Source organism: Dipodomys merriami, unplaced genomic scaffold (assembly GCF_024711535.1).
Source record: "Dipodomys merriami isolate MVZ:Mamm:240054 unplaced genomic scaffold, mDipMer1.0.p SCAF_113, whole genome shotgun sequence".
In the NCBI taxonomy this organism is placed as follows: Eukaryota; Metazoa; Chordata; class Mammalia; order Rodentia; family Heteromyidae; genus Dipodomys; species Dipodomys merriami.
The window spans coordinates 2,119,567-2,191,655 of record NW_027202416.1 but is presented as its reverse complement, the minus strand read 5'-3'; the positions used below and the strand labels follow the sequence as shown (position 1 = coordinate 2,191,655).

The following is a 72,089-nucleotide window of genomic DNA, read 5'->3' as shown; positions in this document are numbered from 1 at the left end:
ACAATCCTCAGATCTCAGCTTCCTATGCAGCTAGGATTACAAGCATAAGCCAACAGCACTCAGCTTCACAGTTTTATTTATGTTTATGACAATTTCTAAGAACACCTGACTAGCACTCTTTGAGTCATTCACAAAGAAAAGTAATCTGGAATATATTTCTCTGTCCAATATTAAAGCTATTTGTGTAAAATTGTTATATTTGTAGAGGAAACATTATCCAACTCAATCGGTCTGTAGGGCACCAGATTAGATCCACATAAATATTATCAAGGAATATTTAATAAGGGGTAAAACCAAACATTTGTGGAATGATGTTCTGTTTAATAAGCGGTGATACATTAGGAAGTATTTGGGAAAGTTAAAAAGTGAACATTGACTTAAACATAACAATTTATTCAAATGTTAACTTCAAGCAGAATTAAAACGTGGCATATAAAACAAAAAGAGAGATGGAAATATACAGCAACGGAAGATGTTTTGACAATTTTGAGATTTGGCATTAAAATTATAGGAAAGGAAAATGAAAGAGTTGAACTCATTGAAAGTGTAAAACAATTTAGCCTATGAAAGTTCATATACAAGTGGTGAGCAGGTGTGTCATGTATCTCATCCTAGCTACTTGGGAGGCTGTGATTTGAGTTTTGCTGTTTGAAGGCAGCCCACAAAATAAACTCCCTGATAATCTTATCTCTGATTAATCAGCAAAAAAGCCAGAAGTGAGGCATGACTGAAAGGGTAAATTGTTAAAAAAATTGCAACAGGACCAAACAAGTTTGAATCAACTTGATATAATGTAACGGTTATAAATTTTAACAATTAAATCAATGAATATTACACATTCCCACAGAAACATAATTGGAAACAAAAGGCATAATTGTTTTCTTAAAACAAGTAATGGAACCATGCATTTCTTTCACTTTATAATTCATGTTTTATGTAACTTTAATTAGCAGACTTCCAGGACTAAAACTAAATATATTAATTGTATACCACAAGAAGAAAAGAGATTATAGTTAAGAATAGATATTTAATCCTAGCCAGAAGATAAGTTTTTGAGCATTCTCTCTAAAAAGAAATGTTACATGCAGAAATTAATGGATATGATGTAGCTTTATTATTACACAACATATAAATGAATGGGATTATCAAGCAATATTTCATAGCTATGTAAAAAATAATTGTGTAGCTAGGAGTCAGTGGCTCATGCTTATAACCCTAGCTATTAAGAAGGCTGAGAGCTGAGGCTCATGGTTCAATGCCAGCTTAGGCAGGAAAGTCCATGAGACTCTTATTTCCAATGGGCCACCAGAAAACTGGCAGTGGCTCAAGTGGTAGAGCACTAGTCTTGAGCTGAAGAGCTGAGGGACAATGTCCAGGCCCAGATTTCAATCCCCACTACCAACAAAAATTAAAAATAAACAGTTACAAATAAACAAATATTTTGAAATAAATGTTAAAAATATATTCTAACAATTTTTAAATCCTTACTAGGTATACTAGTTTATATAAATATAAAGAATTGCTTTCTGGATTAGTTGTCATTGAGTCAAATTTGTAAATCACACATTTGTCACTCAATTCATATTTGTATATTTCTATACTTACATACTTTAAGTATAATTAAGTGATAAGTGAAAGGCAATACTGTTTTAGGAATCTCCCTTGGCTTTCTATAATTAAGCCTCCTATCCTAAAATCAATATGCCCTCCAAAATAGTCAGACGTTTCATCTCATTGGAGAAGAAAAGTATAAGCCATAATCATTGCTAGAACAAGTAACATTTGACATGTATTTCACTTAGTTTAAGAACCAAAACATTCAAATCATCTTAATAATGCCAGTAATAGCAAAATGTCTTCTGAGCTTTTCAGTCTTTAAGGAGATGAAAATCTTTAATTATACATCTATTTTTTTCTACATTACATCCTATATCTTAGGAAGATATTTTTGGTAACCCTCAGTTCCTGATTAGAAGACCGGAACAAAGGCAATAATGAAAATAGCCAAGGAAAATACTTGAAAACTATTAAAAAAGCAATCACAGACACTCTTGTTTTCATCAATTTCAATGAGAATGTACGGAAAAGTATCACGTTTTGTTGCATTTAAAGAGCAATAATTAAACTTTAATTAGCAGTGAAGAAGGGAACAGAAAACTTTGAAGACAGCTTGACTTTGAACAATTCAACACAAGCATAATGGATTTATCTTGTTTTTCTATGCAATTGCCAAAATAATAGAGAACAACATCCAAAGGCAGGAAAACACCTAAGTCAAAGCAGTAAACTTTTGTCTATAAAATAGTTTTGAGGGTCTAACTCTTTCAAAGTGAGGCTTGCAAAAAGGAAAGTGTATTTGCTTTGGAGTGAACAATAAAAATATAAAAATCCTCTATTAATGTTTATCATATTTTGATTAGGACTTCTTGTGTTGGAGAAGAGTAAAGTTATGAACAAGTTCAAGATAATTGGACTATTCCCCAATATCATTATTATTTATCAGCTATAGCTATGGAAGTAGCCTTGATCACTCTTAATATCATTCTTCTTTACATTTAGAAGCATTGTTTGTTTCTGGCTTATAAACTGCAAAAACTTGAGTGTTAATAAAGGGTCATTTCTTAAGAGTGGAAAGATGCTGTGCAAACAAACCTAAAATATCAAAGTCTTAGAATAGTGGAAACGATTTTCTAGCTATATCACAATCTGCAGATGTAGATTTTGTTTCAAATTGTTCCAGGGGAACCATTTTTGTTATCTTCTTTTTGACCATCTAATGATCCTATTCCATCCTATACCATCCTGGGATGGCTGTACATTTACTGGATTCTCTAATTGCTGTTGGAAAGTTAGGAGGGATAGAAAATTGAGTTTTTGTATCTGTTTTACCTTATTTTTTTATTACATTAAAAACTGTAACTCAAAATGACATAAATTATCTTTATAATATTAGGAGACAGATTTCATTTCCATATTCTTACCCTAGCCTTCTACATAATTTTGGTATTTAGTGATCCCCAAATGTGAAAATAAAGATAGGAAATCTCTTATATAAATATTATTTAGAATTTCAAATTTTCTTTATGTAAGGCCCGTAAGTAGTATTCACATCATACATGTATACAAAGCCAGTGGCAACATTTTCTCATATTCTCAAAAACTAGGAAATGTGGTGTCCCTGTAGTTGCATCAGGAAAAGGCTGTAGTTGAATTAGTTTATTAATCTAAATCTGCTGTAAAATATTTCTACACGTTAGTTGGCTTGAATAATCCGTATTTATCATTTTGCAGTTCTAAAGGACAGAAATTTAAAAGAAGTCTCACTAGATTAAAATCGAGCCACCTACAGAGCTAAAATATTTTTCAAATGATTCTAGTGGAAAAAGCGTTTACTTGCTGTTCTGCTTTCCAGAAATTCAGAATCTGGGTTGTTGTTTTTTACTTTATTTTCTAATGTAGCATCTTTACATGTCTCTGATGGTTCAAACCTCATCATGTGCTTTCGAACTATACCTGGGACTTTAAAGTACCCATTTGAATATATTTCGCCTATCTGATAATTCTTCATGTTTGTGTTCATTGGATTATGAAAGGTGATTATTTTACAAACTTATATACATATAATACAAATGTACATTTGAGGGATTCGTTATTTGGGGAAGACAGATATTATGGAAAGGTATTTTGCTATGTAAAATGAGTGTATAGCATTCTTTCTACTATAAACTGTTATCCTTTCATTAATTTTGAACAACATATTTCTTCAATGAAATATAACTAGAAAAAAATTAGTCCCTGAAAGCAACTAATCATGATTAAAACCTTGTCATGTACTAGAAATCCTAAATGCCAGAGAGCAGCTCCTGAAGTAGTTGCGGAACTATCACTTTTTGTATATTCTGCTTACAATCTTCTCTTTTCAAGAGCATTTGATTGTTATTATTTTGGAATTATGGTTAATATTTATTTGACTGCTATTTTTAAAAATGCATTAGCCAATACTGGTTCTCTTTTTCTAACTTTTTTGGGTCTATTCTATTTCGGGAAGAAACACATCCATTTGAATTACATTAACTGCTTATTGAAGTTGAATCATCATGGAGAGGAAAAGAAGAAAAAAATATGTCTCTGTGGGTATGTCAAGGTAAAAATGTATCTACAGGCTATTTATCTTAAAATCATCTAATTTTCATTATGTTTGGATTCTGATAAAATTAAGCCTCTCAACTCACACAATGTTAATGCAGTCTTATTTCATGCCTCCCAAAAGCAAACAACAAATTACTATTTATTTTAAAATTATTTTTAATTTTTTAATTATCTTTTTTTAAAAATCTATATTTTTAAAAAGTTAGCCAAGGCAAATGGTTCACTAGCTATTTAGAGTCATGTTCAGAGTCTATGGTGAAATCCAGAAAGGGAAAAAAAATCATGTTTTTATTCTTCCTTGATCCACTCTGATTTACTTCATCTATTTCTGAAAGAATAAAATTCTGGCTTTGAAGCCTTTTGCTTCATATCCACAATGTGTTATTCTTCCTTAATTAATAGGAGAATTTGGAGAAAAGATGAGAATCCACAATAGAAAAAGGAGAAGAGGAAAAGAGAAGGAGAAATCTAGATTTTTTTTTCTTCCTCATCTCAATCACAAGATCTGGATAATGATTGTGGATATTAGATCCAGTGCTCTAGAGTGATTAAACACATCTATAGAAATAGATAACCCCACAAGTGATCACATGGAGAATGCTTATTTATAAAAAAAATTGTAATATCACTCTCTGCTCTTTTCTAGCTCTCTCTGCTCTCTCTCTGCTCTAGCTTTCTCTGCTCTCTATGCTCTTTTCTAGCTCTTTCTGCTCTCTGCTCTCTCTGTTATTTTCTAGCTCTTCTCTCTCTCTTACCCAGCTCTCTCTCTTTCCCAGCTCTCCCAGCTCTCTTTCCCAGGCCTTTCCCCACCGCATTGAATACCAAAATGGCCTGGTGCCAGCCAGAATGCTCCATGTAGTACCTGCGTTACCTAGGCAACTTGGACACCTGGAAGAGGTCACATCTGAATTTGATGTGGCCATACCTTTCTCCACACATAAGGCCTAGTTCAAGTACAGACACTCTCTCTCTGTTCTTTCCTAGCTCTCTCTGCTCTTTTCTAGCTCTTTCCTCCCTTTATTCTAGCTCCCTTCTCTTTCCTAGCTCTCTCTCTTTCCCACTTTTCCCAGACACGCTCTCTCTCTGCTCTTTTATCTCTTTTTCCTCTCTCTTTCCTCTCTTTCCCAGCTCTCGCTCTTTCCCAGGCCTTTCCCAGCCACGTGGAGTGCCAACCTTGCCTGGTCCCAGCAGGTCTACTGAATAAACTTACCCTTTACCTGAAAAAAAACGTAATATCTTCCAATAGGAAATGTTATCAATTTGTTTAGTTCTTGTTTAGGATTTGTTGAATTCTGGTGTGCTATAGCCAGCTATCATATATATATAAAAGAATGGTAAGAAACTAGCATCTTAATATATTCTAATATTAGCTTAGTTCTGCCTGTGTTATATGTATGAGGCTGAATTTGAGTTTTGCCTCATTTTCACATGCTACACTCTTCCAACACATAAGTTGAAAAAAGACTCTCTCTGGAAATATGCTATTTTTATAGCTAAGGAGAAAAAGACACAGATAATGAGATAGAAATCTTCCCCTAGAAATAGCCTTTCACCACTTCTGGTTCACTTTTGTAAGCTGAAGTAAGTCACATGACCCATCTTGACACTGCAGAGTAGAGGTAAATCTCACCTACAGGAAGCTGATTCAGGACATAGAGTAATATGCCAAGATATGCAACACTTGAGATAAAGAGGAAAAAAAGAGAACCATAATACAATCAATCATACTTGCCATCACATGTCTCTGCAGAAAGGATGCAATTACATTCCTTATTTTCTAAAACAACTGAGATCTTCAAATCATGTCTTTTATGTTTGGAAGTTACAGAAATTAGAGAACATTTTGATACTGAAACAGCATAAAATTTCAAAGAAAGTTGGAGTAATCACTTCAATACTACCTTTTGTTCTCCAAGAAAAGAAACCATTTTATAGACAATAATTTGTAATTTCTTAACTAGTATCTTATTTTTCCAGAAATGGATTTTGTTAATATATGTGATTATCCTCCAGAATAAATGTCTTCATTTATCTGCATCTTGTGCAAACAGCAAGTCAATTAGATGTAAGTGGGAGTTCATCAGTAGCACTTTTTAAAAATGCAAAAAATGTGGACAGTTAGCCAATATACATATTTTTCCACCATCACTTACTACATCCTCCTTCTTCCTTCCTAGGAAACACACCCAATCAATAAAAAGGCGTACATATTTGGTTCTTGACCTGGAACGTGGAAGCAGAATGTTATGGATGTCTGGGATGACAGTTAATAGTGTTTTACATAATAATGTCACATACAACAGCCCTAAGAGTCCTGCAGGTCTTAACACTACTTCCTTAGTGATGTGATGGGAATGTCAGCCTTACTGGACTTAGTATTGTTTTCCACTTCCTTTCCTATCACTTGTCCAAAATTGTAATACATATTAACCGAATAAAAAAGTAATGTCATCTTAAGAAATTCTTATTGCAACAAGACATTATGTCGAAAAAAGAACTTTACAACTTTGGCGGTGGATGGGGGGGGGGGATCGGAGGGCAGGGATGGTAAGGGTAAACAAAGGAACCAATGGAACAGAATAGAAGATCCAGAAATAAATCCACAGGCCTACAGCCAGCTGATATTCGACAAAGGAGCCAAAGACATACAATGGAAGAAACACAGCCTCTTCAACCGCTGGTGCTGGGAAAACTGGGCAGCCACATGCAGAAAACTAAAAGTGGACCCCAGCCTATCACCATGCACCAACATCAACTCAAAATGGATTAAAGACCTTAACATTAAACCTGAATCTCTGAAACTACTGCAGGACAGAGTAGGAGAGACACTTGAACTAATAGGCACAGGAAGGAACTTCCTGAACAGAGTCCCAGGGTCACAACAAATTGGAGAGAGACTCGACAAATGGGACTACCTTAAAATAAAAAGCTTCTGCACAGATAAAGCTATCGCAACCAAGCTAGAAAGACAACCAACTAATTGGGAAAAAATATTTACTAGCAATATATCAGACAAGGGGTTAACATCCTGTATATACAGGGAACTCAAGAAACTAATCCCTCCCAAACCTAACAAACCAATTACTAAATGGGCAAGGGAACTAAAGAGGGACTTCTCAAATGAAGAAATAAAAATGGCAAAGAAACACATGAGGAAATGTTCATCATCCCTGGTGGTGAAGGAAATGCAAATAAAGACAACCCTGAGATACCACCTTACCCCAATCAGAATGTCCCACATCCACAAATCAGCCAACGACAAATGCTGGAGGGGATGTGGAGAACGAGGAACGCTAATACACTGCTGGTGGGAATGTACACTCATACAACCACTTTGGAAAGCAGTCTGGAGGGTCCTTAGAAAGCTAAAGATTGACCTCCCTTACGACCCAGTCATACCACTTCTAGGCATCTACCCTGAACAACAGGAACCAATATACAAGGACACGTGCACCTCCATGTTTATTGCAGCACTGTTCACAATAGCTAGGATATGGAAACAACCTAGATGCCCCACCACAGATGAATGGATCCAAAAATTGTGGTATCTATACACAATGGAATATTATGCAGCCATTAGAAATGACAAAATAATGGCATTTGCAGGGAAATGGATGGAGCTAGAAGGAATAATGTTGAGCGAGGTAAGCCAAGAACGAAGAAACAAACAGTACATGGTCTCCCTGATAAGCGGATGATAAATCCAAAATGTTAGGTGATATGACAAAACTAACAGGACTTAAGAAACAAAGAACTCCCACTCATCTGGTTGAACCACTACTAAATATCCCCATGCTGCTGATCACGTGTATGGTATATAACATATGAACACCGTTATATATTACAGACTGTGATAGACAATTTGCTCCAGGAAAGTTAGAATGAACGTGTGACTTTAAATGAGCATCATTATTCCACAATACTGTGAATTTCCGGAAATTAAGTAATCACTTAATCACAATCAAAAAAAAAAAGAACCTAGGGGAAGGGAGGGAGGGAGGGGATGGTAGGGAGAAAAAACAAAATGTTTGATAAGAAATGTACTCATTACCTTGCTCATGTAATTATAACCCCTCTGTACTGTATTTTCACACAAAAAACTTATTAACATAAAAAAAGAAAGTCATTTAGGGCTCTGGGAATGTGGTTTCATGGAACAGTTATTGCTTAGCATGCATGAAACCACATAAACAGAAAAAGAAACACTGGAAGTGGTGTTTTGCCTCAAGTGGTATAATGCTAGCCTCGATAAAAAAAAGAAGCTCAAGGACAGTTCCTTGGCCCTGAGTTCAAGCCCCAGGACTGTCAAAAGAGTCATTTAGCCAGGAAATGCAAAATAAAGAACCCATACTTGGAATAAATAATTGCTCCTTCCAACTGATACCTATCAATAGTCCTTAATTCATGTACTTTACCTATATTAGAATACTGTGTTGAACAAAAAAAAACGTTTTGTTAATAGGTCATGGCAATTAATACCAAGAATGTGCTTAGATATCAGTGAAGATTAATCCTGGAAATTTAAAGATTCCAGGCTCTTGAGTGGGCACTGCTAATCACAATCAGAAGAGTAGTATAAGTGAGATTTGGAAATCTTTTTGGTAAGTTATGGCACCAAAAAGGCAGAGGTTAATTGATAGTTTTGACAGAAGGAATAACTCCAGATGGAAGGTATAAATGATAATAATAACTAAGTTATACCATAAACTGTTCTAGAGAACCATTTTTGATTATAAATAACCAAATAACTTAGGCTAGTTCGTAATCTCTGTGTGATAAGTTGTATATACTTCTATGCTGCTCTTTCATACTTGATCTCCTTTGCTTTCTACAAATCTGTCTTTCTCTATTTCTCTATGAACAATTACTGATACTAAGTCCACATATGCAGACAACAGAGGATGCTAATGTAAGAGTCCCATAGGTCATGAGTCATTAATGTAAGAACATGGAAAAAGAGGACATATTTATTGCTACATCCATTTTATTGAAAAGCTGCAATGTCACATCATTTGATTCAAATTTCCATTCTTTGTCAACATAGTGTCATTAAGTGTACATAAATGCAAATATGTGCTGGTGACTCACACTTGTAATACTAGCTACTCAGGAGGTTGAAACCAGAGGATTGTGGTTCAAAGCCAGCCTGGTCAGGAAAATCCATGAGAATCTTATCTTCAATTACGACCAGAAATCTGGAAGTGGTGCTGTAACTAAAGTGGTAGAGCCCTCAACTTGAGCTGAAATGCTGAGGGACAGCGCCCAGAATCAGACTTCAAGCCCCATGACTAACAGAAAAAGTTCCTCAAAAGGCACGACGAAGTCAATACTAATCTTCCCAAGCAGAGAACATAATTCCAAAATAATTCAGTGCACCTACTTTTGCTGAGTTAAGTTATGGTTTCTTTGCTGAATATATTCTCTTCTTTTAAAAATTTGTCGAATATTAGCTTTATAATAAACTTCATCTAACATGTCTTGGTTCAAAAGAGACATCCATACAGTTGATCTCACTTGGATTTATTACAGTCTCAAAGCCAACAGGCAGAAGAGTCTGTCAAACTCTTATCTTTAATTAAACACCAAAAAAGCCAGAAGTGGAGTTTTGGCTCAAGCAGTAGAGTACTAGCTATGGTGGCAGGAGGGCAGAAAAGACAACTATTCAGGGACAGGAGCCAGACTCTGAGTTCAAGCCCCAGAACCAGCACAAACTAAACAAACAAGCAAGCAAAAAACGTCCACATATTTATTTTGGACCATCCTTAAAGCACTGGTTTGAAAAGAGGCTCCTTTTGCTGATCATACTCACTGGATCCTGATTTTTGGAATCCTTATTGCTATGGTGAACTCAGGACCAGATTAAAGTAATGGATAACTGACTCCTGCAACAAGACAATCATGTAAGGAGTGAAATATCGAGGCATAAGTTACCTTACCTTTAAACCTATATGTCTTTGTTTCTTTGCAGTAGAACACTTTTAAAACAACGTTATTTCCTTTTTATCTATGTTGGCCTTCAAATGGCATATTGTTTCCTTTTGTAATACTCTCAACTAGAAATTTGCAAACAAGTTTTATGTGAGTAAAGAACACACTCGAAAAAGTCAGGGACAGAGTTTCCTTCAAGCTTTGAATTCTTTTCTTGTACAGTAAAGCGAGCGCACAAATTAAATTGAACTTGTCATTTCTCTATGTTCAATTCCTCTCTTGGAATCAGTTTCCACTTCCAGTAACAGTTCCTTCCAGTTACTTCAAGTAACAATCTATGGCGCTGCTCCAGGTAAAATGAACGTTTTGTGGCTTCATTGAAATAGCACAAGTACATCTTTGTACATGAGATAAAGCGCTTCAGAAACAACTTAGTCATGAGAAAATATGGAATTAAATCACTTATAAAACATTATACATGTACATATAGCCATATAAAATGATGTTAAGTGAAATGGACTCCAAGATAGGACACAACTTGATTTTTCTTTATTGTTACCTAACAGGTACTATGTGATTTTTTTTTCTCTTCTATTTTCTACCACCATGGTATAACCCCTGTTTTTACTGTATTTGATGTCGGTGATCTGCATCTTGCATATACCTTTTTCTAATGTGGGGAGGGGAAGGGAAATAATAAAATGCTGAAACAAGAGTACAGTATGATCCATTGTAACAATGAGTTCTACAAGACGCTATGTAGAAAATGAACTTTATAACTTGGGGAGGAAAGGGGGGATTTGGGGCAGCGAGGAGGAAAGGGAAGACGGGAAAAACAAAAGAAGAGTTAACAATGCTTGATAGATTATGTACTAATTAACTTATATATATAACTCTAACCCTTCTGAACAACATTTTTACAATAAAAAACATGAAAAACCATTATCCTGGAGTACATTAAGTCAAATTTCCTAAGTGCTCTATAAATTAAGACCAATTTTAAGTGAGAAGAAGGTTCTCAGAAATATGTGTGTGTGTTGTACATTTTTTCACAAGTGTACATAAGTTAACAGTAGGAGAAACAATATGAATAATAGGAGAAAAAGAAGTTCTGTGTTTAAGTATGGTTGTTCAATACAGTATAGAAGACTCTGCAAATAAGACAAATTTGTAACAATAATGCCAAGGCCAGTATGTATATCTATGGGAGTGATGTAGAGAAAGCATTACTACTCAGTGGAACATGAAGGATGAGGCCACTCTGTTTCTTCTTCTATCTCTAAATCATGGCAACTAATCATGCAAATTTGTAAAAACTAGAATGGAAGAATAATTCTAGTTTCAAAGCAAATCATATATAAGAGCATGGACTTAACTGGAAAAAGAAAGCCATGTGGTGAGAGCAGGAATTATACTAGCAATGAACTGGTGGCTAAGTTCACATATCTTTTATTTCTTTACTTTTCTTTTCCGTTGGTATTTGTGGGGCTTGAAGTCTGGGCCTGGGCACACTTCCTCTACTCTTCACCTTAAGGCTAGCAGTCTACCGCTTGATCCACAGTGCCACTTCCAGTTTTCTGGTTGTTAATTGGAGATAAGTGCTTCAGAAACTTTCCTACTTGTGCTTGATTTGAACTGCAATCCTCAGATCTCAGCCTCCTGAGTAGCTAGTATTATAGGCATGAGCCACTGTCATCTGGCTTAAGATCACATATCTAACAGTATACACTCAATGTATGTAATGTGTATGGTCATCTATCTTTATATGAATTCTTAAGTTAAAAATCTGGGCTACAGGTTAGACTTTACACTCACAAAACTGTTTCAAGTTTAAAAAATGACACTCCTGGAAATATAAAACCTAAGAATGTAAAGGATTCTGGGAAGTTCAGTTTGAATCCAGCCTGGGAAAAAAAAGTATTTGCCACAATACCTATAATTAACCAGGCTAACCTGCATTGTAAGAATGTCTGAAGGGATGGAATACTAGGTATGAGCAAGACTGCTGAATAAGAGCTTGAGGTTTTGGCATACATACACGCAAGCATGCACATACACAGAGGCACTTATATGTTTAAACACACATATGAAACAACTCTCAGAATGTGTAGAAAATGTTGGAAAATAACAGTAAATATGTCCTGAGTAAGACTAGGACAAGTGATAATTTTCATATTAGAAAGTCCTCAAGTGAACTTTCCCCCAAAAAGCTTGAGAATATTACAAAGATAGGGACCAGAGATATTAAGAAAGTCAAGTAATCACTATTAAAGGGATCAGATCCATGGAGGAATGAATCAGAGAACCCTGCAGGTGCATCTGAAAATGTTCATATCCTGTGTCAAATGTTAGAACGTCTTTGAAAATTGTACATAAACAGTCAAAGCAGTCAGTCTAGTGGATAAGATCATCGGAGAAGTTCAGAATTGCTAGCCTGTTTCTAGATTAAATAAACCAACAAACTATGGCAGGGCAATGTGATACAAGCCTGGAATTCTAGCACTCAGACTAAGATAGGAGATTAGAGAGTGGAATTACATAGCGATACCTTCCCTGGACCAGGTAGTATAATTTGTCTCAATAAAACAAGCCAAACAAGAAAGGAATACCCAGTTGGAAGTTTGGGCTAATTTTTTCACTATGTTTTGATAAGTCAAGTTTCCTAGTGAAATGCAACTCATATATCATCCTCACTTCTGTTTTACATGCTCTCTTCATTACAGAACATTGCTAGATGCAAAATAGCTCATGATTCCCAATCGAAAATTTGAAAAAGTAAGCACCATTCTGTTGGATTCTAAAGAAATGATGAAGGATTACAAAAGCTTCAGCCTGGAGAAATAGCAAAGTTCATCTAATGTAGGACTTTGGAGACCTGCCTAAATTAGAATTTAGATTTGAAATAAATGCTTTTTGTTTGTAATTTCATATTCTCTAGGATACTACAAAAATGTTTTCAAGTAGAAGATTTAATTTAGAAATTCACAAATGGTTCTGGCATTCTAATTGCCTAGAATATTCTTTCAAGTATTAGAAATTAGTTAATGCATAATTCCAACAGTTCATGTATAACATGATAATCTGAATAATCTAGACAAAGTTGCCAACAAATGGATGCTATTAATATATAAATTTAGAAAAAGATCAATTTTTTGAGGCTTTGGTGTAACATTGTATGAAGAGAGTAATTGTATGACATCTTTTTTCTTCTACCTATACATAACACAGGAAGAAATTTCCTTACGTACCTCGTAATTACTCATACAATGAGGGAAAAAAAGCTAGGTTTAATGCTTGTTTATATTTTGTTTTTGTTGTTTAGTTTATGCTAGGGCTTGACCTCTAGGTCTTGGCACTGTCCCTGAGCCTGTTTTTGCTCAAGGCTACTGCTCTACTACTTGAACCTCAGTGCCACTTGTGTCTGGCTATTCCTTATGAGTTTATTGGAAATAAGAATATAAGGAACCTTGCTACCTGGGTGGGTTTGATCCATAATCTTCAGATCTTAATATTCAGAAATTCTGATCTCCTGAATATCTATGATAGATAAAAATAATACATAATAAAATTAATATAAAATAATAATATAAATAATATTTGCAAGTGTTCTGATCTCAAGAATACCACTGGAGGAAAAATGATGCAGAAAAGTTTAGTGTAGTGTTCTTTGCACAATTGGGAGGGCATCACAGCAGAAGTGTAGTATTTTTTTCACAATAGTGATAAGCTAGTGATGATGTGAATTTAGGCAATTTTAAGGTGCACCTTAAAAGTTGCAAACTTTTGGGCTAGGATAAAAACTTGGAATTGATTGTCATAGAAATAATAGCTTTTTCTGATGAACAAATGTTTACTCTTCAGGAATTAATTATTATAGATAGATCATAGTTTTATCTTCTACCAGAATGTGGCTATTGTTTCTATTCACTTTTACATATGTAACATCACATTGGAAATTTCATCTATTGCAGAATTAATTAAAATGCAAACAGATACTGTTTTAAATGTCTCTGGCATGGCATGATCAGAATTTGAAAATGATTAGTTAGTAGTCATCTGAATTTTGAAGAATACATATATTCTGTCGTTGTAACAATTATTCAGTTTTAAAGTTAGGAGTTTCCGTAGAATTAAACTTTTCTGTTTTAATATGAGGTAATGTTTTTTTCAACATAAAGGCAAATATATTGTGAAGATATTGTATAGTTTGATAACATTCAAGTTGATGACCCTCTGATAAAGAAAGGGGGAATAGAGTGGTATTTACTATACCAATACAGTGAAATTATATTTTATGTAAGTTATTTTTTAATTTAATTTTATTGTCAAGGTGATATATAGAAGGGGTTGCCGTAATTGTAAGATGGTGAATACATAACATGTAGAACTTTTTATCCACTACCTCACTTTTCTAACAGTTTTCCTTTACCCCAATACCCTTCACAAGTTGTAATGTAAATTTCCATACTGTTGTCTTGTGAGCATTGCTATTACATTGGTTTATACTTTGTCTTTTGTCACGCCATGTTGTTGTTCCTCTTCCCTTCCCTAATTATGATAAATATATATACAATAACACATGATACTGAAATCAAATACAGCAGGGGACAAACCATAGGGGAAAACACAAAAGAAAAAAGAATCACAGAGTACATTAAAAACAACAACCACGAAGAAAACCTTTGTTTCCATATGTAGGAGTTCATTTTGTTCATAATCTTATACATAGCTACTGAGCCATTCTGCTCATCTGCTAGGACTATCCTAGATATTTCCTACTTGTTGCAAATTAGGGAAACCATGGAATCTCTTTCTTTGTGTCTTGTTTATTTTACTTAGTAGGATTTTTCCATTTCCATATGAATTGCAAGCATAGAATTCCACAGTGGATATATTTATCACATTTTGTCAATTCGTTCATCTCCTGAGAGGCATATTGATTTAAAACATGATTGCATGTAAGTATCACTTAAGGTCATTCAAAAATGACAGATGCCACCTCCCCAGATATTCTAAAATCATGATTTTTATGAAGATACGTTTTCATGGTGGTACAAGTGTTGAGATATCTGGATGAATCTAATCTATATCTTGCACTGAATTAGACAGGAAGATATCCAATATCATATGGGTTAAAATGGTAGTGACAAAATATTCTCTTGAGAAAGATATAGGAGGCTTCCAGAAGTATGAATTAGTTCATATAATTTTGAAAGATTTAGTAATGCAAGCTCAAGTATGTCTCTTTAAATAAAAAATATGTAATTGTTAGGGCAAAAGATGGGGAGGGGAAAGAAAACGACTGACAGCAGATCATTTTCCCAAGTTAGAGTATAAAAAGACGTAATGTACAACTTCCCAGTTAAAAAGAGAGTAATATACTATTTCCCACTTAATTTAGGTACATGCAAAAAATTTACTTGGGTTTTTCCTACTTTAACCCACCAAAATAAGTGAAGTCTTATAAGAAAAATTATGTTATTTCCATTACTTCAACCTGAACACTAACTGTGATGAGCCCTCTTTTTCTCACTTTGCACTTGGAAAATAGTCCCTAAGTTGATGATGATGTAGCTGATTAGAGTCAGAGTTACGGGCTTCTACTTGTACAATTATCACCGAAGAGTTTAAAGCAGTTTTTCCCCAAGATACCCAACTACTTTTTCTTAAGCTGTACTTTGAACACACCCTCACACCTGAGCACATAATTTGAAATTATACTTCAGCATTTCCTTGGCACATTCTACTTTGTGCCTTTCGCTTTTTTGCACATTCCTTTTGAGTTCATAGTTGCTCTCTTTCCATTTCATCTATACAAACTGCTAAGAACATTGTTCAACTACCACTTCTTGTTTGCACAAGACCAGTCTATGTACGAAAGTACTTTGTCCATATTAAGCAATAGGGTAGTACTCACTCTTTGAGGAGAAAAGTTCCACAATGTAACCCTATGCTCACATTAGAGAATGTAGAATTTAAAGCATTTTGAGAAAAACTGATATTAGAATTGAAAGTCTCCTTAGGTCAATTTCCATGGGGCTCATTAGGTTTCCCATGAGAAATATAAATAGCCACAAAATCTAAAGCTAATTAGTAAGTATCCGAATTAACACTAGATCCAAGATGTTGTGTTAGTAAAAGTCAGCATTGTAGGTGAATCCTTCCCTACTTGCCAATGGGTATGAGAAAATGAAAGGAAGGCATTACAGCAAAATGTTTTACCTTTTTAGGCATTCAGTCGTACTGGTGAGGGTAAAATCTGAACTCTCCAATTCAATAAAAGCTTGAAGTTTATAAAAGCATTCCCTACATATAAGAATTTGTGGTAGGATGATTGACAGGGTTATTTCACCATGGAGATATCCCTAACAAGAACTAGAGTTAAATGGAGTATATGGCAGTTATGATGTGTCAATGACTATTGAGGCATTTTCTATTCTAAAGAAGAATCAATTCGAGGAGTATTCAGTCACATCAGTAATGCTGTTGTTCAACCTAATACTTAGTGTTACTTGGCTTACATTTATAACGAATAGGCTGATAAGACATCCAAACATATCTAAAAATATTTCAATAAAATCCCAAACTGATGTGGATACATGGGCCACACATTGGAACTGTAGGACAAATTAGGCTTGTCTGTGCTGTAGTTCAATCTACAAACTCCTGAATAAACACAGTCTTCAAAAATGTTCACACAATACCTATGAGTAAAGTTCATGACAATTATATCTGTATAATTTTTCTAAGTTCAGGATAAAAGCATTGGTTCCCAACATTTAAAATCAACAGGATCTGTTGAATTTATGGATCCAGAATTTTATGGCTTCATATTCATATCCCAAAATTTTATCAATATGACTTTCACCAAAACAATGATCTTATTGAACTTGTCTATGTCCTTTTACTTTTCAAATCCAAATAGCATATTTCTTTCAATATCTTCTTGCAAATTCCTTCCTTTACTTCTGTAAATCTGTGTTTGTTACTTTTTTATTTCCTTATTTATCTCTTTCTTCCAATCTTGTCTACAGTGGTGCCCACATTGCTCACACCTGTGTCAGAACTTTCCTTTTCCTTTTCCTTTCAATAATGCCCCCAATTTTATTATTCTTTTTCATATTCATGGTCGTGGATATTTTGATGATGTCTAACCAGACCCATCTTTGCAACTAAACTTTAGAACTATCAGATTTTTTCCCCTAAATCCATCATTTCCACCTGTGGTCCTTATAACTAAGAGTAGCACTAACAGAGTTGTCAGCCAAACGTGTGGAAGCACATTTAGATTTCTTCTTACCCTTCTACTCCCTCCCATTAGATAAGATGAATGATCCAGATTTTCTCAGTTTCTGTCACTCAAATAATTTCTATTTTTTGGGTGGGTGCATTCGTGGGGCCTGACCTCTGGGCCTGGGCGCTGTCCCTCAGTTCTTCATCTCAAGACTAGCACTCTACCACTTGAGCCACAGCACCACTTCCGGATTTTTTCTCTGCTTATGTGGTGCTGAGAAATCGAATCCAGGGCCTCATGCATGCAAGGCAAACGCTCTATACTCAAATGATTTCTATATACTCCTTTTTTATGCCCCTGACACCAGCCTGTTTCATTTACTCAACACTGTCACCTAGTCCTAAAACAACCATATCCAAAGTATGCTTTTTCCCCATAGTCTTTTCATATTGGTCCCTTCCATCACCAAATTACTCTCTTTGTAAGCACACAGAGTGAATAACTCAGACACAAATTCTAGTATCATTATTTACTCACTACATTGACTGTTGGCCTTACATTTCTCATCTATAAATGGATGTAATCTACCAGAAATAATGAAGAATATATGGGTTGACTTCTAGAGCAGGAAAAAAGAAAATTGAAGAGTCCTTACATTTTCCACCTTACCTTACAAATAAGGAAAGACTCAAATTCAGTTTGTTGGTATAAAGTCACAAATTGTTTCCTGCAGAAATAAAAATAAATTTTACCTCCTGGCTCTAAGGTATATGTCATTTTAAGGTAACTACAGATATGTAAGTGGTACTATGTAAAAATAAATAGTGTCATGTTTTTTCAGATGTATTGAAGAACATACCCTTAATATATCATTGGAAACATTGGTTATTGAATAGTATCTATAGGAGAATGTTTTTGAACTAATCACACTAAGCTGAAAACTATACCTTAGTCCATCAAAATGTGGAAATAAATAATTTTATTTATAAGAAAATAATACCACCAAGAAAAGTGTGTATACATTAGAGAGACTTCAGGAATAACATTAGGGTTTTTACTGTCTCTACCCATTTATGTGATAGTATTTCTTGATATTGAAACTCTCCTCTTGTTATTCTTATTGTATGTAATGCAACGCTATTTTTTTACTATATATTTAATATGGGAAATATAGCTTCAAAAATGTGTAAAGTTTTTTTTTTCCTTTTCAATCACAATATTGTCATTATCAGGATACTCTGTGATCATCATTATCCTCATCAAAATTATTATTAGAATCATAAGTGTTAGCTATTGAAACTCTGATATGTATCTATGATTTTGCGATTATTCCTTTTGTCTTTTGATTAATAATTTTAATGTTAATCACTGTGCATGCATCCATATTAAAATTTTGAACAAAGAAACCAAAAAACTAAACCATAACAGGTAGCTTGGCTATTTGCTTATAACATATTATAGAATACATTTTTGAAGTATTGCAATTTCCTAACAAGTATGAATTAACTTCCTCTCTCCTCACCACTACACACAAATATTTAAGAGTTTGAACAGAATTATTTTAAGTAATATACTACAATATCATGTGTATATCTAAAATTCCCTTAAAAGTAATAAACGCTACGTTCTATTGAAATATTAGATATTTTATTCTAGGAAACTTTTGGAAAAACATACTGTATATCTTTGAAATAAAAAGGTAAAAAGATAGTAGCATAAGAAGTTTTAGAAGGAGTCTGTCTTCAGAAATGTTTATATATATATATATATATATATATATATATATATATAATGTGTAGAAAGACATACATTTTTAGAGATTGTCATCAGAAATACATACATATATCTAAATTTATGTGTAGAACGAAGTACATTATAATGAAACAAAAATCTTGAAACATAATTAAAATTAAAATATACATTAAACCAAGTGCCAGTGACTCACACCTATAATTCGAGCTATTCTGGGTAATGAGGTCTTGGAATTGTTTTTGAAACTAGCCCAGACAGAAAAGTACTTGTTAGATTCTCCAATTAACCACTAAAACCAGGAATTAGCTCTATACCTCAAGTTGTAGAGTGCTGGCTTTGAACACAAAATGGCTTAGGGACAATGCATAACCTTGCAAACAACATCTAGAACAACAAAATATATCTCATTAATTTCACAGAAGCATCTTTTACCTGCTGTGAACATTTCTTAGAAACATGAATACATGCCAATGGAAAATGTTAGGTAAAAAGTATAGAATATTTACGTCTATGTTAAAGACATGACTATTTAGATTGTTTAAGATATTTAGGTAATGATTTAAAATTAAGAATAATGATAATATATTGGGACTGTCTTTTATTCTGTTTTATGATAGTAATACAATATTTGTAATTATTCTGTAAAATTACTCTTGCTTGGTATTTAAATTATAATAAATGATAAACATTTTTAAATGAATTCCATAGGAAAGGATAATTTTAATGGTATTAATTCTTTTGTAATTTCAAAACAATTAAAAAAATTATTCCAAGGCTGGTTTTCTCTAAAACTATATTTATTTTCTTATTCTAATTTTCATATGTTCGTAGAAATTAAAATTCCAAAAATTCAATGGATGTTGGCATTCAGAATCATCTTCATAAATACTAATAATGGAGTCGCTTATGTGGAATTGTTTTATTTCATTTGTTTTTGTCACAAATAAATCAAGATGATTGTATGTTTTGTTTCTTTTCACGTTATTGGCTCTTACCCTGAGAATACTTTTTTCTAGCAAAGTAGAGAAAAGCAATTGGATTGAGCAAGTAACATATGGCTATCAAAAAATGCAGATGCATAGATTTGTGTTTTCTATCATTTGGTAAAAGTTTCTTCCAGAAAAGGTTATCAATTATGTATAAGTGATGTATAATACCTAGATATTCCAGTTATCACATACATTTTTTGATTGGGTTATCTCTGCATAAAGTATAAAAACAGACAAAAAACTCAAAATAAACAGAAATCACATCTTTGTTTTAGAAACAGCAGTTTACAAAGAATTTTTAGCCAACACCAAAAACATTAGGTATTTTGCATTTTGTAGGAAGAATTTTTAACTATAGGTTTATTTTTTTGCTGACATGAAATTCACATACAATATATTATCTCCTTTCATTGTATACATTTTAGTGCTTTGGAAGTGAATTGTACACTCATAGGTTTTCCAAGCCTAATTTTCACAAACTTGGATTTCTTCAAATAGAAATGCTATAAATTTTAGAACAGATATTAAAATAGATATAAAATTGAGTTACAGGAATTTGTCCTGCATACATTTTCTATAGGGTGTCTTTTCAAAATTTGTTTTGAGGAATTATTTCAGGTTCTCACTCATACTGTCCAAGTGCACAGTCAATGAACTACATTCCGAATCCATACAAGTTTTTTAATTCTCTTTAATACATACATAGAAGTGTAATAGCTAGAACATATACAATTCTCTTTGACCTTTTGAAGACTTGAAAAATTGCTTTATAAAATGACTGCAGTATTACACAAATCATTCTACTATGCGAAGTATATCAATTTCTCCACAAATGCATTACTATATTTTGTGTCATCTTTTTATATTATGGTCATACTACTGAATTTTCTTTTTCTTTTTTCTTAGATACTAAAGAGGAGCTTAATTCATATGCTCCTCCTATTGACTATTAATTTACATATGTTCTTTATACAAATATCCTTTTCGGAAAAAATTTATACAGAATTAGAACATATAATAGTACTTAAGATTCAGGATCACTGTAGCATTAACATTGTAACATTAACAAATATGTACCCTCTATCTGTTGGATATGTTTTCACTACTTTCATAGAATTAAGAAAGGTCATCAGTTGATATTAGTTTATTCTTGCTTTTCTTTAGCCACTAATGCTTTTCATGTCAAATTTTTGGAAACCGTTACTGATCCATTGTCATGAATTTTTACATGTTTGTTTTGTAGGATTTTACAACTCACATTTAGTTTGATAATCATTTTTTATTTAAAAATTTTTGTATATGGTTTGAGGTAGTAGTCTAAGATCATTCTTTAAAACTAGAGAGGCAGTAGTGCCAATATACCCAATTAGTATTCTATTTTTATTTCATTAAGTCATGGCATCCTTTTCAAAATCTATTGACAATAAAACTAAGAATTTATTTTTGATAAATCTGTTACATTCTTCTATGTGTCGGTTCTTTCACTAATAAACATGGTAATAAAATTCAAATCTAGTTAGAGTGCTCAAGCTACACCATTTTACAAGATTGTTCTGATTGACCTGTTTTCCTTGAATTTACATACAAGTTTATTGAGTTGGTGGACCAATATTCTACAGATATCTAGATGTTTGATAGTCACTCATATTTTGCACCTTGTGAAAACACAAGACCCCAGATATTATATAGTGAAAAATGTCTTTAGAGAATGCTTAAAACAACTAAAATTAATTTAGGAATGATTTAAGATTTAGATAACACTATAGAATAATAAAGGTGAATGATAACGACTACAGAGAAGAGTGAAAGGGGATAGAATGATGGACCACCTAGGAGCTGTATGTCATTGTTATTGTGTTTCAAAAACAGAAAGACTTCAGAGAAGAGAAGGAGGAAAATAATCAAAGGGTCCTTAATCAAGTTCTTTTTAATCCACCTAATAGTGTGGACTGAGATTCAGAGAAGATAGGAAAAACAAAATAGAAAATAAAGCATTGTATAGACCTCTTACAATGTAAATAAATTGTAATAGCAATATGATAATTAATTTCCAAAGAAATAAAGGAAAGAATAGCTAAAATCTAAAGGCAAAAAGAATGAAGAGAGAAAAGAAGCAAAGTAAAACCTTTATCAATAACAAACACAAGAATTTGGAAGTGAAAAAGCAGTGGAAATACTCTAAATAACAATAAAATAACAATACAAATTGCTAACGTGGATAGAAAATGGATCACATTTAATCATATATAATTTTGAAAAAACATACTAGGAATGAAAATTTTAAAGTCATAATTTAAAACACTAATTACATTATAACTACACAGTATAGTTCAGTGGTAACATCTTGACCTAGCATATGTGAAATAATGGTGTGATCTCCCAAGCATTACAAAGGTACACACAAAGCACACACACACAAAAACCACATAAACACACACACACACACACACACACACACACACACACACACATACACACACATACCACATACACACATTTGGAATATTGATATTATAATATTAAATAGAGGAAATTTTCACAAATAGTAAAAACAGACTAATATATGAAATCATAATATTGCTCATACTATTTAAGCGTTTAGTAGAAATCAAATAATCACAATATACTTGGATTCTTATAGATTAAGTAAATGGAAAATTAAGAAATAGAAGACATGAGAACCTTTGTAAATAAGTTTTAAATAATAAACATTTTGAAACATGTATCCTTTAATTTTGACAAAAGATTAATGTTACTGGTGTTTAAGTCTCAAGATTTAGAATATGATAACCAGGTGCTCTATATCTCGCTATGGGTGGCTATATCTCAAATCATTTCACTCTGGATATTTTTATGATAAGGTTTCATAGTTTCTCAGGCTCTCCCGAATTACAGACCCTATTCACAGTTCCTACCATAGGTAAAAAATGGAAGACCCAAATCACCATGCTCAGCTCAAACTTTTTTTTTTAATTCAAGTACAAATATTTACAAAAAAGTGACCAGGAAATGAAGCCTTTCTTAATATAGTATGTGATTCTTGAAAATACAGTAATTATTTGTTACCTGGAAAAATATGTTTAGAACTATAAGAAAACAAATTTATGTAAATTCACCAACCATATAATAATTAAGAAAATTATATTAAATATTCACATGTTAAATATTTTAAAAGTAACATATATGTGAATAATTTACATGTGTAAAAATCATGCAAAATTAAATGAACTAATCCTAAAACTCTGAAAAAAGAATTATCTTAAAAAACAAGAAAATAATTAATTAAGACCAAAATTTGAAATATAGAAAATAAAATGACATGTACCCTTTAGTTGACTTAAGTAACTGTAAACACTCTTTATATTAATTTTATAATAAAAAAGTATGAACAAAGAAAGCAAAAGTACATTTGAACAATACCAACAGCAAAAGCATCAGTAATTGAGTGTACAAAAAAAATCGATGGAGGGGCTAAAAATATTCCTTCCAAAAAAATGTACTCATTACCTTAATTATGTACCTGTAACCCCTCTGTACATTACCTTAAAATAAAATTATATTGAAATTAAAATTAAAACAGATAATATAGCAATTAAGAATTCTTAGAAGCCATTAGTTAAAAACTTTATAAAAAACTGCACCAAGTAACCAAGGAATATATTTTGATGATACTATTTAAAAACTTAAACTTCAGCAGAAAAGCAAAATGTTTAAAATCTTTTACAAATAAAGTAATAAATCAGAATATATTACTATAGGGGTTCCGGGAAGATGGCGGAGGAGAAGCTGGATTCTGAATAATCTCTCGCATAGAAAGCAGTTTTAGAGTTCCAGTGAAGAGTCCTAAGCCAGAGAATCACACCAAGTGTGCCATCACAGGACAGAGAGTTAGACAAGAGAGGGAAAGCCAAGGCAAGAAGACACATCTGAGCGCTTGCCATCAACCACCACGGCGGCGGCGGCAGGGTCCCGGCTGAGAACGCAGCCAGGGCTATACCTGAGCACTCACACAGAGAGTCCGGGACGAAGGAGCCAGACGCAGTGGGCGAGCAGATTCTACTCAACACCAGCAAGAACCGACAAGGAGCGGACATCTTCATCCTGCAGTTTGCAGACCAGAGACGACCCAGGATCCAAGACTCAGTGTGAGTACAAGCCCGATGTCCTCACTCCTTCTCAGGGAGCAGAGGAGGGAAGGCCACCCCTCCCCCCCAAGCACCGGTGATCTCCATCTTGGATACCGACAAAGCTTGGAGGAGCTGCTAGCTCCAACTAAGGCCTTGGAATAAAACGAGTCATTTAGCAGGTCATAAGAACTTAACAGCGAAGCGACCTGCCAGACTCAGCTCCATCCAGGGAAAAGTCACCCAGCTCAGGCGCCTGCCATTGGAGTGGCTTTCCTCACTGGGTAACCAGAGCCAGAGGCTGCCCCTCCCTCTAGCAGCCACAACAATCAATTGAAAAACAGAAACCCTGAGAAAGGCTCCAGGCTGGGCTCTGTGAGTTTTTTCACAAAATAGCCCCATGGAAAAGATACTAATTGTTGAAGGCCTCAAATCTACCCAGAGTCTAGCCTCACCACTGCATCCCCCTCTTTTGTGATTCTCAAAGCAGATCACCCTCTCATTAAACTAATCTGGGAGGGGGATCTCAAAATCTTGGGTAAAGCAGAGCATTTTTCTGCCTGTTCAAACAAACTGACTTATGAAACCAATCAAGCCACAGGACCCCAAGCTGACCAGAGACTCCAAAAAGAGGCTGGTTACAGACAAAAGGGAGATACAGGATTCTTGCCACCCCTCCCAAAAAAATAAAAAAAAAAATCAAAGAGCTTTTTTTTTTCTTCTTCTTCTTTTCTTTTTCTTTTTCCTTTTTTTTTTTTGGTACCTTATATATATAAATTTTTAAAAAAAATTTTTTTTTAATTTTTTTAAAAAAAATTTTATTAATCTTTAATTTTTGCCTTTTTTGAAAAAATTATTGTTTTCCCGTAACTTTTTTTTCCTCTTATAATTTTTATTTTAGGAATACGTGAATGTGCGTTTTCCTTTCTTTTCTTGTCTTCTTACTCTTTTTCTTTCTTTCTTAACTATCTTTTTGTTTTTTGTCTAGCTCTACTGAACTTCTGAACTTTTTTCTCCTTTTCTTATCCTTTTCACCTTTTCCTCTCTTTTGATCTTCGTTATGTGACTTAACTCTTGTCCTGCACATCCTCAGATAAACCCGTGGTTAACTAGTAGACCCTATCCCCCATTGTGTACACACTTAATCCACAAATTTATTACTCAATTCAAAACCTCTGAAACTTAAATCCCTTAATAGCAGTACTACCTCTTTATACCTATATAATATTTTAAGCATTTTTTCAGTTTTTCACTTCTCCACTATGTCCCTTCCCTCCCCTTCATATACTCACATTCTTCTCTAAATAGATGGTCTTTTAATCTCCATAATAATATTAATTTTTACGTTTCTATTTTTTTCTGGTCTCTTTTCATTTCCCTTTCCCTTTCTAGTTTTTCTCTCTCTCTCTACTTGCATCCTACCCAACCTATTTCCTGCATTGGGATTAAGACATAGTTAACTCTACCTATGCCTCTCCACACCAATCTATTCCTAATTTTTTACCCGCATCTCTCCCTAACCCTAATAATTTCTGGTTTTCCAAATTCTTGTCTGCGGTTCGAAGCCCATTAACATATAGTTGTTTGATGTTGAATAGATGTATCTGTTGAACTATATTGTATCTGTAGACTATTGACTGTACAATGCAAACTTTGATTGATGGTTGCCTTAAGATACACAAAACTGCCTTAAGATACACAAAACTGATGCTATTTTCATCTCAAATGGGCAGAGTCAGCCGGAAAAACACCAGAAAAATGGCAAATACGGATATCTCAATTCCCAATCTTGATAAACAGGGGTCAGAACAGATAATGAATAATCCAGAGGAGAGTTCCCAAATAGCTCTACAAACACTGCTGGCAAACATGATAAATGAGAAGTTTGACAACTTACAAAGGACTCTGTATGAGCGTGAAAGGGATAGAGAGGAGGCATCCCAAAAGCTTATACAGGAATATCATAAACGTGAGGAAGCTACACAAAAACTGATACAGGATTTGCATGAACAACTTGAGAATACTCAAAGAGAAAGGGAGGAATGGCATGAGAAGGCTGAGAACACTCAAAGAGAACTGAAGGAATCCCACGAACGGGAAGAAAGAGAACTGCAGGAATCCCACAAATGGAAGGAAGCTAATCAAAGAGTAATTCAGGAATTGAGAGACTAGGTAGAGAATACACAAAGATCACTAAAGGCATTCATAGAATCCATTAACAAAGAGCTGAAGGAAGTCAGGGAGACCACAAAGGGAATGCTGAATGGAACCCAACAGAAGGAATGGGAGTCCAAAGAAACCATAACCAATCAACTAAGTGATTTGAGAACAAACACTGAACACCAAATTAAGGAAGTAAAGAAATTCATTCAAGACCTAAAACAGAGCTTTAAAAAAGAAATTGAAGCCATCAAAGCTGACCAATTTGAAGGAAAAGAGATAAAAAACAAAGTAGAGAGAATTGACAGCAGGTTAGACCATGAAGAAGATCGAATCTCAGGGATTGAAGACAGCCTAGATATTATACAGAAAGAACATACAACCATCCAAGACAAGTCCAAGAAATATGATAGATCTATCCAACACCTGGAAGACACTATCAGAAGGCCTAATCTAAGGATAATGGGTGTAGAGGAGCACCTAGAAAAAGAAGTTAATGGTCTAGGAAATTTGTTTAACAAGATCCTAGCAGAGAACTTCCCAAACATACAAAAAGATAGACCTATTCAGATACAAGAAGATTTTAGAACCCCAAATAGACCAGACCAGAATAGGACATCCCACCGACACATTATAATCCACACATGATCAACTCGGACCAAGGAAAAGATCCTTAAAGCCGTCAAGGAGAAAAAGGTTATCACCTATAAAGGGAAACCAATTAGAATCACCTCAGATTTCTCAGCAGAGACAATCAAAGCCAGAACAGCCTGGAATGATGTATGCCATGCCCTAAAATGAAACAAATATCAACCAAGAATACTGTACCCAGCTAAACTCTCCTTCATAACTGAAGGCCAAATAAAAACCTTCCATAGCAAAAAAAATTTGAAACAATACATCTCCATCAAACCAGCCCTACAAAAGTTTCTTAAAGATGCCCTACACATAGAAAACCAACAAGACCACAATCAAGGCCAAGAAACTGCACCCAAACTGAGAATCCAAGAACCATAGGAAGAACCCAGTTTGTGCAGCCCCAAATAAGGTGGATAACATGGCAGGAACTCCCAAATACCTCTCAGTCCTATCTCTTAACTTTAACGGTCTGAACTCTCCAATTAAGCAACAGAGAATGTCTAGTTGGATTAAAAAACAAGACCCTTTTATCTGCTGCTTGCAGGAGTCACATCTTGCCCATAAAAACAAACACATTTTCAATGTTAAAGGCTGGAACAAAATCTACCAAGCAAACGGCCCCCATAAACACGCGGGAGTTGCAATCCTAATATCAGATAAAATAGACTTCAAATTAAAATTTGTGAGAAGAGATAAAGAAGGTCGCTACATACTAATTAAAGGATCTCTCCTTAAGGAGGATATTAAAATTCTAAATATCAATTCGCCAAACAATGGAGCACCCAAATTTATCCAAGAAACACTAGTTTCCCTCAAATACCATATAGATCCAAAGACATCAATTGTTGGGGATTTTAACACACCACTCTCCCCACTAGATAGATCAACTCGGCAAAAACTCAACAGAGAAACCGCAGATCTAAACAGCTGCATAGATCAAATATTCTTAACAGACATCTACCGAACATTTCACTCAGCAGCATCAGAATACACGTTCTACTCAGCAGCACAAGGAACGTTTTCTAAAATAGACCACATGTTAGGCCACAAAGCAAACTTGTCTAAATTCACAAACATTGAAGTTACACCTTGCATCCTCTCTGACCACAAGGGAATAAAATTAGAACTCAACAACAAAAGCCACCAAAGAAAGTCCGGCATCACATGGAGGCTGAACAACACACTGCTGAATCATGAGTGGGTCATGGAAGAGATTAGAAAGGAAATTCAAATGTTCATGCTATTCAACAAAAATGAAAACACAAATTACCAGCTCCTCTGGGACACAGCAAAGGCAGTACTCAGAGGCAAGTTTATATCTCTGAGCTCCTACATCAACAAATTGGAGAGATCTGAAACTAGCAATTTAATAACACATCTAAACCTCCTTGAAAAAGAGCAGCAAGATAAACCCCAATCCAGTAGATGGAAAGAAATAATCAAAATTAAATCAGAATTAAATGAATTAGAATCCAAAAAGACTATAGAAAGAATCAACAAAACAAAGAGTTGGTTCTTCGAAAAAATTAAAAAAATTGACAGACCCTTAGCAAATCTTATCAGGAAAAGAAGAGAACACACCCAAATTAATAAACTCAGAGATGAGAATGGAAACATCACCACGGAAACAACCAAGATTCAGAACATTATAAGGGAATACTTCTCAAACTTTATGCTAATAAGTTTGAGAACTTGACAGAAATAGACCTTTTCCTAGCAAATATTGACATGCCAAAACTAAACCAAGATGAGTTAAACCAGCTTAACAGGCCCATATCAAGCATTGAAATAGAAACAGCAATAAGAGACTTCCCAGCTAAGAAATGTCCAGGACCAGATGGTTTTACCGCGGAATTTTACAAGGCCTTCAAAGCAGAGCTCACATCAATATTCCTCCAACTCTTCAATGACATTGAAAGAGAAAGCTCACTACCGAACACATTCTATGAAGCCATCATAACCCTCATCCAAAAACCAGGCACGGACTCATCAAAAAAGAGAACTATAGACACATTTCTTTGATGAACATTAATGCAAAACTTCTCAACAAAATTTTAGCCAATCGACTTCAACAATTCATCCAAAAAATCATACACCACGATCAAACAGAATTCATTTCAGGGATGCAAAGCTGGTTCAAGATACGCAAATCAATTAATATTATTCATCACATCAGCAGGAGCAAGAATAAGAACCACATAGTTACCTCAATAGATGCAGAAAAAGCATTCGACAAGATCCAACACCCTTTTATGAAGAAGGTTTTGGAAAAATTTAGAATCCATGGAACATTTCTCAATACAATAAAGGCTGTATATGACAAACCTACAGCCAGCATTATACTCAATGGTGAAAAACTAAAGCCATTTCCTCTTAACTCAGGAACAAGACAAGGATGCCCACTCTCTCCACTTCTCTTCAATCTAGTATTAGAATGCCTAGCTACAGCAATAAGACAAGATGCAGACATAAAGGGGATCCAAATAGGGAAAGAAGAAATAAAACTCTCCCTCTTTGCAGATGACATGATCTTGTATTTAAAGAATCCCATAGACTCCACTCCCAAATTACTCAAGCTGATTCAAAACGTTGGCAAAGTAGCAGGTTATAAAATTAATCCCCAAAAATCAATGGCTTTTCTGTATGCCAACAATGAGAAAAGTGTGGCTGAAATTAGGAAAGCAACTCCATTTGTAATAGCCCCACAAAAAATAAAATACCTAGGAATTAACTTAACTAAAGAAGTGAAGGACCCCTATGATGAAAACTTTAAAATCTTAAAAAGGGAAATCAACACAGAACTTAAAAAATGGCAAAAACCTCCCATGCTCCTGGATTGGAAAGATTAACATCATGAAAATGGCAATACTTCCCAAGGCTATCTACAAATTCAACGCAATACCTATCAAAATTCCAACCTCATTCATCAAGGAAATAGAAAAGGCAATCTAAAAATTCATATGGAACAAAAAAATACGCGGAATAGCAAAAACGCTCCTCAATGGAAAGAACACTGCTGGAGGAATTTCAATACCAAACTTCAAACTCTACTATAAAGCCATAGTAATCAAAACAGCTTGGTATTGGCATAAGAACAGACCTCAGGACCAATGGAATAGAATTGAAAACCCAGAAATGAACCTACAGACCTATAGCCATCTAATCTTCGATAAGGGAGCTAAAACAATAGAATGGAAGAAAGACAGCCTCTTCAGGAAATGGTGCTGGCAAAATTGGTTAACTACATGTAGAAAACTTTAGCTAGATCACACTGCACCAGAATCAACTCCAAATGGATCAAAGACCTTGAACTCAAAGCAGACAATCTGAAAACATTACAGGATGGAATAGGAGAAACCCTAGGTCTCCTTGGCTCAGGCCAAAATTTTCTGAATGGAGACCCGGAAACACAACGAATCCAAGAAAGGTTGGACAAATGGGATGGCATAAAGTTGCAGAGCTTGTGTACTGCAAATGACATAGCTAGCAAGATCAATAGAAAGCCCACGGATTGGGAGAAGATCTTTACTAGCCATACAATGGACAAGGGTCTCATATCTAAAATATACTTGGAACTCAAAAAATTAAACCCCCAACAACAAATCCTCAAAGAACCAACTGCCCAATAAATAATTGGGCGAAAGCTTTAAAGTGAAACTTCTCTGAAGAAGAAAGAAGGATGGCCAATTGACACATGAAGAAATGTTCAACATCCCTAGCCATAAAAGAAATGCAAATCAAAACAACATTGAGATATCACCTCACTCCAGTTAGAATGGCAAAAATCAAGAACTCTAACAACTACAGATGCTGGAGGGGATGTGGACAGAAAGGAACCTTAGTTCATTGTTGGTGGGAATGTAAACTTTTTCAACCACTTTGGAAAGCAGTATGGAGGTTCCTCAAAAGACTTCACATAGAACTCCCCTATGACCCAGCAATCCCACTTTGGGGCATTTACCCAAATGTTTATAAACAAGACCACACTAAACCTACCAGCACAACTATGTTTATTGCAGCATTATTTCCCATAGCTAAGATATGGATCCAGCCCAGATGCCCCTCAGTAGATGAATGGATCAAGAAAATGTGGTATATATACACAATGGAATTCTATGCCTCCATCAGAAAGAATGACATTGCCCCATTTGTTAGGAAATGGAAAAACTTGGAAAAAATTATATTAAGTGAAGTAAGCCAGGCCCAAAGAAGCATAGGTCCCATGGTTTCCCTTATTTGCAATATCTAGTATATGTATGAGTCAAGCGGAAAAGGTCAGATAATGTAATGTCAGGAAAATGAAGCCTTAGGTATGTATTTTAATTTTTTTCTTTCATGCATGTGTTTCTAACGCATTTATAAGATTATCACTTTGTTGCTTTGTATGGCCTTCCCCCACATTATAACCCCTGCTTTCACTATATTTGATGTCAGTATAACTTGTGGAGGAAATGGGGAAAAACCAGTTGTTTAAGGATACAGGTGGACCTGTTGCAACACTGAGAAGTACAAGTTGTTATGTCCAAAACGAGCTTTTCAACGTCGGTGCGGGAGGGGGGACGGGAAGGGGGGGGAAGGAGAAGGATTGTGATTGTGGGGGTAGGGGGGAGCCTGGGAAGGGATGTGAATAGTAAACCAAAGGAGGAGACTGCAATGCTTGGTAAGAAATATATGCATTATCCTGCCCATGTAATTGTAACCCCTCTGTACATTATGTTCACAAATAAAAATAAATTAAAAAAAGAATATATTACTTTAATAATCATTGAATGGATTTTTAGTGGCAGTCAAATATGTTAGAAATGAGGCAATATGCCATTCGTTTGCACTTAATTAGTGAGAAAGAATTTTTTAGGTCTTTTAAAATATATCATAAGTTTAATGAAGTAACTATTCTGTCACATCATACGATAATTAGATAAAGATGATATTAGAGCAAAGAACAGATTGTACTAAGTTTTGGGATGTTAATGTATGTACTTATTTTGGTTTTGGAAAATTGTGAGGATTCCAGCCTAACAAGAACAATAATGCTAGGCTGGCATTATATCAGTGGTTAATTTTAGGATAGGGGTTCCCTTTCCACAAGGACATGCACCTGATGCATCAATGGCATCCGAGTTGCACACCAACTTGTCTAGTTTCCTGGATCCTGCAGTCCTTCCAATTTTAGTCTCTAGATAGTGCAGGATGGTGGAAATGATCCAATGCACGAAGGTATAGATTGAGAAGGAACTCCCCTAAAATTTGTCCTGCTTTTTGTTCTCAAGCCTCCTAAGTAGTTAAGAGTACAGATTGGAGCCCCTGGTGCCAAGCAGTAACAGTATTTTTAAAGCAATTAGACACATAGATGACAGGCTTGTGATTACCTCAGGAAAAGGATAAAAAAGAAGTGAAGCATAGAGGACAGACAGAATTTTAACTAGCTACTCAGAGGGTGAATTAGCTTAGTTAGCTACTCAGGAGGCCAAGATCTGAAGACCACTGTTCAAAGCCTGTGCAATCATGAAAAAACATGTGATTACCTCCAAAAAAGCAGAAGTGCAGCAGTGGCTCAAGTGGTAGACCACTATCCTGGGGCACAGATGATTAGAGCAGGAATGATGAATGCATGCATGAGCACATGAACATGCACGTGTGTGTACACACACAAATGAGTATTTCAATGCAGAGTTCTTTATTTTTTTATCTTGCTGTACTTTATTTCCCTGTATTAGTTCACAAATTAAGAAAATTAGCAAAGCAACTCTTTACATACAACTCATCATGTTTCTCTAAAGTCTACTCTCTTCATGGCAGCCTGCTTTTATTTGACCAAAAAGTAAATTATTCAGGAGATCAATTCATCTCCCTCAACTCTGTAATGTTGGATGATTGTTTAAGTTCTACCTAGCAATGTAATTTTGTGAATTCCTGCATCAAGTAGCATATTTCTTTCATGAACAGGGAAGCCTCTGGGGAAAAAAAAAAGTATAGGTTTTACTCCTCCTGGCAAGCATCTGGAAATTTATTATCTTCATATAACCCATGATCTGTCTGTGTATGCCAAAGACGGCTGTGAATATAAAAAGACCCTTCTAAGCACATAGAATTCATATACCATTAATAGGTATGAAGGTTTTTTTTTTATTATTCTGAAAATACCATACAGAGGAGTTACAATTACATGGGCAAGATAATGAGTACATTTCTTATCAAGCATTGTTGCCTCCTCCTTTGTTTCCCCTTTCTATCCCTTTCCATCTCACCCCTTCTGCCCCTCCCCGTTATTCCCCGCCTTGCGAAAGTTTTAAAGTTCGTTTTTCGACATAACATCTCGTAAATCTCATTGTTACAATGGGTCCAATTCTATCCCTTTTTAAACGATTTGTTTTTTCCCTTCCCCTCCACAAATTATACCAACATAAAATACAGTGAAAACAGGAGTTATATCGTGGGGGAGGGACATACAAAGCAACAAAAATTTATCTTATAAATATATTTCAAACAATCGCATGAAAGAAAAAAAATATTTGAATACTTATGTTGAGGTACATTTCACATAACATCAACGAATCTTACCTTTTCTGCTTGTCTCAGACATATACACTTTACTACCAATAAGGGAAACTATGGCTCCTATGTGCATTTGGGCCTGGCTTACTGCACTTAATATAATTTTTTCCAAGACTTTCATTTTCCTGACAATGGGGAAATGTCATTCTTTCTGATGGAGGCAAAGAGTTCCATTGTGTATATATACCACAATTTCTTGATCCATTCATCTACTGAGGGGCATTTGGGTTGGTTCTAAGCTTAGCTATGGTAAATAATGTTGCCATAAACATAGTTGTGCTGGGAACTTTAGTGTGGTCTTCTTTGTGATCATTTGGGTAAATGCCCAAAAGAAGGATTGCTCGGTCATAGGGGAGCTCTATGTAGAGTCTTTTGAGGAACCTCCATACCACTTGCCAAAGTGGTTGACCAAGTTTACACTACCACCAATAATGCAGTAGGGTTCCCCTATCCACATTTCCTCTTGAATCTGTTGTTATTAGAGTTCTTGATTTTAGCCATTCTAACTGGGGTGAGGTGGTATCTCAATGTTGTTTTGATTTGCATTTTTCTATGGCTAGCGCGGTTGAGCATTTCTTCATGTGTCTATTGGCCATCCTTCTTTCTTCTTCAGAGAAGTTTCTCTTTAGCCCACTTATTTATTGGGCAGTTGTTGCTTTTAGGATTTGTTGTTGGGGGATTTAATTTTTTGGAGTTCCAAGTATATTTTAGATATGAGACCCGTGTCCGTTGTATGGATAGTGAAGATCTTCTCCCAATCTGTGGGCTTTCTATTGATCTTGCTAGCTACGTCTTTGCCATGCAGAAGCTCTGCAACTTCGTGCAATCCCATTTGTCTAACCTTTCTATGATTTGTTGTGTTTCTGGCTCTCTATTAAGAAAATTTCGGCCTTTGGCAAGGAGACCTAGGGTTTCTCCTATTCCATCCTGTAAATTTTTCAGAGTGTCTGCTTTGACTCCGAGGACTTTGATCCATTTGGAGTTGATTCTGGTGCAGGGGGATATATAAGGATCTAGCTTTAGTTTTCTACAAGTAGTTAACCAATTTTGAGAGCACCATTTACTGAAGAGGCTGTCTTCCTTCCATTCTATTTTTTTTAGTTGCCTTATCAAGATTAGGTGGCTGTAGTTCTTTAGGTTCATTTCTGGGTGTTCAATTCTATTCCATTGGTCCTGAGGTCTGTTCTTGTGCCAGTACCAAGCTGTTTTGATTACTATGGCTTTCTAGAAGAGTTTGAAATTTCTTATTGATTTTCTTCCAGCACTGTTCTTTCTGTTAAGGATCGTTTTTGCTATACGTGGTCTTTTATTGTCCCATATATATTTTTGGATTGCCTTTTCTATTTCCTTGAAGAATGAGGTTGGAATATTGATAGGTATCACATTCAATTTATAGATAGCATTGGGAAGTATTGCCATTTTTACGGTGTTGATCTTTCCAATCTAAGAACATGGGTTTTTTTTGCCACTTTCTAAGTCTGTTTTGATTTCCTTTTTTAGGTATTTAAACTTTTCAGTTTAGAGGTCCTTCACTCATTTGGTTAAGTTAATTCCTAGGTATTTCATTTTTTGTGGGGCTATTAGGAATGGAGTTGCTTTCCTAATTTCAGCCACAATTTTCTCATTGTTGGCATACAGAAAAGCCATTGATTTTTGAGGGTTAATTTCATACACTGCTACTTTGCCAAAGTTTTGAGTCACCTTGAGTAACTTGGGAGTGGATTCTTTAAATACAAGTTCATGTCATCTGCAAAGAGGGGGAGTTTTATTTCTTCTATCCCTATTGGTATCCCCTTTATGTTCCCATCTTGTCTTATTGGTGTAGATAGGCATTCTAATACTAGATTGAAGAGCAGAAGAGTGAGTGGGCATCGTTGTCTCATTCCTGAGTTTAGAGGAAATAGCTTCAGTTTTTCACCATTGAGTATAATGCTTTATGTAGTTTTGTCATACATAGCCTTTATTGTATTGAGGAATGTTCCATGGTTTCCTAATTTTTCCAGGACCTTCACCATGAAGGGGTGTTGGATCTTGTCAAAAGCTTTTTCTGCATCTATTGAGATAACCATGTGGTTCTTATCCTTGCTCTTTTTGATATGATGAAGTGTTAATTGATTTGCGTATATTGAAGCAGCTTTGTATCGCTGAAAAGAATCCTGTTTGCTCGTGGTGTATTATTTTTTGGATGAATTGTTGAAATCGATTAGCCAAAATTTTGTTGAGAGGCTTTGCATCAATGTTCATGAAAGAAATGTGTCTATAGTGCTCTTTCTTTCATGAGGGTTTTGGTATGAGGGTAATGATGGCTTCATAGAAAGCGTTTGCTTTATTGGGGAGTTACATCCGTTAATATTGAGAGTTAGGACTGAGAGGTATTTGGATGTTCCTGCCATTTTATCCTCCTTCTTGGGAGCTATGCCTACTGCATTCTTCCTACGGTTCTTGGATTCTCTTTGGGTGTGGTTTCTTGGCCTTTATTGTGGTCTTGTTGGTTTTCTATGTGTAGGACATCTTTAAGTATCTTTTGTAGAGCTGATTTGATGTACATATATTGTTTGTTTTTCTTTGCTATGGAAGATTTTTATTTTACCTTCAGTTATGAAGGAGAGTTTAGCTAGGTACACTATTCTTGGTTGATAGTTGTCTTTAGGGCATGGCATACATCATTGCAGGTTCTTCTTGCTTTAATTGTCTCTGTTGAGAAATCTGAGGTGATTCTAATTGGTTTTCCTTTATAGGTGACTGATCTTTTCTCCTTGGCAGCTTGAAGGAACTTTTCCTTGATCTGAATTGATCCCGTGTGGATTATAATGTGATGATGGGGTGTCCTGTTCTTGTGTGGTCTATTTGGAGTTCTAAAAGCTTCTAGTATCTGAATATGCCTATCTTTTTGCGTGTTGGGAAGTTTTCTGCTTGGATCCTGTTAAACAAATTTTCTAGACGATTAACTTCTGTCTCTATGTGCTCCTCTACACCCATTTCCCTCAGATAAGACCTTCTGATGGTGTCTGCCAAGTGTCGAATAGATTTATCATATTTCTTGAATTTGTCTTGGATAGTTGTATGTTCTTTCTCTATAATACCTAGGCTGTCTTCAATGCCGGAGATTCAATCTTCTGCATGGTCTAACCTACTGTCAAGGCTTTCTACTACATTTTTTCATTTCTTTTGCTTCTTATTGGTCGGTTTTTATGGTTTCAAAATCTTTGTTGGAGCTTTGTTTTAGATCTTGTATGAAATTCTTTACTTCCTTAATTTGTGTTCAGTGTTTATTCTCAAATCACTTGGTTGATTGGTTATGTTTTCCTTGGACTCCCATTGCTTCTGTGGGGCTCCATTCAGCATTCTCTTTGTGGTCTCCCTGACTCCTTTCAGGTGCCTGTTTATGGATTCCATGAATGCCTCTATTGATCTTTGTCTATGCTCATCCCGCTCTTGCAATTCTTGTATTACTCTTTGATTAGATTTCTAACGTTCATGAAACTTGTGTAGTTCTCTTTGTCTGATCTCAGCCTGCTCACGCAATTCCTTTATTTCTCTTTAAGTGTTCTCAACCTGCTCACACAATTCCAGTATGAACCTTTTAGTATCTTCCTCAAGCCCATGAGCTTCCTGTTTTGATCTTTGGTTTGCCTCTTCTCTCTCCCTATCATGCTCACACTGAGTCCTTTGCAGGGTTTCAATCATTTCATTCACCATGTTTACCAGTAATGTTTGTAGAGCTTTATGGGAACTCTCCTCTGGATTATTCATTATCTGTTCTATCACCTGATTATCTTGAGTGGGAATTGAGATACCCGGACTTGCCATTTTTCCTTGTGTTTTTCTTGCTTGTTCTGCCCATTTGGGATGAAAGTAATGCTAGTTTTGTGCTAGAACACCATTTTAAGGCAAGCATCAACCAAAGTCCTGTAATTGCATAGTCAAAAGTCTGCAGATACAATCTATTTCAAGAGATACAGTCTATTCAACATTAAACAACTATGTATTAATGGGGTAAGAATAGCAAAGAAGAATTTGACAAACCAGAAATTATTATATTTAGGGAGAAAGGTGTGGAAAAATAGGGTTAGAGGGATGTGGAAAGGTAAAAGGAGAGTGAAATTAACCAAGTCCTACTCTCAAGAGGGAAATGGATTGGAAAGAATGGAAGGAGAGAGAAAAAAATTAAAAGAAGGGACAAGAAAAAAAAAGGAAAGACAAATATTTAAATTTAAAAAGTGAAACTCTTAAAAGTAATGAAAATTTAAAGAAGTGACATTGAGAGATGAAGGGGGATAGGATGAGAGGAGGGGAGGGATAGAAAGGAGACCTGAAAAACCAAAAAATAATAATTTGTGGAGGGGAAGAGGAAAAACAAGTCATTTATATCAGATACAGGTGGACCCATAGCAACAATGAGAAGTACAAGTTGTCATGTCGAAAACGAACTTTACAAATTTGGTGGGGGGGGGAGGATTAAATGGGGGGCAGTGGGAGGCTGGGAAGGGAAGAGAAGGGGAAACAAAGGAGGAGGCTACATGCTTGATAAGAAATATTCTCATTATCTTGCCCATGTAATTTTAACCTCTCTGTACATTATTTTCACAATAAAAAATAAATTAAAAATACTTCAAATATTGTATAGGTATAAATAGATAATACTGCCATTAAGGAATTTAATACTAAACAGTTTTGAATTGAGGAATACATTTATGAATTAAGTATGTACACAATGGGGGATAAGGTCTTATAATCAATGACAGGTATATATGAGGATAAGCAGAACAACAAATAATTCATGCAAAAAGAACAAAAGATGAAAAAGTAAAACGAATGTGAAAGAAAGAACAAAAAAGACCTAAAGGTCAGTAGAGATTTTTTTAAAAAGCACACATACACACATATACACCTAAAATAAGAGTTATAAGAGGAAGAAAAAAAGATTAATAAAAACAATTTTTTATAATTAAAAAGTAAATATTTTAAAATATATAAAAAAAGACTTCTTTGATTTTGTTTTTGGGGTGTTGATGGGAAGATCCTGTATCTCCCTTGTGTCAGTAACCAGTCTCTTGGTGGAGTCTCTGGTTTGCTTGTGGTGTTTCGTTTTCTGTGGCTTGATTGGTTTTTTTAAGTCAGTTTGTTTGGGCAGGCAGAAAAAATTCTGTTGGTTTACCCAGAAGTTTGTGATACTCCTCCCAGGCTAGTTCAGTGGGAGGGAGATCTGCTTTGAGTATCACAAAAGAGGGAGATGGCTGTTTCCTCTAGTTTGGAGTTGCTGTGAAAAGGTTGGGTTCTGGGAAAAGTTGAGGCCTTTCAGAAAACAATAGCTTTTCCCTGAGGAGCTAGCTTCTGAGACATTCACAGAGCCCAGCCTGGAGCCATTCTCAGGGTTTATGTTTACTGTGTTTCATTGATTGTCAGGGCTGATGTAGAGAGGAGCAGCCTCTGGCTCTTTTTACCCAGTAAAGAAAGTCACTCCTTCGGGGGTGTAGCTTTCTCTGCCTGGTTGTGGAGTTCAGAATGGCAGGTCAGGGTAAGTACTTGTGACTCGCTAAATGACTCTTTTGTTTTCATCAAAGGACTGAGTTGAAGCTAGCTGCTTAGCCAGGCCTTTGTCTGTATCAAAGATGGATAGTTCCGCTGTTGGGGGGAGGAGTGGCCTTCCCTCCTCTGCTTCCTTTGAGAAGCAGTGAGAATGTCAGTTTTGTACTCATGCGGGAGTGTTGGTTCCTGGGTAGCCTATGTTCTGCTATCTGCAGGATGAAGATATCTGCTATTTGTCAGTTCTTGTTGGTTTTGAGTAAAATCTGCTTACCTGCTGCATCTGGCACATTTGTCCCAAACTCTCTGGGTTGTAGGGATGGTGGCTATGGATGCCACCCCAGCCGCCACAGCCGCCACAGCCATGGCTGCTGGAAAATGCTCACATCTGTCTCCTTACCTGGATTTTCCCTCTCTGGCCAAACTCTCTGTACTGTGATGCACACTTGGTGTGCCTAGGACTGTTCACTGGAACATTAGAACTGCTTTCTCTGCGAGAGCTTGTTTAGCCACCAGGTTCTCCTCTGCCATCTTCTCGAAATTCCTGAAGGTGTTTAAATGTTACTGGAATTGTTTTGGAATAAATATTTTTTTTACCTTGACTATCTTGAGAAAGAAGATTTGGTTTCTCAGCACGATAGGTAAGAACTTGAATGAAAGAAACAAAAGGAAAAATGAGGAACAACTCAACACATACATTCAAAAGAAACAAAACAACCCAAGCAAACCCAAATTAACTCAGTACTCAAGAACCTGAAGGAAATTCAAAGGTTTTTTAAAAATAGCTATGATAGGGGCTTGGAAGATGGCTCAGTGGTAGAGTGCTTGCCTTGCATGCATGAGGTCCTCAGCACCACATAAGCAAAAAGAAAAAAGCCAGAAGTGGCACTATGGCTCAAGTGGTAGAGTGGTAGCCTTGAGCTTAAGAGCTGAGGGACAGCGCCCAGGCCCAGAGTTCAGGCCCCAAGACCGGACTCAAAAAAAAATAGCTATGATAAGCTTATGAAAATCCTGACTACATGGGAGCCTACTGTGGTGAGGATAGTGGTTAAAGCTCAGACTGGACCGAAAGATCTGTACACAATGCCAGGAACCTGTTATTCTAAATTCCAGGAAGAATAACACCAAGTAGACTGAGCCCACGATCATACACAAGTAGGAAGCGAGATTCAATCTGAAAGTTAATCAGGATAATTTAGGGCTGGGGGCATGCCAAAGTGGTAAGAACATCCATTTAGAAGACACAAGACACTAAATTTAAATTCTAATATTATGGGTGTTAAAGAAAAAAAGCTATGACTTTAAATAATTGGAATAATTGCAAGATTTGAATATTGAGTGGAGAAAAATCCATGAGAGAGATAGAGTTTACCCATGTTGCAATGCTTTCTACTTATGTGATAATATTATGTGGTACTCCAGATACAACAGAGTTACCTTGCAATGAGCATGGATGTGCATTTGGGTGAAAGAAATACTCTACTTACACAGGTGTAAATTAAATACTTTTTTGGGGTAGATTTTAGTTCTTGAACTAAGAGCCTGGGTGATATCTCTGAGTCTTTTCTCTCAAGGCTATCACTCTACTACTTTGAGCCACAGTTCCAATTCTGATTTTCTGTTGGTTGTTTGGAAATAAGAGGCTCATGGACTTTCCTGTCCAGGATGGCTTCAAACCAAGATCGTCAGATCTCAGCCTCCTGAGTAACCAGGATTCCAGGCCTGAGCCGTCCATGTTTTTAATAATTTAGTAAATTGTACAGTTACAGAAGTTAAAATTTATCATTATAACTTTTATAATATATGTGTGTATATTTATATCAATGCATACATATAGAAATATTTTAATGTATTTTTGTATCTACATTAGATTTATGAAATCATCCTTCATTACAAAATAACATGGAAACAAGTTAAATGAGGAGCAAAGCATAGGGAATAGTCACGTTTCTTGTTGAATGAAATATAAATTGTGAGAATCAGTTTGAGAAAACCATTTAACAAAATGGATAATGGCTATTAATTCCAATCCTTTTATTTGTCCATATTTTGCATCCTCACACATGAGTGTCAAAGTCAAACCACACATTTTTGCCTTTGTAGTTAAATCATGCTATAATTTAGGGGATAGGTGAAGTAATCAAATAAAGATTAAAATAATAGTAAGTGATGCTATGAGAGCTGAAAATTATTTTAAATGATAGTAGCTAATTAAATTCCATATCTCTCACTTTTACTCTATTGTCATATCCCTCATTACCACATTAGGAAAGTACATAGAAGATTCTCACTAAATTATGTGTAAAATTATGAAAAATGTATTAAAAGAATATGGGCACATCGGGGCTAGGAGAGTGGCTCAGTGGTAGAGCTCTTGCCTTGCATGCATGAGGCCCTGGGTTTGATTCCTCAGCACCACATAAGCAAAAAGAAGAAAGCTGGAAGTGGCGCTGTGGCTCCAATGGTAGATTGCTAGCCTTGAGCAGAAAAGCTGAGGGCCAGCGCCCAGGCCCAGGGTTCAGGCCCCTCGACCAGACAGAAAACAACAACAACAACAACAACAAAGAATATGGGCACAGTGTGGTTTTGGCTGATTCAGATCTGTAGGGGGTAGTGTGTTTTTGAGAACTTGAAAAACCTTGTGATGGAGATGAAGGAAGGGATGTGCTTATTCTGGAAAATTGGCTAGAGGGTTGCTCCTAGAAAAACAGTGGTGAATTCTTCCCAAAAGTTACAGTAAAATCAATCTCACAATCATGTTCTCTACTGCACTATTCACCATAGAGAACTTATGGAATCAGCCCAGACGCCCTTTACCAGAGGGATGGTTGGAGAAAGTGTTGCACATATACACAATTTGATTGCACCCATCCATTATAAAGACATTACAGCATTTGCAAACAAATGGATAGATCTAAAATTATGTTAAGTAAACGACGTCAGAACCAGACACACAAAGGACGCGTATTTGGAAGACAGAATTTTATGCAAGTTAAACAACAGTATTAATCAAAGCATGCTATTTGCAGAGGAGTATTTAAAAGGTGTAATTTCTTATAAAATTGAACTTTTAATCCAACAAAATGAATACCAGGAAAGTATCACTTGGAAAATGTGAGGGGAAGTCAAAGGGAAGGATTAAAGACACTTACGGAAGTAGAGAGTGAAGCCATAATATTCAATGCAGATAGTATGAAACTAGGAAAAAATGAAAGTGGGGTGAGGTTTGGAAGGACGTGAGAAATTTATGTAAAGATCCATCATACTAAAAACTGATTCATTGAATGGAAAACCCTTCGTACAACTATTTACTAAAAATATAATGAAAAACAATGGAGACATCTGATCTTAACCCATGAGTCAATATGATAATTTCCTTCTCAGAAATTTTCTTTGCAGGTATTATCCTCATAATAACAGAAAAGTGAACAACACAATGAATATCAATACATCACTTTGCCTATCCTAAATAGACACAATATAAAAATCACAGTACAAATATTTGAATATATCACATGATAAAATAACAAGTAGAAAATATCAAACTATGATTGTTTTTCCAAGTACTTTACCTTTGGTATCTAATTTAATCCTCACAATAATCCCATAAAGTAGAACTACTTCTATTTTTAATTCTAAGATGATGATATGTAAGTCTTCAGAGTTGCAATTACTAGTACAACATTGTACCCACGGTAAATGTTAGGCTGCAGTCCATTCCCACCATATCAAATAACCTCATTCTATTTTATAACTAAATACCATCACTCAGTCTACTAATTCTAGGAAAATTTCCCAAAATTATTGTGCACACTCTAATAATATTTCACTTTATCTTTGTTAGAAAATAGGTAACTAAGCCAGACACCGGTGGATCACGCCTGTAATACTAGCTACTCAGGAGGCTGAGATCTGCGGATTGTGGTTCAGAGCCAGCTGGGGCAGGACAGACTGTGAGAATCTTATCTCTAATAAACCACTAGTAAACTGGAAGTGGCACTATGGTCCAAATGGTAGAGACCAGGGACAACACCCATGCCCAGAGGTCAAGCCCCATGACCAACAACAACAAAAAAAAGAAAATAAGTAACTGTAATATGAAAACTCCAAGTTCATAATCAATTTATACCTCCCTGATGAAAGGAACTGCTAAACTATAACATTCTTGATTTCTAGCTCAAAATACTAGAAATCATATTTTATCCCTTCACTCAACACTACACTGCCTGGGGACCCCATCTCTGGTTAACACAGTCTTATTGAAAAAATGACCTGCCCAATTCCTGATGGAAACAGAATGCAGGTCTTTTGGAACAATCGTTTCCACATTGTAGCTCACCTAAATTGTTTACCATTAGAAGTATTTTGATTGCTTTTTATACCCAACATTTTGAGAGAAATGTACTACTTCATAATGTTATTAAAGAAAGACTGATATAAAAATTACTTTTCACCCCAGATAAATATTTTACCTTTCATATACACAAAAATGCAGTCTGACATATTAATTTTAGGAATGAGAGGTTAAAAATCATAGGCACCAAGACCTAAGTATGAATTAAAGACTCTTCAACTTGTGAATACAATTGATTTAAAAAGACATTAATACTGCTGCATTTTTTAATTCCCTATGATAATGATAATGATTCCCTATGATAATGATAATGAAAATCATAAACTATTAACACTTAAAAATAACTCATTTTCTTGGGAGTAGGACACAAAACACAAGGTTAATTCTAATCACTTAAAAAGACCTTTATACTGAAAATTCACTCATAACTATAAAGATTCTAAAACTAACTGAAGTACAGAGACACAAAGCAAATAATTTAACTATCATGTACATTCAATGGACTGTTAATAGAAAACAAAGTTATACTAATAATTAGCTTACCCAATTCACTTACATTATTTTATTCTATTCCATTTACTTTCATAAAAAGTGGGTTTTCATAAAATGAGGCATAAAAAAGCCTATATGCCCACTTACATTTTCAGATCTTAACAATATTTATTTCAGAAAATTTAGCTCTATAGTGAATGAACTGAAATAATACTAAAATATTCAAAGGACTTTCAGAAATTGCAGGACTTCCTCTGGGATGTTATGTATATTGGAAAAGATATTCAAAAAGCCTTATTTGTTAAAGTTGCCATAGTTACTCCCACAAAAGAGCCATTGGTAAAGATCCCTGTGCATGTACAAAACACCTTCAAATGCAAACACAATCTGGACATGACACATCCTTTTTGTTTGTTCGTTTTTGGAAGGAATATCTAACAAGCATATCGACAATACTTATTTTGTCGATAAGATGGGATATTCAAACGTAATATGGGTTTGATTACCTCTTAGTGCGAATAGATATGGTCTTGCAAAGAAAGTGATTTTCTACAGAAATCCGGAGTTTATCCAACTTGTGTTTCACAGGAATAACCAGAGAGTAATACCTATTTGGTCAAGTCGGTCCAAATCACTCCATGAGTGTATCTTAAAAGTATAACCAATTTAAGAGGTCAAATATGAATTTTGTACTGACAATGATCTTACAGCAATAACTTACTACCTAATTATGTCTGTATCTTCTTACCTCACATACAATAAGAGCTGAAAGTGGTCTGTTTATCTAACTTAATGCTGTAAATGCTTTGATTATGATGACTTTTTTAGTAGACAAATAATATGTACAGAAGGGTGGTTCCACTGAAATGACATGACAGAACACTGATAAATAAAACATTGCAACACAGTTAGCTCTTTTCAGCCTCACCATGTCCAGATTGTCAAGCAACATTGCAAAAGCACACACACACATATACATGTATACACATGTTCGCACATGTACACACACATATACATGCATGCTAAATTCAGGGTTTATTGTACAAAAAATTTCAAATAAAATATTAGTGATTAGGACAAATGATAATATGCCTTATTACAAAATAATACATGAACCATCACCACCCATGTTACATTTTACCTGCCTCTCCAAATGTGACCACTTAGTTTATTTTTAATTAATTGATTACCTTATTAATTCGTTTGGTGCTAATACTAGGGCTTGAACTCAGGGCCTGGCATTGTCCCAGAATTTATTTTTTGTTTCAGTTTTCTCAAGGCTAGCATTTTACTGCTTGTACCACAGCTCCATTTCTAGCTTTTTCTGGTTACTTTCAAATCAGAATCTAATGGACATTTTTTTTCTTGGTCTGCTTTCAAACCACAATCCTCAGATTTCATCTTTCTGATTAACTACTACTAAAGACATAAGCCATCAGTGTGGCTTCTACTTTTTCCTCTATATTTATCTAATGCACATACTTAAATAGTAATTTAAAACTGAGAGTATAGAAGCAAGATTTACAGTGATGATACTGTCCTGTCAGAAATTCAAGTTAGTAATGTAAATTATTCTTAAGACCATACACAAAAAATACCATATTATAGTGTAAGAGAACTCACTATTGAACATATGATCATTAAGAGCTTTCTAATAGATCCATTATTTATTGTTACCCAACATTAGAAAAATGTATGAGGCATTGGTAAAATAGAAGTCCTTTGCATGACTACATACATTCCTTGTTTTTTTTTTTTAAAGACACTTGCTTTCATCTAAAAAAGTAGGCCTGTCTATTGTCTTCATGTGATTTCAATAATTGAAAGTGCTTAGTGAGAAGGTCAAAATGTATTAGTAGTCCTTAACTATCAATTCTCATTTTTCTTCTTGGAGAATATAATGATCAAATCAATAATTCAGAATCAGAAATCTATAGTTCAGTATCATGCCTCCAGTGAAAGTGGATCACCAGTAAGAAATCCTCAATACCAATTTGCACAAAGTTTTGTCACAGATACAATCTCCCTGCCTTCTCTAGCTGCTTTACTACCTTCCTATTTCTTCATTATACAGGAAAAGTTGATTCACCTGATTTCAGTCATATCTGTTGCTATAATTATCAAGGAATTAGTTTATTGTCTGTAATTTGGTCAAAGTTATGTCTCTTTATGTAGGCTACTATAAATGTATTTACTAATTTCAAGTAAATACATAAATTCTATTCCCACTTTTTTAAAAAATAAAATTCTGTTTGCTCTATAAATTCATCAGAGGCATGGATTTTGTGGCTAGCTAGGTCATTGCACATCATCTGTCTCTCTCTCTCCCTTTCTTGGTTCTCATAGATAATATGATTGCTCCATAATTATCCTGATTTACTTTGCTTTCATATTTTTGGTTGCATCATTTCAGTTTTTGCTCTGCCATTTCCCAAGTCATTTATATAGAAGGCGTTATTTCCTAATTTCTCATTCCTAGAATAAGCTGCACATGAAGATATCACTGGTCCTCATTGTCAGTGTGTACATTTGAATACGGAGGAACATCTTTCCTCTGCTCTCCATCAATTCCCTACTCTCCAGTTAGAATAATTTCGAATAGTAAAATTGGAAAAAGAGAAAATAAATCATGGTGAATAAACAGTTGCAGAAAAATCATTGGATATTTCTGACCAGTTCAACCAATGTGAACTATTAGGAAAATACATGGACACCACATTCCCACTGGCACTCAAAGTTTCTGGTTAGGCAATTCTTAGGAATATGAAGAACAAGATGAAAAAATAAGGAATGATATCAATTGCAAGAAAAAAAATGGAGAAGGATCCAAGCAAATTTCTTCATTGGGCTGCCAAAAATATTCGGCTTACTACAGTGCGGAGACTTCTTTCCCAAAAGGCCACTCATGTGAATAGTAGGGATGACGATGAGTATACCCCTCTTCATCGAGAAGCGTACAGTGGACAATTAGACATTGTCAGTGAGTTGGTGTCTCAAGCGGTACATGCAATAATGTAGATGACTGGACACCCCTGCACAGTGCATATACGTGGAATAATACCGGAGTGACTTCTTTATTACTTCATCATGATGCAAATACCAATGCCCAACTAAAGGCCTCTTGTCCCCCTTACATCTTGCTGCTGAGAATTGAGCTAGCAAAGATACGCTGGATCTCCATCTGTTGAACCATTATATAAAACCAGGCCTGGAGAACAACATAGAAAAAATTGCATTTGATATTGCCAAAAGGATAAGTATGTATCACTACTTCTATGAAGTTGTGGAAGGCTGTACAAATTGTTCACCGAAGTCCTAATGGTCGGGTTAAGTTTCTTAAATTTCAAAAATGCAAGTCGATCTTTTGTGTCCCTACAAAATATTTTCACAATCCAAATAAGAGCAATATATTTTATTTTGGTCTGTCATGGGGCTTGAACTCTGGGCCTGGGAGCTATCTCAGTGCTCTTCAGCTCAAGGTGAGCGCTCTACTACTTGAGCCTCAGCTCCACTTCCAGTTTTCTAGTGGTTTATTGGAGATAAGAGTACCACAGACTTTCCTTCCCAGGCTGCCTTGGAACCATGATCCTCAGATCTCAGCCTCTTGTGTAGCTAGCATTATAGGCATAAGCCACATGTGCCCGGCAACACCAATATTTTACTGTAAAAATTCATGGATTCCGCAGAATTCTTCCAAGTGAATTGCCTGCATTGGATGTCAAAATGTATTCAATAGTTTTTGTATACATGTATAATGATTTCTTCAGAGTTTGTGATTTTTTAATCAGAAACAATTTTAACTTACCTGTTGAAATGAGTAGTACAGAAACTAAAATATTTCTGGTGCTTGTCTGAAAAAGTATATTTTAAAATATACTATATTCTATGTTTGCATAATGTTCATAATTTACTTTATTTTCTCCTAGATATACTTTGAATTCTACATTATTTTATAATATTTAGGTTCATTAATGTGTCCTTTCTGATTGCATTCCATATAGAAACAGTTTGATTCCTTTTTTTCTAGGTCTTAATATTATTTTTCTTTGGGATAAAATGACAATGTTGTCTAATTTGAAAAGTTTTTTAAAGTTTATGCTATGTAAACGCCTTTCTGAGGTGAATATTTAATACACTGATGTCAAACTAAATTTAATTATATGAATTACGTGTATTGTTACAGTTGAAATTTTGTAATCAACTTTTTAATAACTGTTTTTCATTTCTTGCATCTGAAGAATGAAACATATGGAATACTTCTCAAATTTTCATATTATCCTTGTGCAAGTGCCATGTTAATCTCTGCATTGTAATTTGAGTATTCGTGCTGCTGAAGCATGTAGTATCCTCTAAATTTAAGTAGTTAATGATGCAATCTTTATACAAGCCTATATCTATGGGTGCCTACTTGTAACAAAGAAACTGTATTGTTCCGAACAATGCTATCGATCTTATTTCCCTAAAATTCTGTGAATAGCAGAAAAAATTATATTGATCAGTCAATTGCTCACATTTGCAAATTTTTTGTCAATGACTATCTTAAGTCTTTTTATTTGGAATTTGATCGTACTCTCAATTATTTATAGATAGGTCCAAGGTGATGGCTTTTTCAAGAACTTATTTATCCAACTGTGTTAGCTATGTGGACCTAATGGATTCAAAGTAAGCGTTGCTTAAGAGGTACTTCTAAACTTCTTCAGCTGATATTTTCCCAAATGAGGTGTTACTGTCACAAATGTCTACCTGAGCCTTTACCCTTCTTCCATGTGGGAACAGACCCACCAGAATATCTTACCCTGACAGCATAGATTGTCTTACTAGAGCAAAACTAATCTTGGTTACAAGGGATCATAGAGAGATGAACAGTTCAAACAGAACTGTTCAGACTAGAAGGTATTTTATCAAAATATAATTGTTTATTATACATTCCATTTCAAAAGTAGCTAAAGCCAAGAAGGTAAAAAAATTGTTCATATGCATGATTACTTAATGTCCTGGCCTGTCTACCATCCAACCAGGCAGGAACTTAAACTACTGCCTTTTTATCACCAAATATTTTCATAGTTGCAGGAGAAGTTCATATGTTTCTCCTTGTTATTAGGCATTAAATTGATACTGTTTTAATCACAGTGTTTCCTCTTGCCTCCATGCTGTAAATCTACAAATGGTAAAGCTTTAGGTCTAACTCTATCAAACACTAAGGTAGAGATAATGGAATAATACTTTAAAACAGAGTTGCCTTTGATACAGTAACTACAACAGAACAATGCAAACCTGTGCCTTTTAATTATATTATATATAGTTATATATTTTATATTTATATGTGCTGATTTTATATTTCACAAAGTAAAACTTACTAGAATTAGTTGATAATTGGACAAATAAATTGATATTTATTTATTCCAATAAATAGAATTGGAATATAAATAATTAGGTTTAAAATATATATTAGAATATAAAAAGTATCAATGCAATGTCTTTAGTATTAACTTGTGATATATCCTAACTGTTCTTGGTCTTCTGAATCCACATGGTAAAAAATCAATGTTTTCCTCTAATCTATAATGCATTTTACTCTGCTGCTCTGTTTATTGTTTTAACTCTCTTGTCCCAAACTGTTTTTCTCCATATTTCGGGAGCATTCCTATTGATTATACCTAAATTTTGCTAAGATGTCTAAAAAAACATTATTCTTCTGCAGTCCCCATGGGTCCTAGGATCCCAGGTCCCAGTTACCTGCATCATCAGATAACAGGGGCAAGACTTCTCACCAAGGCCCATGCGCCATGTCAGCACATAGTAATTGAAGACCAATCTCAATTTCTCATTTCCTATATTTCAGGGCCCCAATTCCTTGAAATGCTGGAATTAGCAGTAAGCAATTGTGGAATGCAAGGCAACTTGAAGAATGAAATAAGAAAATTTAAGAAAAAGTACTGTAATTAAAACATTCAACTTATAGATGACCAGCCCATATGAGTGAACAAGTTCACAATGTGTCATAAGATTATTTTTAATACCCCTCCCCTATGATTAATGAAAGATTTTATTCCAACATACGTGGCCCAAAAAATAGTTCCTTGAAGGATAGATCCATAATTGGTCTACCAAAGCCCAAAAAACTTGACTTAGAGGTCAAATGTAATTCAGAAAAATATTTGAAGCATTAAGGAGTGCTTCAAAACACTGGGACTTCAGTACAACATGGTTCTGTGGTATAAAAATGTCACTCTCAAACCAATGATAATCTACATTTAATCTTCTGAAAGTGTATTCCTTTTCAAATAAACTTTTTAAAATCACATTCGTCAAAATGACGGTTTACAAGTTGATGATACTTAGTGACATTACAAGTTTTTTAAGTGTAGGGAGCAAGTTACAATAGAGTTGAATTTTTTACACAGCACTAATGCCAAACACGTTCAACCATTCATTAAATTGTAGAAATAGTACCACCCACAATTTGTGTTTTTCAGTAAGGGCCTTCCAGAAATGTGTTAAATAGGTTAGCCTCCTAAATTTCAAACCCAAACCTGAGCTAATAAATTTCATCATTTAATAAGGTACACTTTAAAAAGTCACAAATAGTTGCCTTATCATATGTTATTTTATGTTTTCCCTCTGTCTAACATAGTAAGAAATATGACTTTAAGTCTTGAATATGGGTATTCATCAGAGATATGACAAACATAATATCTGTCTTCTATTTTTATCATATTCCTCTTTTGGAATAAATTTTAATTTTCTTCTTTTTCCAAAACTTAGAGGCAGTAGAAAATATTATTCCATGTAAAATAAAAGAATCACACCATTGTACAAAGTCATTTATAAAAATTCGTAGTTAGGAATACATTCTAAGCCATTTTTTAAACTTTCTTTTTGACTAAAGATTAATCTTCCAAATGGATGAGAATAAAATCTTGTTTAGGTGCTTCACCTCTCCAGTCTCCAGCAAATTGTTGCTGCAGATGAATCAATTATGGAAATATAAGCTGACATCAGTTCAAGAATATGCAGGATTGAAAGTCCATAGAATGCATATAAACCATTCAAAGTATTAATAGACAGTTTAACACAATAACTATCAGGAAGTTGAAACCAGAGAGGAATTATAGTAAAGACATAGAGTGAATGAAAAATGAACAAGGGGCAAGTACAGCTAGAATATTCAATGTAAACATATGATAAAGGAAGTGGTAAATTGGAAATAAATCTTGGAGAAAGGGTTGGTTGAGAATGATGGAAGGAGTGACTCAGATCTAGGAGCATTGGACAATTAGATGCACATATTTAATTGTAAAACAATTGCACAACCTTTTAAAATTCAGTTAAAAAACATAAGAAACAAAAAAAACAGAAAAATCACAACCAAACAGCAATCTCCAGAGAGTATGAATATGACCTCTCAAAATTTTAATCAATTAATGAAGGGCAGTCTTGGGAAAAGCAAACAAAACTGTTCAAAGAGGGAAGTTTGGCATAGGGGAGAATTTTGAACAGAATTAAATAGAATGTCTAAGGTTATAAATCACCTAAATCTGCTGCAAATAGTATCTTTCTTCTACGAGTTTTCTGTCTGAACTGGATAATCCAGTCCTGAGACACACTTGGTAGCTTGTGAGGTTAGAGTGGAAGAAACAAGATCAAGAACCCATTACTCCACTGGAGAGAAAACAATACTCTATATTTTCTCTAATCTCTCTTCACTACTCTTTCTTCATACTTTTAAGTCAATTGATTTTGAATTATATTTTTCCTTCTTTCTTCTGGCAAAGTAATTCATTAAATATTATTTGCCATTTTCTTCTTTCATGCTGTTTAATTGGCCAAGTGAGTCCATTAAATATCCCTCTTGCATTTGGTTGCCATGAAACAACATTAATGTTAATGAGGAGAAATCTAATGTAAAACTTTGTCTCCAGAATACAGCCCTAGAAGCTGTGATCACAAATATTTGGCTATTTTTTTCTTTTACCTTAAAAGATTTCTTGTGTCTAAAATGCCCACAAAAATAAGTACTCCATCACTTGTTGGTTCAATCAGAATTGTCTAAGCTCAAAGATATATTTTCCTAACAAGATGATGATAGGAAACAAAAAATACCGCACTTTTATCTTCTCTCTTAAGATTCTCCTTAGATACCATATTAGGAACAGTGAAGTTATTCTAGGCAAAATTATTTCAATAGATTATTTTTCTCTTGGTCTTGCATTTGTTCACCAAGATGGATGGAGGAGAATAGAATTAAATGACCCATACCTTGGAAGACAGTGTCTGTTACAAAAGGACAATGTTTCTATTTCCTACTTCTATGTCCTCCTCTTAGCTCTTGCCGGAGTTCCAATTAATCACAGCTTCTTGGCTTCATGTCTAGTGAAGCTGAAGGACTATATGGGCTCCACCACTGTGAAATCTTCATTATTTCTCTTTTAAAATTCTTTAAGTTGCCTCATTTGGATGTGGAATTTATTTTCATGTCTTCATTCAATCAGTTCTGCATTGTAGTGAGCCAAATAGGCTCTGTAAACTCACTTTAGGGAGTAAAAATACTAACACAATTTATATCAAAAAGTTTTGGCCTCTCCTTCACTGCTGAATACAATATACTTAGCTAAGTCTTCTAAGAAAACTTTTTTTATTAACTTTTCCATTTGCTCAATTCTTGTCTGAACTTTTTGGCATATGTAATAACAGAAGTCTTCACTATCTCATATTAATAAGGATATTACTTTTGTAAGCCACTTAGAAATGTGAAATCATTGGTTTGAAGTATCCAATCAGATTTTTTTCTGTGTTTCACTGCTTCACATCAAAAGATTTTGTGGAAAGTGTTACAAACAAAAATGTGTAATCCCAACACCTTCTTTCATTGTGAAGAGCACTTTGTCCCTAAATATTTTGACTCAAATTATCTTTTTCAGATAATTACTCTTTGGTAATTAAAGGTAAATTCACAAATTTTGATGCCTTATTTTTTTTTTAAGAACTTTGAATTTAAATTCCAATACAACCTTGTTTCAAACAGTGAAAATATATTTCCTGGTTAAGGACAATTCCAAGGAACCCTACAGGATTTACATGTTTGTTTGTTTAGTGTGAAAAAGAGCCATCTTAATACACATTGCTCCCTCTCTACTCTACTAAATCTCCTTGGATTTCTTTGCATGAAAGACTATTCTTCCAGGCAATTTAAATTTTCGTAATAGGCTAAGTTGTTAAAATTTTGAACAATTAAAATTTACCTGTCATAACTTTAAAACTCTTGAAAATCCTTTATCAGAACCGCTAATTCACCAATCCTAATTCCACCATTACCATCAAAAAGTTAACATGCTATTTTCATGATATAGTATCCAGGCAGCTATTATATTCCAGTGGCTTTGTTATCCGTATATACAACCATATTAACTGATGCTAAGCACAATTAATTCCAAGATATGGAACCAGATTTTTTCATTTGTGGTTGTTGTTTTTGATGAACTATGTGATTTCTGTTTTCTTTGGGGTTTCCCCCTGTGGTTTATCCTTCTGATATATCATTTTGTATTGTATATACATTTACCTTAATTAGCGAAGGGAAGAGGAAAAGCATAATGGTGAGCCAATGGACAAAAGGCAAACCAATGCAATAGCAATACTCACAAGACAATATATTGGAAATGTACATTACAACTTGTGAGGGATGAAGGGGTGAAGGAAAACTGTGAAAAAAATGAGAAAAGGTTAACAAATTTGAAAAGTTATGATTTAATACCTTACAATTACTGTAACCCCACTGTACATCAGTTTGATAATAAAATTGAAAAATAAGCTGCGTAAAATATAATTTCACTGTATTGGCACAGGAAATAATATTCTTTATGTAGTAATATTTTAAAAATCAATACTATTTGGCATCTAATTTGTATTAATTACCCCTTATTTATCAGAGGGTCATCAACTTGAATGTTATCCAACTAGACAATATTTTCACAATATACTTGCCAAATTTTTCAAAAAAGAATAAATTTAGTACTTTCTCATTATAAAACAGAAAACTGTTTAAAATGCTACGGAAACCCATAACTTTTAAAAGTAAGTTGTTAAGAGGACAGAATATATGTGTTCTTCAAAATTCCTATGACTAATAACTACTCATTTTTAAATTCTCAACATTCCTGAGAGATTCTAAACAGTACCTGTTTGCATGTTATATAATTGTGCAATAAATGTAGTTTCCAATGGGGTGTTACAGACTGAGAAGTCAACAGAAAAATAACCACATTGTGGTAGAGGATAAAACTATGAAGCATGTGTAATAATTATTTCTTCAAGAGTAAGCTATTGTTTAACAGCGTAAGCTATTATTTTTATGACTATCAATCCCAAGATTTATGCCATAAAATCATCCTAGCCCAACAGTTTCCAACTTTTAAGGGGCACCTTAAAATTCCTTAATTCACATCATGAATACCTTATCTCTATTTTGAAAAAATACTACACCTCTGCTAATGTGACGCCCTCCTTGTTCTGAAAAGAACACCACAATACATTGATCTGCATCATTTTTCCTCCACTGGTATTCTTGAGATCAGAACACTTGCAAATATTATTTATATTTATACTTTTTTAACTATCATAGATATTCAGGATGCTAAGATAAAAAAATTATGGTTCAAAGCCCACCCAGGCAGGAAAGTTTCTTAGAATCTTATCTCCAAAAAAATTCTCCACAAAAGCCAGACTCAAGTGGCACTGAGGTTGAAGTGGTAGGGCACGAGACTTGAGCATCAACAGGCTCAGAGACACTGTACAGGCCAAGAGTTCAAGCTCTCGGATGAACCAATAAAACAAAAACAAAATTGAAAAGAAACCCCAAACCTAGCATTTTTCTCCATGTATACAGAGGCACGTAAATAAGGAAATGACTTCCTGTTTTACATATAGGTAGAAGAAAGAAGATGTCACACAATTACTCTCTTCATACCATATTAAACCAAACCCTTAAAAAATTGTTTTTTCTAAATGTATAAATTAATGTCATCCATTTTTTGGCAACTCTGTCTAGATTATTCACATTAACATAGTATACATGAACTGTGGGAATTGTCTATTAACTATGTTCTAATTATAACTCTCTTGAAAGAATATCTAGACAAATAGAATGCCAGAATCATTTGTGAATTTAACAATTAATCCCTCTACTTAAAAATAATTTTGTAGTATACTATAGAATATGAAATTACAAATAAAACCAAAAAATATATTTTAAATCTAAATTCTAATTTAACAAGGTCTACAAAGTCCTACATTAGACGAACTTTGCTATTTCTCCAGATTTAAGCTTTTGTAATCCTTCAACATTAATTTGGAATCCAACAGAATGAGGCTGACTTACTTTTGCAAATTTTTGGATGGGAATCATGAGCTATTTTTCATCTAGGAATGTTCTGTAATGATGAGAGCATTTAAAACACAAGTGAGGATATATATGAGTTGCATTCAATAGGAAACTTGACTTCTCAAAACATAATGACAAAATTAGCCGAAACTTCCAACTGTGTATTCCTTTTTTGTTGTTTGGTTTGTTTTACTGAGTCAAAATTATTCTACCTGGTCCAGGGAAGGTATCGTTATGTAATTCCACTCTCTAATCTCCTGTTTGAGTGCTAGAATTCCAAGCTTGTAGCACTTTGCCCTGCCATAGTTTGTTTATTTAATCTAGAAACAGACTAGCAATTCTGAACTTCTCCTATGATCTTATCCACTAGACTGAATGCTCAGACTGTTTATGTACTATTTTCAAAGATGTTTTAACATTTGACACAGGATATGAACATTTTCAGATGCACCTGCAGGGTTCCCTGATTCATTCCACCATGGATCCTATAATAATAATGATTACTTGACTTTCTTACTATCTCTGGTCCCTACCTATGTAATATTCTCAACTTCTGGGGGAATGTTCACTTGAAGGCTTTCTAATATTTAAAATTATCATTTGATTCTAATCTTACTCAGGACTTATTTTCTATTGTTTTCTAACTTTTCTACATATTCTGAGAGTTGTTTCATTTGTGTCTTTTTGTGTGCACCTATAAGTGCCTCTGTGTGTATGTGTATGTTCGTATGTATGTATGCAAAAACCTAAAGCTGTTATTCAGCAATGTTGCTCGTGACTGGTATTCCAGCTTTTGGCTGATTAATTATAGGTAGTGTCTCAAAGCCTATACTGTCCAAGCTGGATGCAAATTGAACTTCCCAGACTCCTTTACATTCTTAGGTTTTATTTTTCCAGGAGTATCAACTTTTAAACTTCAAACACTTTTGCGAATGTAAAGTCTAACCTGTAGCCCAGATTTTTAACTCAAGAATTCATATAAAGATAGATGAACATATACATTACATATCCTGAGTGTACACTGTTAGAAATGTGATCATAAACCAAGTTGTTGTGAAATCTGAGGATTGGGGTTTAAAGTCAGCACAGGTAGGAAAGTCCTGGAGACTCTTTTCTCCAATAATTACTAGAAAATTGGAAGTGGCACTGTGGCTCAAGTGCAAGAGCCCTAGCCTTGAGCTGCGTTTCAGAGGGACAGCAACCTGTCCTATATTTCAAGTGCCACAAACAACAAAAACAACAACAAAAAGAATATAAGAAAAGGAAAGAATAAGGAATGTGATCTTAGCCACCAGGTTCATTGCTGGTATAATTCCTGTTCTCTCAAGATGGATTCTTTATTTCCAGTTACGTGTACACTCTCCTATATCTGACTTGCATTGGAAACAGAATCATTCTTCCATTCTCCTTTTTGCACATTTACGTGATTAGCAAGCGTGATTTAGAAAGGCAGTGGCCTCATGCTTCATGTTCCACTTAGGAGTAATGCTTTCTCTATATCACTCTCATAAATCTACATATTGGATTTGGCTTTATTTTTTCAATGTTTTCTTATTTGTTGAGTCTTCTATATTTTATTGAACACTTATACATAAACACAGAACTTCTTTTTCTCTTATAATTGCTATTGTTTGTCTTACTCTTAACTCATGTACACTTGGGAAATTCATGCGCAGCACATAGACTCACAAAAATGATCTGAGAACCTTCTTCCCATTTAAAATTCACCTTAATTTACAGAGCACATAGGAAGTTTGAACAAAATGTTCTCATGGATAATGTATTTATAAGCAATTTAAATTTCATTTCTCTTTACTAAGTTGTCTCTGAAACACGTGTTACCTCATGGCCAAAAGTATCTTTGTGCTATTTCAATGAAGCAAGAAAACATTCATTTTTTTTCCGGAGCAGCACCATAGATTGTTACTGGAAGTAAGTGGAAGTAACTGTTACTGGATGTGGAAACTGATCCCAGGAGAGGAATTGAACATAGAGAAATGACAAAGTTCAAGTTAACTATTGCTTTCTTTTTTACTGTATAAGAAAAGGATCCTAGGCTGGAAGGAAATTCTGTCCCTGACTTTTGTGAGTGTGTCCTTTACTCATATAAAACTTGTCTGTGAACTTCTGGTTGAGAGTATTACAAAAGGAAACAATGTGTCATTTGAAGGCCAGTATAGAACAAAAGGAAGTCACTTTATTTTAAAAATGTTCTACTGCAAAGAAGCAAAGATATGGAGGCTTTAAATTGTCTTATGGATGGATGTTTCACTCCTGAGATGATTCTCTTGTTGCAGGAATCAGTTATCAATTCCTTTAGTCAAGTCCTGAGTTTTCCATAGCAATAAGGATTCCAAAAAAGCAGGATCCAGTGAGTATGATAAGCAAAAGCAGCCTATTTTCAGACCACCACTATTTTAAGGAGAGTCCCAAAGAAATACCCAGGGTTTGTTTTGTTTCCTTGTTTATTTAGTTTGTGCTGGTTCTGGGGCTTGAACTTAGAGACTGGCCACTGTCCCTGAACAGTTGTCTTTCTTTCCCACCTGGCCCAAAGCTAGTACTCCGCTGCTTGAGCCAAACCTCCACTTCGGGATTTTTGGTGTTTAATTACAGATACGGGTTGACAGACTCTCTTTCCTGGGTTGGCTTTGAACTAAGACAATAAGAAAGCTAAGTGACATCAACTGTATGTACTTCTCTTTTGAACCAAGAAATATTAGATGAAGTTTATTATAAAGTTACTATTTGACAATTTTTAAAAAAGAGAATATGTTTAGCAAAGAAGCCATAACAAATAACTCAGCAAAAGTAGGTGAACTACTCAATCATTTGGGAAGATTACTATTGACTTCATCATTCCTTTGAGGGAAAATTAAAGCCATATTTGTAATTTTTTGTTGGTTGTGATTATTGAATATTGATCCTTGGCATTGTCTCTCAGCTCTTCAGCACAAATTGAGCACTCTACCACTTTAGCTACAGCACCACTTCCGAGTATCTGGAGTTAATTGAAGGTAAGTGTTTCATGGACTTTCCTGACCAGGCTGGCTTTGAACCACAATCCTCTGGTCTCAACCTCCTGAGTAGCTAGGATTACAGACATGAGCCACCAACACCCGGCTCATATTTGCATTTCTGTGCACTTAATGTCACTATGTAGACAAAGAATGGAAATCTGAACCAAATGATGTGACATTGAAGCTTGCCAGAATGATTGAGTTAGCAAAAAATATGTCCTCCTTTCCCATTTTGTTACATTAATGACCCATGAGCTATGGGACTCTTACATTAGCATCCTCTTCCATCTTTGTAGGTGTATTTAGTATCAGAAACTGTTCACAGAGAAATATAGAAAGACAGATTTTTAGAAAGCAAAGGATATCAGGTGGGAAAGAACAGCATAGAAGGAGATACATTTATCACACAGAGATTAAGAACTAGCCTAGGAGATTTGGAATGCTAAAGGCAATGAGGAATAAGCCTATTTGATAACTAGTTCTTCAATATCCAAAAATGGTTTCCTAGAACGGTTTCTGCTATACCTTAGTTACGATCATTTTTTTCTTTCCATCTGGAGTTATTCCTTCTCTTCTGTCACAACTGTTAATTAGCCTCTGCCCTTTTGGTGCGAAGACTTGCAAAAAGAGTTTCCAAATCTCACTTAGACTGTTGTTGTTGTTGCTACTTTTGTTGTTTTGGCAGTCCTGGAGCTATAACTCGTGCTTGGGAATTTTCCTCAGCTTTATTTTTTTTCCTCAAGGCTAACCATCCACCATTTGAGGCACAGGACCACTTCCAGTGTTTCCTTTGCAATTTATGTGGTACTGAGGAATTGAACCCAGGGTTTCATGCATGCTAGGCAATCACCAAACCATGAAGCCACATTCCCAGAACCCTAAATGACTTTCTTAAGATGGCATTACATTTTCATTCTGTAACTATGTATCATAATTTTAACCAGAAATTTTTGCTAGAAAAGAGCATTGAACACAGTACTGAGTCCAGTAAGGCTAGTTGGATAATGGATTACTGTCACAGTGTAGTCAGGGCACAGAGGGAATTACCTCATGGAGCTGGTACAACATAGTGAGCAAGACAGAGCCTGACCCACAGTCTACCTCCAGAATGAGAGGGCCACCTTGGTTTCAACCATATGGAGATGCTGGGCCACCTCCTCCAGCACCCATTGAATCAGTTCCTGAGAGAGAAAGAGAAAGAAAGAAGGTCAGAATTACACTTAAGCCAGGTGCCGGTGGCTCAGGCCTAATCCTAAGTATAATGGAGGCTGAGATATGAAGATCGTGGTTTATAGCCAGCCCGGCAGGAACACCTGTGAAACTCTTATCTCCAAAAACCACCAGAAAACTGGAAGTGGTGCTGTGATGCAAGTGGTAGAGTGCTAGCTTTGAGCTGAGGAGCTGGGGGAGCTGCCCCAGGCCCAAAGTTCAAGCCCCATGACTGAAAAGAAGTGGACTTCCCACCACAAGAAGTGGATTGAATTGCACCCATTGTCCTAAGGAGCATGGCAGAGAAGTCAGACAGAGCTTCCTGTCAGCTAGGAGTCATTAGTAGGTCACCTGGCTTCTCTGTGCCTCAGTTTCCCCAGCTTCAAAAGTGAACAAAATGAAGGATCCCATTACTCATAGGGATAGGATAATAAAGAAAAAGAGCCATGTTTTGTTTCATAATCCTATACCTGTTTCACCATTAATAACACACACTATCTGAGATCTTTCTGGGAATCTTCCTATCATATAGTCACAGAATTGCCAAGAACAGGATCAGATGGCCCTCCCTCTGTGCCTGTCCCTGCTCCAGAGATCCCTCTGTATTAATCCCTTGTTTCCTCAACTGTACCATTAGGAGATTGAAGTCCAATGGTTGAGGCCCAACCCAGAGCTTCACCTCTGGTCAAGAATCAGCTGCCATGGACTGAGTTTGGGACAATCCATCTAAACTAATGACTGAGCGTGGTGCTACATGTCTACCATCCCAACTACAGAAGACCAGGCCTGGTGGATCATGCCTGTCACAGATAGGAGGACCATGATCCAGCCCAGCCTGAGCATATATTAATTCTCCATCTCAGAAATGCCCAAGACAGAAATGCTTGACTCGCATTGTAGAAGACCTGACTGGCAAGCCTTAGGTCTTTAGGTCTAACCCTAATATACCAAAAGAACCAGAGTCCCAGTGCCAGAGGCTCATGCCTATAATCCTACATACTCAGGAGGCTGAGATCTGAAGATCACAGCTCAAGATTTAAGATAGGGTTGGCCTCGCCCATCAGACGTCATGATGAGAAGACCCAGAGTCTGACCTATGCTGTTGCACTTCATACTAGCAGAACTCATATCCTTACTAAGTGTTGGTCATGCTCTCTGTCCCCCTGGGAAGCCATCCCCTGCAGGCCACACTCCCATGTCCTCTAAATCTCCCACTGCCACCAATCAGACTCAAGGGAGTACCCAGCTCCATTGCACACAGAACCCTTGTTCTTGTAATTTAACAGTGCTGTGTCCCCTTCAAGCCTCTCACCTTTCCAGGCCCCCAGACCTCAGCTGTGAAGCCCATACATGCCTCAAAAATAGCAGTAGAATTTACCAAAACATTCTTCCTCCTGGTTACAACCCAATTCTACACACACACACACACACACACACACACACACACACACACACACACACACACACACACACACACACATTCAGACCGGTGACAGAAGACTCATCCATGCAGCACCTGCAATTTGCCAACTGATCACTCACCTGAGCACAGTCAGGCTGTACAAGGAAAAAGATTTTCTCTCTCTCTCTCTGTCTCTCTGACTATGTCTCTGTCTCTCTGTCTCTATGTTTTCAGGTGAAAGGTTGACCGAACACAGAACACAAGGGTTCACACAGCAAGGGTGTCTATCTTCTGCATCCAACACCTCCCATCCCCAGAAAAAAAGAAAAAGACCCCACAAGGCAGGTGTAGACATGCTCCTCCCCACCTCTGACTAAAGCCACCGGGTTTTCACCAGGGAGAGGAAGGGTGCAGATGTGCGGCAGTGTGGCTCCCACTACTCCAGGCCAGGGGATCTGTGGCGCCCACTCCTCACTCAACCATATATCTCCCCGTTTCCTGGGATACTAGCTGCTGGGGATGGGGGTGAGATCCTCGGGTCAACACCCACCCCCACCCCTGGGGCACATTTGTGGCAGGGCGTGGGCCAGACTGTGGGGCACAGGGGAGGCGCGGGTCCAGGTCAGAGAGGAGGGGATATGAGGTGCAAGGTGCAGGGATGTGTGGCAGCCACTCACATGTGTTGCTGGCAGAAGCTGTTGGCAGCTGCTACAGGTGTGGCAAGCAGCAATGGCAGAGGACTGACACACACTCAGGCCCTGAGCAGAGGACAGGGGAGCAAGGACCAGGTCCTGGCCGCAAGCTGGCTCCTGGCCCACCATTGCACCATTGCCTGAGAAAACCATGGGTCTGAGCCCACAGCACCAGGTTTGAAATGCTGCTCCATGGGGAAGGGGGTGAGGGGGCCAGGGCTCAGGCAGACACATGATGGGCCTGAGGAAGGCCTTTCCTCCTAGGCCTCGAGTATCTTGCTCACCACTCAGCCACCTCTACCTTCCTCAACTGCTGGAAGTGGTGTCAACAAACAGAGGGAATTATGGTGCTACTGGTCGGCATGGAATGTGGGCGTGGCCACCATTCTTGTATCCCATTGGTCAGAAAGAACCATGAAACAATGGGGGTGTGGCTGGAATCCTGTGATGCAGGTAGAATGACGCAGCCCATTCCCCAGGGAACTCTGTCCATGACAGTTGGGGACAAGAGGGTGACCTGCTTTAGCCGGATGGCTGCACAGATTGTTGTCTATGTCTGTTTGTTCCCAGACCTTGAACTCAGGATCTGGGCACAATCTGTGAGTTGCTTTTGATCAAAGCTAGCTCTCTACCACTGGAGCCACATGGCTTTACTTCTGGCTTTGTTGGCACTAGTTTGACAGGAGTCTCAAGGGCTTTCCTGTCTGGGGTGACTTTGACCATGATCCTCCTTTCACAAACTTGTAAGTTTTAAGGAGGACTGCTGAGAGCCACTGATGCCTGACTAATCATTGGTTTTGCTGATGTTCTTGGACAGACCTGTGAGTTCCCTATCCTCAGGTTGAAGTGGTAGGAGCTGGAGCACACAGTTTGAATCCTGGTCCTACCACCAACAAATGGCAGGAGATCCTATGAAACTCATTCCTATTCATATGACTACCAAAGGAATGTGATGTATATCATGATTAAATGGGCAGTACTTGAATGATTTGAGGATAAAACTATACACAATTACATTATAGGACACTGGTCGATATTAATTAATACTTTATGAAGCATTTAAACAATCACATTCATTAAATGGAGGCCAAATGAAATACCTACGAATTGGGCATCACATAGCATGGAGATGCTATTTTTTTTCTGCCAGGACTGGAATTTGAACTGATGGCCTAGGTATCCCTGCTGTTGCACTGTGTAGAAAGAGGAAGCTTGCCTCCTTGAATTCAAGAAATTCAAAGTCTGTTCCTTAGGCCTGAAATCGATGCCCACCACTAGAAAACATCCTATTTGTGTACATTTTAAATATATGATTTATATTTATATACATATGTTGATTCTATATTGCATTCAGTGTAGTTATTTATTTTATTTTTTGTTTTATTCATGTATTGACTTCTCATTTTATTGACTAATATGACTCATAGAACAGTGATTACATTGATTACATAGGATATAGGTTTGCATATGTATTGCACATCCTTCCTGACACCCAGGACTTTCACAGAAAAGGAAAACGTGTCAGCATCAACTTCTTACTACATGATTCATTTTTTGGGAGTGCTGGCATCTGAACTCACAGCCTACAAGGCCCAATTCATGAATGGGTGAGTGTCAGCCTGGCATCCTGTGGCAAATTGAGCTGACAGGCAGCTCTGAGTACCTGAAATCGAGCCCCAGCGGTTGACAAAATAAGAACAGATTGACATGCAGATGGTAGTACACTAATAAATATATATCTTTATAGAGTGCCAGAGATGTCTATACATTATTCGGTATTATAGACTACATTCCTACCAATACTTGGGTATTTATAATGCCTCCATATAATTAATGTTATTGTTTTCATTCTTAACAAACTCTTAAGTAAATCAATCAGTATCCTGAAATTATTACATTCTGTAAGTAATAGTATTATTTTAATGCTTCATAAATATTAAATAAAATCAGTCTTCTGAAATTATGCTGTCTAATTTTATAGGAGCATCATTCATCAATTCATTCAACCTTGACATTGATAATATTCCCTTGTTATTCCCATGGATGGGAACGAGTCTCTTAGTATCTCCTGCCATTGATTGGTGTCAGGACTAGGATTTGAAATCAAGGCCTACATTGCCACGTGGACCTATGACTTCCTCAATAGTCTGACAACCTTCAGCAATGCAAGGTGAAGTACCCTTTGCAACAGTGTCATTCAGACCCAGGAGGGTCACCGTGCAAAGGAAGAAAACATAAAAAGGCCATCTCGCTGCATTTTTTCTGTACATTTTTGCCACACAAGGCTTGGGGGTCTAGGATCTCAGGATCTACTGTATGTCCAGTGGCTGCACCCCAGCATAGGGTGTCGAAGCTGAGGCAGAGTTACCACAACCTGAGTTCAAACCCCCTACTGAGCAAAAAATAATGAAAAGAAATTAGCTCCCTGGCTTGCAATTCACCCCGTTTTTCTGCCAGGCTATGGATTTGAACTCAAGTTCTGGGGAAATCTGCAGCACTGTGTTAGAAGGGCAAGCTCACCGTACTTGAAGATAAGAAAGTCAGGCCTGTACTCTAAGCCAAAATTCAAGCCCCAGCCTTGGAAAACATACTATTTATATACATTGAAAATGCAGGATTTGTACTTACCTATGGGTGTTCAGTCCATACACGTTTGGTGTGGTTGTTCCTTGTACTTTTTGTTTTATTCATTTATTTACCATTGAATTTACTATGATGACACCCATTCCCTTTATTATATTGATGACATCCTATCACATGGAATCTAAATTTGTAGAAGTGTTCTCCATCATGCCTAACACCCAGGACTCTCAGAGAAAAGGAAAAAAGTTTCACACTTGGTTTCTTACTGCCTGATCCAATTTTTGGTAGTGCTGGGATCTGAACTCAGGGCCTAGCAGGACCAATTGGTGAATAGTTCAAAGTGACCACACCAGCCTGTGAGGCACTAAGGAGGTAGGCCATTCCGAGGACCTGAGATGAAGCCCTGGTTGGGGCCAATATAGTCATAAATTCATCATTTAAACAGAGGATCTATATTTCCATACATGGATGGGCAGCATCTTGCATTCGGTGTAGTCATTCTTTTATTTTGTGTCTTATTAATTGATGTATTGTGTATTTTCTTGAGTATAGGATAACAGATATAACTGTGGTGACCTGGATGACAAACTATTCCCATGAGTATAGAGTTCCGTATACATTCTCCATCCTAGCTGAGACCCAGGACTTGCACAGCACAGGAAAACTGGTGCAATGACTGGCTTCTCACATCAGGGTGAATTTTGGCAGTGCTGGGATTTGAACTTTGGGCCTAGGAGGCCCAACTGCCCAATGGGTCCATGTGATCACACCAGACTGTGAGCCACTAAGGAGCTGGTCGGTTCCCAGGAACAGAGATCGAGCAACGGGGGGGCCACAATTGTCCTGAATGCATCATTTAAACATGGGATGTATACTCAAATCTATGTGTGGACTGCATTGTGCATTTAGTGTAGTTATTCTATTTTGTATGCTATTCATGGATGTATTGTGTATTTTCTTCAGTATATGATGACAGGTATAACTGGGCTCACATGATAACAACCTATTTCCGTGGCCACAGGGTGGCCCATGCATTCTTCATCCTAGCTGAGACCCAGGACTTACACAGGAAAGGAACACAGGTGCAACAATTGGCTTCTGACATCAGGATGAATCTTTTGGCACTGCTGGGATCTCAACTCCGGGACTAGCAGACACAATTGACGAATGGGTCCATGTGAGCACACCAGTCTGTGATCCACTAAGGAGTAAGGCCATTCCCAGGACCTGAGATGGACCCCCAGGTGAGGGTGTGGGGGGAGGGCACACAGCAGTCATCCATTCATAAGTTGAAGGTAGTATGCAAATAAGTACACAATTGTATAGAGTAGGAGAGATGATAACCTGTGATGGAATCCAATCTACCATGTGTCTACTGATTTTTGGATCTTTCCAGATGTCTTCATTTCATGACTGTGATGATTATTGTCATGCTTAATCAACACTGCTTTACAAATAAGTGATACCCCATGAGTCTTGCCTATCATTTCCTAGTCACATCATGCATTAACTACTTATTCGATGATATCAATCGCATTCCATGACTTTTCCTGTATCTCAGGATTTCCCGCCATTGCTTTCTCATGGGGGTGGGCTGAATTCAAGCCTCAGGCATGGAAAACATACTCCGTATATACATTTTAAAGACAGGATTTATACTTCCATACAGATGGTCAGTAGATACCGTGTTTGGTGTGGTAGGATTTATACTTCCATATAGATGTTCAGTCCATATCACGTTTAGTGTGGTCATTCATTTGATTTCTTTTTTATTCATTTATTTACGATTTATTCATTGACTTTCATGACACCTATACCATTTATTACATTGTTTACATCATATTACATACCATCTAGATTTGTAGATGTGTTCTCCATCATGCCTGACACCCTGGACTCTCCCAGAAAAGGAAAACATATATCACACTCTGCTTCTTACTCAAAGATTAAATATTTGGCAGTGCTGGGATCTGAACTCAGGGCCTAGCAGGCCCAATTCATGATTGGATGAGTGTGAGCACAGAAGCCTCTAGCCAATGAAGCTGTGAGGTCGTTCCTAGGTGCTGAGATCATGACCCAGGATTGGCCAAAACAGCAATACATGGATAGGCAGAAGGTGGTATACAAATAAATATATATTGTTAAAGAGTTCCAGAGCTGTCTATCTATGACTGAATGACATCTACTACGTTCCTACCAACTTTTAGGTATTTATTATATTTCCATTGAAAAAATATTATTCTTTTCATGCTCAATAAACTATTAATTAAGGTCAATCAACATCCTAGGATTATTGCATCCAATTTTAGACTAGACAAATGTATGAACTACTCTTTCAATCTGTATTCTTTTGCATAGGAATGAATCTCTTGTGATCTCCTGCTATTAGTGTGTAAGGATTATGATTTGAACCCAGAGCCTATGTTGACATGTTGGCTTATGGCTTCCCTGATAGCCTGCCAGCCATCAGCAATGGCAGGCCAGGTCCACTTTGAAACCATGTCATTCAGACCCAGGATGGTCACCATGCAAAGAAAAACTTGTAAAACCCTGAGTCCTCTACAGCTCCCCAATTTTTGTGCTGTTGTGCTTTTTTTTTTCTTCCTGCAAACCCTCTGGGCCTAGGGTCCCAGGATCAGCTTTGGGTCCCGAGGCTGCACCCCATCCTAGGGAGAGTGAAGCTGAGTCAGAGTTGTCATGACCTGAGTTCAAGCACCGTGGTTGGCAAAATTAATTAACTAATTAATTCATTAATTAACCAACTAACTAACTAAATTGAAATAATAAAGCTCCTTGGTTTGGAATTTCTTCTAGTTTTCTTTCCTAGCCTGGGATTTGAACTCAGAGTCTTGATGAATCCGTAGCAATGTGACAGAAGGCTCAGGGTTGTTATTACTTGAGTTCAAACCCCATGCCAAGCCAAAAATAAATAAGTCACTGACCTCAGGAGGGAAGTTAGTTGTGAAGATGGGAGGGAAGGGATGGTAGGGGAAAATCAAATGAGGAGGCAACAATGCTCAATAGGAAATGTACTCATTGCTTTGCTCATGTAACTGCGACCCCTCTGTACAACATTTTAAAATGAAAAACGTACAAAATTATGTAGTGCTCAAGAAGCACTTTGGGAGTAAGGGATGGATGTCTGAATAGCTGTACAAAATTCTACACTGATTTTTTTCAGTGTTCAGTATGGAACTGAATAAATGTAACTGTTTCTGTTACAAATAATAAGTCACTGTCTTGGAACTGGGGCCAGTATTTCTGCCATTGCTGGGATTTGAGCTCACTGTCTAAGTAACTGTATTGCACCTTGGGTGAAGGCTAAGCTCCTTGTCCTTGAGGGAAAGATTTTCAAGCTAGTGTTCCCAGGGCCTGAATTAAGGCCTTGCAATTGAAAAAAATATTTGTATACATGTGTAATATAAGATATATAGGTACATATGTATATTTATTTCATATTATGATTATTATTGATTTTGTATTTAATTTTTTATTCATTTAATTGTTTATTTATTTAGTATTATTATACACATAATAGTTATTATGTTGTGTACATATATTATAAAATTATACACAATAATTCAGTACATTGACTCATTTTCATTAATACTTAATTAAGTGTTGAAACATGATACATAATTAAATGGAGGCATTTGTCAAGTCATCACATGGTTAGAGTCTGTCCCTAGTATGAGCTTTGTCTTATTTATCTTGGACAACTTCCTATAGGGATTTGTTTAGATGATTTATACTCAGAAGCCTTTTCTTGTGGATAGGCAAGTTGAGGGATAAAATCGTAAGGTTGAGGCTGGGAATGTAGCTTAGTGGTAGAGAGCTTGCTCAGCATGCTTGAATGCCAGGGTTTGAATCCTCAGTGCCACATACTCAGAAAAAGCCAGAAGTTGTGGTGTGATTCAAGTGGTAGAGTGCTAGCATTGAGCAAAAGAAGCTCAAAGACAGTACCCAGGCCCTAATTTGAAGCCCCAGGTCTGGCAAAAACAATACGCCAGATTCCAGTGGCTCTGGAAACCTACTTTCTCAGGAGGCTGAGATCTTAAGATCACAGTTTGAAGACAGCCTAAGGAAGGAAAGCCTGTTAGACTCTTACCTCCAATGAACCATCAAAAAACCCCATGTGGCACTGTGGGTCAAGTGGTAGAGTGTTTGCCTTGAGCTGAATTGCTCACAGACAGAGCCCAGGCTTCAGTTTGAAACACACACTGGATAAAGAGTGAGGGATAATCAAAGTAATTTTCCTATTTGCTATTTATGAGAATATGGTTTGGAAAATGAATGATGATGTACACCAGAATTGGAGTCAGACCTCAAGGTTCAAGTGTAGCACATACATAATCCCAGCCTCTCAGATTCTAGCATTATAAACTTGCATCCTACAAGGTTCTGAAAGGCACATTGTTGAAAGGCTTAATATGCTCCCCAAGCCCTTTGTGATAAGCAGTTGACTTGTATTGTCAAGGTCATTACAGTTCAGACCCTAGCAGAGAACCAATAGCTTACACCCATCACCCTAGCTCAGGAGGCTGAGGTCTCTATCACAGGGTGAAACCAGCCAAGGTAGGGAAGTCTAGGACATTCTGGCTTCCTGTTCTGAAAGGTCAGATGCTCAAGAAATTCCTGTGTTTCGCTTGGTGATGAGAAGTTACTTGCACTCTAAATGTTCTTGGAGTTCTTGAGCTACAGAAGAAGGAAAGAAATATTATTGACCCAATCGGGGTTCAAATGAAGTTCTCAGGATCCAAGCCCTGGCTCTGTTAGCAGAAAGAACTCCAGAGTAACACTGTATTTGAAGCACAGAAAACAGTTTCAAAAGCCAGGCTAGGTGCAGAGAACTAGGCCTGCAGGATTAGGAGGCAGAATGTACACACTCAACAGGGAAGGGAAGTGAGCTGCAAAACCACTTCATTCATTCCAGGCACAGCCAGCAATGGGAGAAACCTGAAACATTTGTTAGAGTTACAGCAGGGTCAGGCTTCTCTCAGTATCTTCAAACGATGACTAATTAAATTTCCTCCCTCAGGTGAAGGGAGCCTCAGGCTATCTTTAGGTTACCTACAGAGAGCCAGTTTTGTGGGGAAGAGGAGAGGAACAGAGTAGAAAACCCTGCTCTCTGGTCTTAAGGTGTGGGCTTTTGACTCTCCATTTTTCAGGTTTGAAGGCCCTCCTATCTCTGCCAGTCCATTTTCCTTACTACATTCTCCACATCATTAATGCAAATCCACAGTCCAAGGAGGAGCAGGGCCATTTCTCTTCTGTCTCCAAGCACCTGAGTTAGAACCTGGCTCTGCCCTCTTGACTCTGGGGCTCTTGGCTGCCTGAGAAGTGGGACAGAGACAGTCATCCTGATCTGCGTTTGTGTGAAGGTGATGCTGGAGTCCTGGAACACTGCAGAAAGACTCGTGACTGGGAAGTGTTCCCTTCTTTCCTTCTGATGTCAAAAACGGATTCATCTATCAGCTTTCTTCCTTCTTTCCTTTCTTCCTTTCTTCCTACCTACCTTCCTTCCTTCCTTCCTTCTTTCCTTCCTTCCTTCCTTCCTTCCTTCCGTCCTTCTTTCTTTCTTTCTTTCCTTCTTTCTCTCTCTCTCCCTCTCTCTCCCTCTCTCTCTCTTTCTCTTTTTTTCTTTCTATCTATCTACCTACCTTCCTGACTAGGTAGCTATCTCTTTGCCAGTTGTTGGGTTGAACTCAAGGCCTGGGCACTGTCTCTAGCACTCTGCTACTTGAGCCACAGCACATATTCTGGTTTTTTCTGTGTACGGGTGCCTGAAGAATCGAACCCAGGCCTTCTTGCATGCTAGGCAAGCACTCTCTCGTTAATCCATATTCCTAGCCCCTTCATTTTTTTCTTAATGGTAGTTTTTACATAAGTATGCTATCATTTTATGTTCTCAAGTTTAATTTTCTGAATATCGGTTATTTCCAAGAGACCTGATCTCTTCCCCTGCCTGATTTGTGATTGTTCCTGCATTGCCCTCATGATAAAATGTAAATAAAGGCTGTTGAAAGCTTCAGTGTGCATCATATAAAGACACAGGCCTAGAGCCCTGGAAGAGAAAAGCAATGGGCCTGAAATGAAGAGAATGATGCAGTATGCACAATTAGCATATCTGGAAAATAAACCAGTAAATAAAAGCAGAGTTTGCACTATGGGAGGTAATTTACATACACACATAAGTAGGTAGGGCACTGATACATAAACTTGGCCTTCTCTTTTTGAATTTTTTTGTGGCCATCCCAGGGCTTAAACTCAGGGGCCGATGTGTTCCTGAGCTGCTTTGCTCAAGGTTGAAGCTCTACCACCACCACAGCTCCACTTCCCGCCAGCTGGTAGTTAATTGGACATAAGCAATTCCCAGGCTTTCCTAACTGTCTGGATTGTATCTCCTGCTCAGTTTTTTCTCTCAAAGCTGGAGCTCTACCCTCTGGGCCACTGCTCTACTTCTGGTTCTCTGGTGGTTTATTGGAGAAAATAGTCTCAGAGACTCTCCTGCTCAGCTGGCTTGAATGGCTTTCTCCTGAGGAGGCTTCAAGTGGTTTTCTCAGGGATTCACCAAGGAGCCTCTCCACACAAACCCTTAGTCTATATTTCGAGGAGTACTAGAGAAAAATGGAAACATTGTTATACCGCAGTCGTAGGACCCCCACCAAAAAGACCACCAAGAGTCAGACTTTACAGCTGTTGTAAGGTTTTATTTAAACGCGCTGCATCTCAGGCCTTGTCCTACACTCCTACACAGTAGCACCTAGGAGGAGCGCCCAAAGGTAAACATTTTACAGGGTATATAAAGTCACACAACCAACCAGGTGTTTGTATTACCACCATGTGTTGCTCTGCTAGAAATAAGCAACAAGTGGTCACTGCCTCAAAACTTTAACCCTTCATTCCCCCCCTTGACTTATGGTCCTGGAACACAATCTTGTGGCTCCAGCCTTAAACTGAACTTCAACAGCTCTTGATCTTGAATGGGTATAGCCATATTATTAAACAAGTATACCAATAACAATCAGTTCATTTTTCTTTTCTTGAGGTGTATGCAGACTGGTTGGGTAAGATGCTTGGAGACTTCCCATGTTTCCCCATGCTTGTCCAGGGCAAAGGGGTCAGCCTGTCTGGCATGGGAGCAGTGGATCCAAGCAGCAATGCCACAGTAGCAGCAGGGCTACACACCAGTAGCACCATGTAAGGGTGGAACCATGTAAGGTCCCTTCCACTGTGGCTCCAGAGATCTCAGGTTTTGCCTTCGAACAAACACCCAGTGCCCTGGTTTAAACAAATGGGGGTAGGAATAGAAGCAGAATCATATAATGCTCTAAGCTGGGGCCACATCCTCTTATGCACCAGCTCTAAATAGTCAAGCTTACACAGAAATTCAATATCATCCAAATCAGCAAGCAATTCAGTCTAAGGCTAGGGATAATGGGTTGAAGGTGTCCATACATTATTTCAAAAAGAGTAAAGCCAAGCTGATAGGGTGAATTTCCTACTCTAAACAGGGTAAAAGGAAGCAGCAATACCCAGTCTGCGCCAGTCTCAAAGGCCAATTTAGTTAAGGTCCCTTTTAGAGGCTGATTCATTCTTTCTACCAGCCCTGAACTCTGGCGTCTATAAGCACAGTGCAATTTCCAATCCATCCCCAGTGCCGCGGCTATTCCCTGACTTACTTTTGGGACAAAGGCTGGTTCATTGTCTTACCAGATGGTGGATGGGATGCCATACCTGGGTAGGATTTCTTCCAGGGTCTTCTTAGATATGACGTGCGCAGTCTCATGCTTTGTTGGGTAGGCTTGAACCCATCCTGAAAAGTTGTCTACAAAAACTAGCAAATATTTATATCCAAATTTTCCAGTTTTAATTTCTATGAAGTCTACTTCCCAATATACACC

General features: G+C 36.4%; 1 long non-coding RNA gene and 1 pseudogene across 1 annotated transcript; both read right to left on the bottom strand.

Annotated features, from left to right (window-relative positions):
* Positions 1 to 48,144: 48,144 nt before the first annotated feature.
* LOC138822631 (U6 spliceosomal RNA) lies at positions 48,145 to 48,241 on the bottom strand (annotated as a pseudogene).
* A 5,322-nt stretch (positions 48,242 to 53,563) lies between these two features.
* Positions 53,564 to 61,907, bottom strand: LOC138822609 (uncharacterized). The gene is made up of 4 exons (XR_011370580.1): positions 61,588 to 61,907; positions 59,347 to 59,480; positions 55,280 to 55,331; positions 53,564 to 53,603 (listed from the first exon to the last, which is right to left on the bottom strand). It is a non-coding gene; the product is annotated as an uncharacterized lncRNA (long non-coding RNA).
* Between the last annotated feature and the right edge of the window lie 10,182 nt (positions 61,908 to 72,089).